The 72,089-nt window shown below is 46.5% G+C and overlaps 1 protein-coding gene across 1 annotated transcript; it reads right to left on the reverse strand.

The window, feature by feature from the left end:
• Positions 1-10,757: 10,757 nt before the first annotated feature.
• On the reverse strand, positions 10,758-40,541 carry NABP1 (nucleic acid binding protein 1). The gene is made up of 6 exons (XM_069733897.1): positions 40,114-40,541; positions 39,812-39,950; positions 23,491-23,562; positions 16,656-16,746; positions 13,821-13,860; positions 10,758-11,612 (listed from the first exon to the last, which is right to left on the reverse strand). The coding sequence occupies exons 1-6, from the start codon at positions 40,202-40,204 to the stop codon at positions 11,434-11,436; spliced, it is 612 nt and encodes a 203-aa protein (XP_069589998.1). The 5' UTR covers positions 40,205-40,541; the 3' UTR covers positions 10,758-11,433.
• Positions 40,542-72,089: the final 31,548 nt, after the last annotated feature.

A 72,089-nucleotide genomic window follows, 5' to 3' on the forward strand; every position in this document is an offset into this window, starting at 1 on the left:
ATTGTGTCATCCCTTGAGAGATACCTGAGAGCACAAATGCCAACATTAGTACTGGATAGGGGCCCTTTTTCTGACAACCGGCTATGATTTTACCAACTGGTTCTGCAAAAGCGGCTGAATTCCACCCCTATTCACAAAGTTGTTTTTTTTTCAAAAGTGCCCGTTGAGCAGATGCAAAAGAAGTCTGGGCCCCCATCTTTGGTTCTGCTCACTGGGCCCAATACACCAGTAAGGGGAGTAATGCCCCGATGGCAGCCCTGTCAGAACGTAGTAGGGATCAGCAAACAAAATTCACTTGTGTCGGTGATTTACCCGTATATAGGTCCATAAACTATTTGCAGAGAACCAACAAATTTACCAGCGCCAAAGAGCCAACTAATGACTAAGACTTTTTCTAACAGGTATTTAAAATTTACATTTTTTCTTTAAACAGTAATAGTGAATTATGTCTAAGTACAGTGGATTAAAACGTACGGTGTTCTATGTGTAGTCTTATATTCTTTACTTTGTTATCAGTACTATTGGCATTTTATTCATTTTATCAGCGAGCAGATGTCCAAAACATCTTCTCTATGTTTCCTGTATAACAACACAGGACAGTCTATTAAAAACTGGTATAAGCTCCAAATATGTTCTCCCAACACGTTTCACTGATATACGGAATCTTAAGGGAAATTGGACATTTATCATCAGAGAATCAAATTACCTAATTTTTTCATAAATTCACCAGAAGATCACAAATTATAGAATCGTACAATGTTAAACCATCTCAGACAGATGTCTGTCTACCTCTGTTTGAAGACTTCCATTGAAGGAGAACTCGCCACCCCTCGTGGCAGCCTGTTCCACTCATTGATCACCCTCACTGTCAAAAAGTTTTTTCTAATATCTAATCGGTATCTTCTCCCTGGTAAATCAATTCACCAATGTATAAAAATATACAGTACTGGTCAATAGTTTTGTTTGCTTTCTTTAGAGTGTAGACAATGTAGATTCAGATAGAAGGCAGCAAAACTACATGGGATCGTATATGGAAACAAGGTGTAAAAAACATACATGAAACAAGTGAACTAAATTAGAATATGTGTTAAACCTTAGATTCCTTAATGTGCCCCCTTCTACCCTGATGACAGAATGGTTTTCAAGGTACAGTTATGCCTCATTAAGAGTTTTTGTGGAATCATCAGCCTTCAAGAAGTGTTTGTAACCATTATGTGTGTTGTGCAGAGGAATTGCTGGTACTCCGTTCCATACAGTGCTGAGCCTTATTATGTAACTGTTCTAAGCCAGAAAATGGCAAGATCCATTCAACAAAGTAAAGAGAAATGACCTCTATCTATCCACCCATCATTATTTTAACCCCTTAACGCTCCATGACGGCTATAAACATCATGGAGCATGTCAGGATTGTGAAGTGCCACTGTTCCAACACTGCCATGGGGTTGATGCTGTGATGCTTCAGGCTTTTCAGAGCTGCTGCTGCACAGACTGCTGCTGCTGATACTGCTCTGTTGACTCCATCTTCCTTTAGAAATGGACCATGGGCCTAGAAGCGTGGAGATCTGTGCAGGTGTCCTTTTAAATCCATAAAACACACCCCCATCCGGCATTCCCAGAAATCCGGGTCAGTAGATCCATCATGATGTCCTGCGCCATCTTTCCAACAATTTTCACTGCCAGAACCTGCCAACCGTGTCTCACAGCCCACCCCCCAGGCACATCATCCCAACAACCCCGAGCATCTTCAGGGCCCGCCATGGACGCCACCGGAGCGCACCTCTGCCACAGTCATCGCACAAGACAAAGCCAGCCTAATCTCACATTCACGAGACTTCAGCGCCAACCATATTCAAGCCGTATACCCTTCACCTTCTCTGCTCACTACCATGCAGTCCCCCTAGACCCATCGTGGCACTTCCAGGGACCCTGCACCGGCCGAGGCAGGGGACCACCGGTGCCTGAACCGACTGGCCAGGCCTAGGAACGAGCGGATCCATCTTCTACCTTCTTCAACAGGTATGTCTGTAAGAGGTTCACACGTCAAGGACATGAAACCAACTGATATGTGGGAGAGGCGTCATCGTTTTATGCCCGTAGGTTTCCTGTCCTTGAAGGGCGGATCCTCCCTCTCTCATGGTGCTGTCATGGGGAATCGAATAAAAAAAAGAAAAAAAAAAAAAAAGTATATATATATATATATATATATATATATATATATATATATATATATATATATTATAGTACAGACCAAAAGTTTGGACACACCTCATTTAAACATTTTTCTGTATTTTCAGGACTATGAAAATTGTAAACTCACACTGAAGGATCAAAACTATAAATTAACATATGTGGAATTGTATACTTAACAACAAAGTGTGAAACAACTGAAAATGTCTTATACTCTAGGCTCTTCAAAGTAGCCACCTTTTGCTTTTAATGACTGCTTTGCACACTCTCGGCCCAGCCCTTGTATACTGTAAACCCAAAGAAAGACTGGATTACTTACCGGTAATTGTGTTTTAAGGAGTCCACGACAGCACCCACATGAGAGAGGGAACCCGCCAATAGGAACAGGAAACCTACAGATAAAAAGGGGCGGTCCCCCTCGCCTCCTCAGTTGGATTACAGAGTATGAGAGGAATCACAAAAATTAGACAATCTCCATAATAATCAATCAATATACATTAATATACACAACCACCACCAGGATCGTTTTATTTTTTTGCTTTTTTAACTAAGGGAGGGAAGTGAGTGGGTGCTGTCGTGGACTCCATAAAACACAATTACTGGTAAGTAATCCAGTTTTTTCTTCTCACCACAACAGCACCCACATGAGAGACTTTCAGAGAACCATCAACTGGGAAGGATCACCGTATTAAGGACAGATCTCCTGAAAACCAAGTCAGAGAATGATGACAAATCAAGCCTATAGTGGTTGAAAAAGATAGATGGGGAAGACCATGTCGCTGCTTTACATATCAGATCGATCGAGATGTCTGCCCTCTCAGCCCAGGAGGATGCCATAGCCCATGCTGAATGAGCCCTTACTCTGTCCGGGGGATTTTCACCTGTCGCTGAGTAGGCCAGACAGATTGCATCTCTGATCCATTGTGATAAAGTGCTCTTTATGACTCCAAACCCCTTCCTATGGCCCTCAAAGCACTACTCTGCCTCCAGGGATGCGTTCTGTCTGTATAATGTAGGACAGTTCCTCAGTGTGGAATCTCTCTTCCTCAGGAGTAGAAGGGTTAGAAAAAAAAGGAGGGAAGAAAAAGCTCCTGACTTTTGTTAAAATTGGCCACTAGTTTAGGGAGGTAGGAAGGGTCTGGTTACAGCACTATCCTATCAGGAAAAACTACAAGAAAGGGAGGATCTATAGATGGAGCCTGTATGTCACTAACTCTTGTAGCTGATGTCAATGCGACTAACAGAGCAGTTTTTAACAATAGGCATTTTAAGGAAACTGATTCGAAAGGTTCAAATGGAGGACCTGTCAGGGCATCAAGGACCAGGTTCAGGTCCCAAGGAGGTAAATTAGCAATGTGTACAGGGATGCTACACTCACACGCTGTAATAAACCATGAAACCCATCTCTCACCAGCAATATTATAACTATATAGAGCTCCCAAAGCTGATATCTGAACCTTTAATGTGCTAACCGAAAGGCCTCGCTCCCGACCCTTCTGCAGAAACTCAAGCACTGCAGAAATTGATACTTCATTAGAGAAGGGCGATGTATGAAACTCAAGGAACTTTCTCCACACCCTACTATATATCCTAGTTGTGGATTCCTTCCTACTCTGGAGAAGAGTGTTGACCAGGTTGTCATAGAAACCCCTTAACTTCATCAGCTGCCTCTCAAGTTCCACACCATCAAGTGGAGACCCCTCACTTGAGCATGACGGAATGGACCCTGAGAGACAGGGGTCGGAAATGGACACGGCTCTGAGCCATGAAAACCAAGGTCTCTTGGGCCAGAAGGGAACGATGAGGATCACCCTCGCTCCTTCTTCCCCTGATTACTAATGGAAGCACAGTCATTGGAGGAAATGCATAGGCCAGACTGAAGTGCCAAGGGAACAGGAGGGAGTCGACCATCTCTGAATGGTCTGTCCTGTTTCAGGGAGGCAAACCTCTGGACCTGTCTGTTGGTGAACAGGTCTATCTTTGGAAGCCCCCACAAGTAGAGTTGAGCGACTTTTACTTTTTTTGGATCGAGTTGGGTTTCGTGATTTTGTGAAAAGTCGGGTCGGGTGAAATCGGCCGATAATTGCGAAAAGTCGGGGGCTGACAAACACGAAACCCAATGCAAGTCAATGGGGAATCAAAGTCGGCAGTGAGTGGAGGACAGGAAAACACCTACAGTGCCCATTTTAATGCCAAAAACATCAATTCTTATTACGTAAGCTTGTCAATCTTAATTTACTTTATAATAATAGTTAGGCATTGAAAACTGGGGGTTATTTGGCTAAAGTTGTGAGGGTGGGTAGGGCTGGCTCAAGATTTTCGTGGGCCCAGGAAACACGGAATACGTCACGGCGGTGGAGCAAGGAGAGGTAAGTATTTCAACTTTGCAAGTGCTGTGATCCTGAGCTGGCTTAGGCACATAAGGGAGGGACATAGCATCTCTCAGGGACATATGAGGGTTATCAATTGCCTTCCTAATCTTATTCATTATAACCAGCATTTTCTCCCTTGGGAGGAGACACCTCCGACTTACTGAATCTAGGTGTAGACCCAGGAAGGACTGAAGAGTTACCGGGACCAGTTTGGACTTGTCCAGATTGATTAACCAGCACAACGCCTGTAAGGATGAAATCCTGTCAGCAAGGCAACTTCTACATTTGGAGGCAGGCTTCCTTACTATCAAGAAATCATCCAAGTAGGGAACAATAAGTGTATCCTGTAGATGCAAATAAGCAGTCACCTCCAATATTAATTTTGTGAAGATACGAGGAGCCATGGAAAGACCAAATGGCATCGCTGTGAACTGGAAATGTCGGACCTGACCTCCCATGGTGACCGCCACTCAGAGGTACTATTGGAACTCGAAATGTATGGCCAGATGGTAAGGCTAGGGTCACATTGCGTTAGCACAATCCGCTAGCGCTAAACGGATTGCACTAACGCAATATTTTCTATGGGGCTGCGGTCGGGGTCGCGGTAACGTCCCCGCTCTCGCAGACCCCCGATCTGTGAGAGCAGGGAACGGACCGCGGGCGCGCCTCGGACGCTGCTAGTGAAGCGCATTCCCATTGCCTTCAATGGGCGCGTTAACGGACGCGTTGCACGGCGTTAATTTCGCCGTGCAACGCTGTCCGTTAAACGCGGACCCATAACGCAATGGGAACCCAGCCTAAGGCATTCTTCATGTCCAGGACAGTCATGAAGAATCTGGGAAATAACAGTTTAATAGCCGATCTTATAGACTCCATCTTGAAGGTGTGAAATCAAAGGAAGGTATTTATTTTTTTTCAAATTAACAATGGTTCTACAAGAACCATCTGGCTTGGAGACCTGGAATGAAATCCCCTTCCCTCCTGGTCCCCTGGGACCTCTACCAGGAAATGCTTAGACAACATTCAAAATCTCCAACTCAAGAGCCTGGGATTTAAGAGAAGTCACTATAAGAGAATCTGGGGGGAACCAATGAAACTCCAGCTTCAAACCAGCTGATACTCCCCTCCCAACGGTGGCAAAAGAATTTTAACCTACCACCCACCGGAGGTTCAGGGTTAAAGAAATTTGTTTCCGCTCTTGGAAGAGGAACCACTAAAAAGGGCATCTTTTTGTTTGGTCTCCTTAGACTCCCAGCACTCTCGGTCTCTATATGACTTCTCTTTACCGAATAGCCGCTTCTTGAAGGCCCTCCTGTAGGATGGAACAAATTAATTAGGAAACCCCTTCTTTCTCTCTTAGTCTGGTTTCACATTTGCGGTTGTGTCCGCAGCGTTTCGGATGCATACATCTTGATTTCCTATCTTTAACATTTTGGACACAGGTTCATGTGCTTGCATGTGTTCGCCCGCATTTGCTTACGCATGCGTGTTTTTGCGGTGTGCGGCTGACGCACCATGTTAGAATCTTTGTGGCATCAAATTTCCGCCGCCATACGCATGTGGTCGATTGCAGAAGGAGTGCGTCAAAACAACACATTACAGTCTATAGGAACACATAGGAACGCAAGGACATGCGTTCGCTTGCGATTGCACAAGGGTCTATATACAGAAATCCCATTGGGCGTGGCTTGTGTCAAGGAAATTCTCCTTGAAAAATGTTTACATAACGCATGCAAATGTTGCGTTTTTTAATCCGTACGTTGATGTGGATAAAAAAACGCAGCATTATCATGTGTTTGCGTTTTGCCATGCATTTGCGGTTACGTACGAAACGCTGCGGACTCAACCGCAAATGTGAACCTAGACTTAGTGAGGATCTCATCGAGCACCTTGCCAAACAGGTACTCACCCTGGCATGGAATTGCACACAACTTAGATCTTGATTGTGAATCCCCCTTCCAGCCTTAAGGCACGGCGAGCAGAATTTGCAAGTCCAGCCGATCTAGCTGCCAGGCATAGAGTCCGCAGAAGCATCAGATAGATACCCTCCCTGACAGAAGTTGTCGCTTATCCAGGTTGTGAATAAAAGCTTATAACCTGATGTTAAATTCATCCATTGGTTGTACAAATTATTCTTTTGAAAGCTGAAACCCTCCGAAATGTGGTTTAGGTTAAGAAAATAAATTGGCATCAATGCAGAAATATTGATCAGTTAATGGACTCAGAATGGTCAGATTTTGGCAAGACAAAAGTTTAGTTGCCTGGTCATATAATGCACCCAATCCTAGTTTACATCCTCACCTGTGCTCAGTAAATGATCCGTTAATTAGTGTGTGTATAAAAAGAAACCCAGCACCCCAGACCTTCACTTGAATTGCAACTTGAGCTGACAACATGCCAAAAATCCACCCTGCGACCAAAGCCTGGATTACCAAGAGGCTGAAGACCAGATCCACTGCAGAGGTGGCTGGCATCTTTAATGTGTCTCAGCGTCAAGTATAAAGAATTAAAAAAAAGATTTGAAGAGACTTGAGATGTGTTTGACAAGCCCAGGTCAGGCAGACCCCACAAGACAACTGCTCAGGAGGAACGTTTCTTGGTTAGAAAATCCGAAGCAAGCCCCTCTTCCACTGCAGCAGAGCTGCAACAGGCCTGGTCACCTCAAATCCCTGTGTCAACTAGAACAGTTTGTAGGATTCCGTCTCGAAATGGCTTCCATGGTTGAATAAGTGCCCAGAAGCCAGCACTAAACAAAAGGCAAATAAACCGTGTGGCATTTGCAAAGTCCCACAGCCTGCTAAACAGATGGACGCTGCAAAAGTGGGAGACTGGATTTCTCTGATGAATATTCAGTAGAATTACACCACAAATCCTGCAGGAGACCTACTGGAGCCCGTATGGATCCAAAAAACACCCAGAAAACAGTTAAATTTGGTGCTGGAAAGATCATGGTCTGGGGTTACATTCAGTATAGGGGTGTGCAAAACATTTGCAAGGTGGAAGGCAATATCAATAGCCTAAAATAAGAAGTATTAGCTACCTCATATTCCAAATCATTAAAGGGGTCAAATTCTGCAGCAGAATGATGCTCCATCTCATACATCCATCTCTACAACAAGGTTCCTCCAGGCAAAAAATATAGTTCTTACCGATAACGGTATTTCTCTGAGCCCATGACGGCACCCGTACATTCCGTGGTGCCCCCCCGTGGTGCCGTCATGGGCGGTCAGAGAAAAAGATCAAGGTGCTCAAGGACTGGCCAGCCCAGTCACCAGACATGAACATCATTGAGCATGTTTGGGGTAGGATGAAAGAGGAAGCTTGGAAGACAAAAACAAAGAATCTAGATGAACTCTGGGAGGCATGTAAGACTGCATGCTTTGCTATTTCTGATGACTTCATTAATAAATTGTATGAATCATTGTTGAACCGCATGGATGCAGTCCTTCAAGCTCATGGAAGTCACACAAAATCTTAAATATGACTCTAATAGCACTGCAACTTCAATCACCAATGTTATGCAACATATATTTGTATTTTAACTTAATTATTTTTTGAATATCACATTACTTTCTGTGGGAGACAAACTTTTGTCTTGCGAAAATCTGACCATTGTGTCCATTAACTGATCAATATTTCTGCATTGATGCCAATTTATTTTCAGCTTTCAAAAGAATAATTTATACAACCAATGGATGAATTTAAAGTCAGGTTATAAGCTTTTATTTACATAACATGGATAAGCGACATAACTTCTGTCAGTGTATGCCGTAGCGCCCCTGATCAATGGGATAGAAGACAACAGCTTCTCTCTAGAAATTCCCTTCTTGATTTGTTCTTCTAGCTGAAGAACCCAAATTAACATCGACCTTGCTGTATACGAGCCATATATAGCCAGTCTAAAGGCCCCAGTACAGGATACCCATGATCTTGAGTAATGCCTCTGCCTTGCGGTCTAGAGGGTCAACTAGAACCCCAGAGTCTTCTATGGGTAGGGCAGAACATTTAGAACAAGTTTTTTGCTCAGAACATTTAGAAGTTGAAGAAACTTCAGCATCTACTTTAGGAACTTTAGACCAGATTTTCAAATCTTCATCATCGAAGGGATACCGCGTCTTGGAAGATGAAGGGAGGGACCCTCCTTGACCTTGTCTGTCCCACTCCCTCCTGACCAGATCCTTTACTGCCGCAATAACTGGAAATGCTAGTCGTTTTTGCGAGAGGTCCGCAAACATTATCTCCTGCATAATCCTGGCTTCTTTTGCATCTGAAATCCCCATGGTATTTCTAACCAATTTTACCAGGTTATAAATGCTTTCTATGGGAAAACAGTATCATCCTTCCTCATCAGACGATGATGAATGACAGGAACAGGCATACTCAACCTGGTCACTATCAGAAGAGGAGCTGGAAACCGGGGTAACACTCCTTCTGGTCTTAACACTTTTTAGTTTATCTGAACGTTTTAGGGACTAGTGCTCTTCCATTCCCCATATATCAGTAGACCCGAATGATGATTCCTCCTTCAAAGTCCAGTTGATACAATCCTGACAGTCTCTTAAAACAGGTGTCAGGAAGGGGCTGTGAGCACAAGGTGCATTCTTTTTGTTTAGAGTTTTGTTTTAGCCTAATGGGGGTACACAGAAAGAAGGGGTAATCAGCTTAGTAGGCAGTCATGTAACACTCACCCAGTGAAGCTTGTCAATGTGGTACTGGTTTTGGAGACGAAGGCACAGCACAAGTTGTAGATCGCTCTGATTTCTTGCTCCGTACACTTATCAGTGGAGTCGCCCTCTTGTGAGCACCCACTGCGGCTCTTGGATTTACACCTCCACCACCTGTGGGTGCACCTCAGATTTTCCTTGAGAGGACATCTTGCAGGCACACCAGCATCAGGGAGCCACTGGATCTTATACCTACAGCCCACCCATCCACCTCTCCATGCTGGAATACACCTCCTCAGACCCACGGAAGTGAATCCTGAGCACTTCTGGTTCAGGAATGCTAAATGGCCGGAAGTATGGCCAGATGGAGGCGCAGGGCAGCCAACGCCGCCCCCCTGCTCCCCCAGATGAGACACAGCTCTTCCTCACCGCAGCGAGTTCCATGTGAGCCAGGGCGGCCTCTCCCAGACCCTGGCCTCACGCCATCCACCACCAGACAAGGTGGGGGGGGGGGTTGGTTGGGGAGTCTGGCAGGCAGGGCTACACCCCCCCCCCCCCTTCCCTGCTTCTGGTGTGTCAGACCCGGCCATTCCCATGGAGACCACACCGAGGGCTGCAATTTGGACCAGGTACCTCGTCTGCAGGTTCCCATAAGAACAGGAAACCAAATGAGGAGGCGAGAGGGACCGCCCCTTATCTGTAGGTCCCTCATATGGGTGCTATCGTGGCGAGAAGAAAACAAACATTCCTATAGAAATGAGATGGTAGGCATCCAAGTGTTATACCTATAGTTTTGTCACAGCTTGAGCCACACTCTGCAAAAACCATGTTTTTTAACCTGATGAAGGTCAAGTCAATGACTGAAGACTGAACACTCACTTTTGGATTGCAAATAAATTTCCTACTATTTAATATCTATAAGAGTGCATGGTTCTTAGATGGAGAGCAAAAAATAAAAAAATGATCTCATTGGAGTGGTCTCCTCCCTTTGTCTGCAGGCACCAATGTGGATGCACCATTGCTGCTAACAGCACTCCCCTTGGAGAAACATCCTCCGTGACTCCAAACCAGATGGGTGTCATCCCGCAAGCCCACATCCTGAACGTGCAATTTGGGGAGCAGCAAGCATGTGCCAAATTCATGGTGTAGGGGACAAAGCACTGGAGAGAACAAGGCTGAGGCGCTTAGAGGACCGGAGCTGGCATAATCAAGATTTGCCAGAGGTGAAAAATAGTCTATAGGAGACAGGAGCAGCACAAGGAGAAGAACAGAGCAAGTCAACCTCAGAATGCCTGGAGATGTCATAAATTGCATTTAGCAGCACTATCACCAGCTAGAGAGTTCTGTTACCAACACCACTCATGCCCCATAGAGATGGAAAAACACTGGAGTGGAGGGACTGTTTAACCTCTGCATAGCCTGTATGTACCAATAGACACCAGCAAAACAATCAGAGAAGTGCATCTTCCATAGTTTTATTTAAATTAGTTTCCACTTAAAAAAAAAATAAAAAAAAAAATAAAGAAGACCAGCATCATTAAAAATGACCTTTACTAATAAACATTTCATTATGAGAAACTAATAAACATTTCATTATGAGAAACAGTATATCTGGCATACAACAGTATTCACCACTCTTGGCATAGTTCTCAAACATAAATTGGGCGTAGTTAACCACAGTAAATGAATATAGATCTATACGTAAAACATGTTCCCATACCTCCTGTAATCCCCAGCAGAATGCACCCTTTACTCTGCAACTTTTATAGGAACATGGCAAGATCCCCAAAGGAAAGAATTTAAGCTATGAAGAGATTGTGTCTGCAAATCCTATTTGGTCCAGTGTGGTCGTTTATCACAATTCTATACATTGCTCCAAATCGTTAATATAGTCTCCTGATAATAACTCCGTAATATCATATCATCTGGAAACAAAGGTACAGAAATACAAAAAAAAAAAAATGCAAGAAACCCAACTCTTCACATTACCAAAAATAAAAGTGCACTAAGTGTTCAAGTAGAGCAGTGGTCTGCAACCTGTCTCTCCAGCTGTTGGGGAACTACAACCACCAGCAGGCCCAGGTAAATGGAGAATGGCAGAGCATGACGGAAAGTGTAGTTTAACCACAGCTAGATAACCACAGGTTGCTGACAACTTAGGAGTCTGGTGTGTCATCTATTAGGGCGTACAGAAACATTTACGGTACACGTCATCTCTTGGCTCGCCTTGGGTCTCGTCCATTGCTCATGGAGGCAGCTGTTGGTGAAGGATTGGCTGGTGGAACAATGGTTTGCTGGTTTACAGGTCCTCGTCCATTTGTTCGACCATTGTTACTATATGAAGGTGCATGGTTAGAAAAAGATCCTGACACAGATTGTGGGCCATTACCTGCAAGAAGGAAAGCCAGTATTAAGATTCTGTACTTCCAGAGTCGCAGAGCATCAGTACAAGTGCAAGCTTACTTTAATATAGCTTATTACAAAAAAAATAAAAAAAAAAAAGTTCTCATCGACACTTGAAGTCTTGATTTATCACAGAAAAAAAAAAAAAAAAAAAAAACCTCCTTCACCTCTTGGACTGAACAGTCACTATGTAAAATCTGTCTTTAGTGAGGTATTCCAACCCGCTGTATACATATACTGAAATATATTGTCCAGTACTTAATAGTGATGGTTTATCAATATCAGATCAATGGGGGTGCAACACCCAGCCCCTACACCCATCAGCTGGTTCCAGCAATGGCTGGATGTGGAGAGGAACCACAGAGCTCAGCAGTATAGTGACCACAGGGAGGTTCCCCGTCCACTCCTGGAAGAATGAGGGATCTGGACTCCCATTCTAGCGTTCGTAGGGATCCTCATGATGAGCGCACAAGGCACAGAAAGTTAGCACTTATCCAAAGGATAGAATATGCAAGGAGTAAAGTTGCCATGATGCGTCAACCCTTTAAAGGGAACCTGTCAGCAGATTTTGCCACTATAAGGCCATGTGCACACGTACAGTATTTTTCGCGTTTTTTCGCGATAATGCGAAAAAAACGCTTACATATGCCTCCTATTATATACAATGTATTCCGCATTTCTTGTGCAAATGTTGCCTTTTTTCCCGCGGGGGAGAAAAAAAAAAAAAATATATCGCATCGCGGAAAAAAAGCAACATGTTCGTTAAATTTGCGGAATAGCAGTGACTCTGCACACCTAGGAATGCATTGATCTGCTTACTTTCCGCATGGGGCTGTGCACACCATGCGGGAAGTAAGCAGATTATGTGTGGTTGGTACCCAGGGTGGAGGAGAGGAGACTCTACTCCATGGACTGGGCACCATATAATTGGTTAAAAAAAAAAGAATCAAAATAAAAAACAGTGATATACTCACCTTCAATGTCTTCCTGCCTCTCAGCGGTGCACGCTGCCGCTTCCATTCCTATAGATGCTCTGTGTGAAGGACCTGCGATGACGTCGCAGTCTTGTGATTGGTCACGTGACCGCGACGTCATGGAAGGTCCTGCACACACACACACACACCATCTATAGGAACGGACACTGCTGAGGAGATCGGCTGTCTGTAGGTGAGTATAACCATTTTTTTTATTATTTTTAAACATTCTATCCTTTACTATTGATGCGGAATAGGCAACATCTATAGTAAAAAGTTGGTCACACTTGTCAAACACTAAGTTTGACAAGTGTGACCAACCTGTCAGTCAGTTTTCCAAGCGATGCTACAGATCGCTTGGAAAACTTTAGCATCCTGCAAGATAATTACGCTTGCAAAATGCTAAGAAAACCGGGGAAAAAAAACAAAAAAAATGCGGATTTCTTGCAGAAAATTTCCGGTTTTCTTCAGGAAATTTCTGCAAGAAATCCTGACGTGTGCACATACCCTCAGATGCAGCCACTGCCTTTCAGGGCTTATCTACAGCATTCTATAAAATGCTGTAGATAAGCCCCTGATCCGACATGAAAGACAAGAAAAATTAGTTATATTATACTCACCTGCAGGGCGGTCCGGTCTGATGGGTGTCGCAGGGCCGGGGCCTCCCATCTTCTTGTGACGCCTCCCTCCTGCTTCTTCATCTCTCCCCGACATCGGCGCTCCTGCGCAGGCGCACTTATCTGCCCTGTTGAGGTTCTGGGCCTCTGACCTTTCCCTGCACCTGTGCACTGCAGTGCTTTACTTTGCTCTCAACAGGGCAGATAAGTACGCAGGAGTGCCGATACCAGGGAGCCATTAAGAACCAGGAGGGCGGTGTTGCAAGAAGATAGGCGGTGCCGAACCTGTGACACTCATCGGACCACACAGGACCGCCCCCAGGGTGAGTATAACTTATTTTTCTTCACTTGCAGGTCGGACCGGGGGCTTATATACAGTATTATAGAATGCTGTAGATACGCCCTGAAAAGCAGTGGCCGCATCTTATAGCGGAAAAATCTGCTGACAGGTTCCCGTTAAACAAATCAGCACAACTTTTATAAACACTCTTTACATTAAAATAAAGCGTGGTGTTCCAACATGGCTCTTCTTCCAAGTGCTGGTGGCAAGTTAAAAAAAAAAAAAAAAGTTTAATTCTTAAACTTAAGCAGCCATGCACTTACCATTGTTTGGTGGAGAATTATTGCTTTGATCCATATGTACCTGGAAGACAACGTGCATTTTATTATACCCATACGCAAGTAAAGTGCAAACCCTCCAAAATGCATTGAAAAGTAGACTCCAGTTTTCAGTACTACTTGAAAACTGGAATCAAGGACCTCCAAAGTGTCAAAAGCTGGCTTACAAAAAAAAACAAAAAAAAAAAACACACCCATGGATAGAGGAAAATGTCAAACTTTGGAATATCCTTTAATACCAAATTTGTAATTCATTCATACGTCACTGATCCTATCTGATCACCGTGTACCACCAGCTTCAGATATCATAAAGCACAATTAGAGGAAAGTGCAACCGTAGACACATCAGTGGTCTCTGCACATGACATACTACAGGCCATGTGTCCATCGGTGCACATACGCCATTTATTTGGCTGCTGATAAAGTTACCTACAGTCAATTTGACAATTACACAACTGTTATACAAAATTATACATTTACTCACATATGGAAAAGGAACCTGTGAAGTTTGTACAGACCAGGCTAGATCATGACAAAAAGCTATATTTTAGAATACTGCAGTATTTTATAGAAAAACAGCATGAAAAAAAGGAGCCTCGTCCGCATATCCCACTGGCGTCTACCCTCCAGGGTCTGCAGATTGTCAGGTCTCTCCCTATAAGTAAATAAGGAGAGGCACGTGTCCCCATGGCAGAGCCATGTAAGGGCTCTTTTCCCTAAACCGGCACAGTCTTTGGGAGAAAACAATTAATGAGGAGACATGTATACAGAGAAGGAAATAAGTATTTGATCCCTTGCTGATTTTGTAAGTTTGTCCACTGACAGACATGAACAGTCTATAATTTTAATGTTAATGATAGGTTAATTTTAACATTGAGAAAAAAAAACAAACAAAAAAAAAAAAAATGTATGAATTTATTTGCATTTTGCAGTGAGAAATGAGTATGATCCCCTACCAACCATTAAGAGTTCTGGCTCCTACAGACCAGTCAGACGCTCCTAATCAACTGGTTCTCTGCATTAAAGACAGCTGTCTTACATAGTCACCTTTATAAAAGACTCCTGACCACAGAATACCCTCTACAACATGGGCAAGACCAAAGAGCTTTCTAAGGAGGTCAGGGACAAGATCATATACAAAGAAGTCTAGCACTCAACTTAAGCATCGATAGGTTTGATTTATTTGTAGCACTTGAAACGTTTCAGTCCGTAAGGACTTTCATCAGTCACGTGCTGATCGTAGCAAATATGGCAATATTCATGCGGGAGAAAAAATACACGGAACGTGCAGGAGAGCCGCCACGCCTTAGGGCATTAGTAGTAATATTTGGTATAGCTTAAATTGAATGCTGTTGTGGTGGGGCGGTGACCACATTTAATAATTGAGCACCCACAGGCTGACAAAGCCGACGCGAAACGCGCGTTGGGGCCACCGTGTGGGATATCCTGGTTACCAATACGTGGGTAAGGATTAATATAGGCTTATTTACAGCGTCTTTTCACCTCTTCTGTTTGGCCTTTGATCATTGACCGGATTTAGCGGTCACTTAGCCTGGGCGCAGGGCTATTTAGACTTGCACATAGCCATCAGTATAGATTTATAGGGGAATTTGATATGATCTGGTCCCTTACCCGATTACTCTGTGGCACTACGCACTTTATTAGTATAAAATTTGGTATCAGGATTACCCACATAGCGTCTATTTCCATCCTTTGCTACTATTCACCCTCCTTTTTCAATTATATGTAATGTCTATTTGAACTATGATAATTGTATGTCTTTTTGGCTATGGTTGCCATTTGTTGTAAATAATAAATATTTGCTTATGGACTTCAAACTCCATTGTTTTCTTTTTGTTGCTGACAAAGCCAATATGTAGAGCGAAGGACCCAGCCTCCAGACATGGTATCCACTCCGCTCTACATACCGGCTTTGTCAGCCTGTGGGTGCTCAATTATTAAATGTGGTCACCGCCCCACCACAACAACATTCGCCGTGTTTGGAGGAAGACAAACGGTGCCTATGACCCAAAGAACACCATCCCCACTGTCAAGCATGGAGGTGGAAACATTATGTTTTGGGGGTGTTTCTCTGCTAAGGGCACAGGACTACTTTACCGCATCAATGTGAGAATGGATGGAGTCATGTACTGTGAAATCCTGAGTGACAACCTCCTTCCCTCCGCCAGGACATTAAAAATGGGTCATGGCTGGGACTTCCAGCAATACAATGACCCAAAACATACAGCCAAGGCAACAAAGGAGTGGCTCAAAAAGAAGCACATTAAGGTCATGGAGTGGCCTAGCCAGTCTCCAGACCTTAATCCCATAGAAAACTTATGGAGGGAGTTGAAGCTCCGAGTGTCCAAGCGACAGCCTCAAAATCTTAATGATATAGAGATGATCTGCAAAGAGGAGTGGACCAAAATTCCTCCTGACTTGTGCGCAAACCTCACCATCAACTTCAACAAATGTCTGACTGCTGTGCTTACCAACAAGGGGTTTGCCACCAAGTATTAAGTCTTGTTTGCCAGAGGGATCAAATACTTATTTCTCACTGCAAAATGCAAATAAATTTATACAATGTGATAATCTGGATTTTATTTTTGATATTCTCTCAATGTCAAAATTAACCTACCCTTACAATTATAGACTGTTCATGTCTGTCAGTGGGCAAACTTACAAAATCAGAAGGGGATCAAATAATTATTTCCTTCACTGTAATTGTCACAATTCCAGTGATTTGGGCAGCATGAAAACAGCTGACAAGTTCCCTTTTAAGGACTCATTTTATTTCCGCTTTTCAAAAACATAACTTACGGATTTATTTGGATTGGCTTTCTGTTGCGGGTTGGTGAAGTCTGGATTGGGTTCACTAAAGTTCGGCACTTCTGAATACACCATACAAAACCTAGAGTAGGGAAAAGAGGGACATAAAGAGGAAAAAGTGAACAAAACAAATCTAAACAGAGAATCCATCTCGTTCAGGGAACTGATCAATTATGAAGGAAACAAACTACCTAAGCTATGAGCAGGACATTCACCAAACCCACAAGACTAAACATTGAGGATTCTTACATGGGTTGTCCACTACTCAGACAAGCCCTTCTCAACTTGTTTGACCCCCATTAAAATTGTAACACATACTCCCCTGCGGCGTCGTTCCAACAGGGTCTGTGCTGGCTCTCCTGGGGACTGTGTGACATTGTTACGTTACGCAATCCCTGTATGTGTTGCGGCTATCACATAGCAGCGAGACATGCAGCCACGGGGACGAGAACATATTTTTCGAGCACGGCGAAGACACTCTTAGCACCTGAACATGATCCCCCAACACCTTATCAGAGCATGTTCGCTCATCACTCCTTTAACCCCTACACGACATGCGCCATACTAGCACTGCACATGTCGTGTCTCCCCCTTTGATGTGGGCTTCGGCGGTGAGCCCACATCAAAGTCGCAACATGTCAGCTGTTTTGAACAGCTGACATGTGCGCGCAATAGCGGCGGGTGAAGTCGCGATCCACCCGCCGCTATTAACTTGTTAAATGTCGCTGTCAAACGCTGACAGCGGCATTTAACTACCGCTTCTGGCCATGTGGCCGGAAATGAGCGCATCGCTGACCCCCGTCACATGATCGGGGGTCGGCGATGCATCAGGATGGTAACCATAGAGGTCCTTGAGACCTCTATGGTTACTGATGCTGGCCTGCTGTGAGTGGCCCCTGTGGTCGGCGCTCATATCAAGCCTGCATTTCAGCTACGTAGCAGCGATCTGATGATCGCTGCTGTGTAGCAGAGCCAGTCCAGTTGTGCCAGCTTCTACCCTCCCATGGAGGCTATTAAAGCATGGCAAAAAAAAAAAAATATAAATTTTTTAAATATTAAAATAAATATATATAAAATTTAAACCACCCCCCTTTCGCCCCATCCCCCCCCAAAAAAACAAAAAAATTAAAAAAAAAACTACACATTTGGTATCACAGTGTTCAGAATCGCCCGATCAATAAAAAAAATTAAACTCATTAACCTGATTGCTAAACAGCGTAGCGAGAAAAATTTGAAACGCCAGAATTACGTTTTTTGGTTGCTGCGACATTGCGTTAAAATGCAATAACGGGCGATCAAAAGAACGTATCTGCACAAAAGTGGTATCAAAAACGTCAGCTCAGCACGCAAAAAAAAAAAAAAAAGCCCTCACCCGACCCCAGATCACGATGGAGACGTTATGGGTATTGGAAAATGGCGTGTTTTTTTTTTGTTTTTAGCAAAGTTTTGAATGTTTTTTACCACTTAGATAAAAAAAAAAAAAAAGACCTAGACATGTTTGGTGTTTATGAACTCAATAACCTGGAGAATCATAATATCAGGTCAGTTTTAGCATTTAGTGAACCTAGCAAAAAAAGCCAAAACAAAAAAACAAGTGTGGGATTGTACTTTTTTTTGCAATTTCACCACACTTTTTTTTCCCCGTTTTCTAGTACAAGACATGCTAAAACCAATGGTGTCGTTGAAAAGTGAAACTTGTCCCGCAAAAAACAAGCTTTCACATGACTATATTGACAGAAAATTTAAAAAAAGTTATGGCTCTGGGAAGGAAGGGAGCGAAAAATGAAAACGCAAAAATGAAAAAGGGCCACGGTGGGAAGGGGTTAAATTTGTTATGAGTAGGGTTGAGCGACCTTGACTTTTTTAGGGTCGAGCCGGGTTTCGCGAAACCCAACTATCTCAAAAGTCGAGTGAAATCGGCCGATTATGGCGAAAAGTCGACGATCGACCGAAACACGAAACCCAATGGGATCTCTCTCTCTCTCTCTTGAAAAGCTGGTGTTACACAGTGCAAATCGCTACAGCGCACAAGCGACAACATGGCGATAGGCGTCCACGCCCCTAAGACCTATGTCATCACTCTGCCCACGCCCCTTCATTGGCTGAAAAAAATGGCGCCAAGCGCGTCATACGAAACGCGACTTTGGCGCGAAAGTCGCGTACCGCATGGCCGACCCCACACACGGATCGGGTTTCATGAAACCCGACTTTGCCAAAAGTCGGCGACTTTTGAAAATGAACGATCCGTTTCGCTCAACCCTAGTTATGAGTAGTGGATTGCTGCAAAAATTCGTGATTTTTTTCATGGCATAATTAACCCATTACTTGCCAAATTAAAATTTTTTACAAGTACGGATTTTTCAGAAAAGGGCGTCCCAATATTCAATTAAAAATGACAAGGACATGATTTCCTATTTTGAAAACATTCATTTTACAAACACAACAAAAAATTGGACCAAATTATAAAAACTTAGTTGCTAGAAGCTAAAGATTAGGCACCCATAGTTTACGGTAAGTCAAATGTGGTGACCTATTCCCTTTAAGGAAAATTATAATCTTGTCTTCAGCTTACAAGAAAGGAAGAAAAAAAAACAAAAAAAACATAGGGATGACAAAACTGAACTAAAAGCATGTTCCTCTGCAAGCTTTTTATACATAGCGTTTCCTGACCTGAAAGGGAAACAATGTTCCAACAAACTAAGCTGTGAATTCGGTAAGCCAAAGCTCCCACTGACTCAGACTCTCATACACGGCTCATGTATGAGGGATACTTTACTGTAGTAAAATGGTAACATCAGGCTTTTCATCACCATTAGGATACAATATGTTTATTGGAATACAACTTTAGAACACAAAACTAATTGTAAATATGCGGTAATGCACCATGCAGATTCATCTCAGGTAAAAGCATAGATCAGGAACAGAACAGACATTTCAGAACTTTCCCAAATTCTTCTGAAAAATATTCTGCACTGAACTACTGAACCCAATTTACTATATATTTTGGGAGTTGGTCCATTTTATACGAACTCCACCAAAATAAACAGTCTCCACAGTCCTGCCCACAAAGCAAAATCCCAAAAGAAACAGTCTCGTCACCATGCCCGTGTCCTAGTCGATCCATTGCAGCCATTATCTGCCTAGCATGGAGGTGGCTGTACCTTTTCACAGCCCTAGAGCGTGCACCCTTGGGCCAGGGGAGTGGGTGGTAGCTCCCATTGCGGTGGCCTGTGAATAGGCGGCTTCAGATTTCCATGCTGCTAGTTATGTCGCATTAAAGGGAACCGGTCACCCCCAAAATCAAAGGTGAGCTAAGCCCCCGATTTATCCTGAAAGATGAGAAAAAGAGGTTAGATTATACTCACCCAGGGGTGGTCCCGCTGCGGTCCGGTCCGATGGGCGTCGCGGTCCGGGGCCTCCCATCTTCAGATTACATCTTCTTGTCTTCACACTGCGGCTCCGGCGTACCGATTTGCCCTGTTGAGAGCAGAGCCAAGTACTGCAGTGCGCAGGCACCGGGTCTCTGACCTTTCCCGGCGCCTGCGCACTGCAGTACTTTGCTCTGCACTCAACAGGGCAGACAAAGTACGCCTGCGCCGGAGCTGCAACATGAAGACAAGAAGAGGACGTCATCTGATGAAAATGGGAGGCACCGGACTGCGATGCCCATCGGATCGGACCGCCCCTGGGTGAGTATAATCTAACCTCTTTCTCATCTTTTAGGTTACATCGGGGGCTTATATACAGCATTACAGAATGCTGTAGATGAGCCACTGATGCCGGTGGGCTTTGCTCACCTTCGATTTTGGGGGTGACAGGTTCCCTTTAAACCAGAACAGTGAAGACTAGTTTGTTCTGAAAGACCACTAGACAGCCAGACACACACACACAGGCAGGTCCAGATGCCACCTAGAAGTAGCACCATAAAACCCTTGCCCACTTGTGAGGGATCATTGCCTGTATACAGAAATCTGGACTGGTTGCAGGTGACCATGGACCAGACGGCAGTGATATGTACAGGTACTACGCTAAAAAGAGGGGAACTTTATTTAATGTATTGAGCTTTTCCCTGTGCGGCTGTGCTCATCTAATGTGACTGATGCCTGCACAGAGTGGCTGGGAGAAAAACTGCAGGAAATAGCTAGATTAAATGCCCTTTAAGCAAAAGCAGTTCTGCCTCCCCAATCACAAACTCAATGGCAGTCAGCGACATATTGCAGACCTTTGCATGTAGTTTTCTACATCACCCCTAAGCCAGAGAGCCAGGAGGCGCACAGCAGCTGTGTTCCTGTATTAGCAGTGTCCTCAGTGACAGCATGCAGTTCTGTACATTCACCACAGGGTGGAAGCAGCGGCAGCTAAACGGCTTATCTTATACTTTTAAACTCCTGAAACTTGGTGACGGGAAAGAGGCAGAAAGCAGTGCAACCTTCATACACTAGCAAGGGAGGCAGGCTTTGCCATCAGTGCTCCTGGAGTTCAGAAATAGTTAATGAAAACTCTGCAGAGATCATGATGTAAAAGTAATAAGACCGGCATGCAAAATAAATCCTGCGTAGGTCATTACAAATGAATCAATATACCCAAGCTCACTGTGCTGCTTAATTCCTAGGTTTTTATGGTACTACTAGTTTGTTTCATTCTCCCAGTCATCTAGGTCGTGCCATGTAATTATGGATTGAGGGAGTAGGGTTACTGGGAGAACTAGCACAAGGTTTATATGAAAAAAATAAAATAAAGATCTCATGTGGCAGTAAGGAGAGGAAGGGTATTTACTTAGTATTAACTAGGCTTGTCCAGATGAGTATTAAATGTCTGTATGCAAAACAGGTAGCACACGGACAGCAGGACCAACACAAGTCAATGGTGGCGTCACATGAACCATCACATACGGGTATCATCCGAACGTTATACAGAACCATTACAATATAGGAAGCCATTTAACCTTTATTATTTATTAAATTGTTCATGTAAAAAAATGCACCAAAAGCATGTGCAGATGAACATACGGATGGAAAAAAGGACATACGGATACGATAAAGATATGAAAAAACAGACGTACATAACTAGATTGCTGAAGTTTTTTGTTTTTTTAATTCTTTTGTTTGCTTTTTTTTATATATACAAAAAAAACAGATTTTACATAATTTTGCACACACACTACTAACATTAGTAGTGTGGAATGTGCAAAAAAAAAAAAAGGGGGGGGATATGAGATGGTTTACTGTATGTAAACCATGTCTCATGTCGGGTTCGAGAAGGAGATAGGAGAAGCCGGCAATATCTAGCGCTGTATGAAAAAAAAAAAAAAAAATTACATACATACATACATACATACATACATGATTATTTGAGCCCATGGATGCATTGTATATCCGTATGTCGGTTTTGCAAGCCTGCGAGAAAATCTCGCAGTACGGATGCCATACGCATTACATACGGAGGATGCCATGCGCAAAATACGCTGACACACCCTTGCCTACGGATGACATACGGATCACTATTTTGGGGACTTTTCAGCGTATTACGGCAGTAAATAATGGACCGTATTTTTATACGCTGAGTGTGAGTCCGGCCTTACTGAAAGCCGGGAGCTCCAGGGAGCAACAGGTTTGTTTTCTCCAGATGGCCACACCCTTTGTAGGGCCACATTGTAAGGTTAGGGTCACATGAGGGTATCTATCACTATATATCTATATAATGTGTGTATACATTATGTGTGTACACACACTTCATCCAGAAAAGTCAGACTTTTTTTATCGCTTGTTGTCCCTATGCAATCAGTTTTTTGCGCAGCAGTAAGTGATTATGTACAGGACCATTTACAATTACTTATGTTACAGAATTGCACTGTAGTCCGTAAAAATTGGATGCTATGCTGTGGCTCCGTATGGCTTCTGATTTTTTCCCCTCAAACTCAGACTTGAATGGGAGAGTCTCAGATTTTCGGAGTAAGGCTATGTTCACATCTTCAGTGTTTGGTCAATATTTTACCTCAGTATTTATCAGCCAAATCTAGGAGTGGAATAATCAGAGGAAAGCTGTAATAGAAACACGTCACCACTTCGGGATATATCACCCACTCCTGGTTTTGGCTTACAAATACTGAGGTAAAATACTGACCAAATACTGAGTGTGTGAATGTGGCCTAAAATGGAGCATGCTGCGGTTCATTCATCTGCATGGCTTCATTGAATAACATTGGACCAAGTGCAATCCGTTTTTCTTGTAAACAGATCTCTCATCCAAATTATATGGTCATGTGCACAAGCCCTTAAGCAGATCACCTACAGTCTAATGCCATATCTGCAGCAAAATAGTAGTTTTTGCAAAGTAACATGTTCCCTTTTAAAAGTATACATACACTATACACTTGCTTGGTTATTTCTGTGAGTGAAGAGAGCCGTGCGTATATGCAGCCCCTTCTTTTTCCCCCCATGGAGTCAGTGGCCAGATCACAAGGCAGGTGGGGGGGTCCAGAGACCCCTATTCTGCCCCTAGTGGGACCTGCACTGCATTTCCTGCACATGTGTCAGAATTGAGAAGAACTTTGTTCCCATCTTACACCGAGCGTTAATTTCCATGTGCAAAACAAGTTACTATAATGGATAAAGCAATCATAAAAGGCTCTGATTGGAGAACATCAATGCAACGTATCAAACTTGCTTATGTGTATATAAAAGAAAAAAAAAAAGGGATCATGGAAGAATATGAGGCACTTGTACCAAAATGATAGAGAAACACTGGAGTTTCTAGCTTGGCTGGGGGCAGAACAGAGAAAGCCTCAGTGAGGGCACCAGGCGAGGAGGACAAGCGCGGTACTTACTCTCCGATCTTCTGCAGCTCCCCTCCTCGGCCGCTGTACAGTGTTAGACAGCCTTTCCACAATGAAGCATACCTGAAAAACAGAAAGGTTACATCTTCATGTTCACAGACAGCTGTTAAAACCAGAAACGAATATCCGTACATCCTTGTAAATACCAACACCTGTATTGGATCCCATTTCTAAAAGGGACTTTCTTACTTCGGATCCAATCCTGTTTGTCATAAGTGGACACCAGCTGGGGTCTTGTCCTGACAATAGCAATGTCTGGAGGGCTCAAGCACTAACGGCGCTGCTTCTTATCACTCATCATAAGCAGTTTGTTATGGGCAAACATCTCCCCTACCATGAAAGGACACAGAAGTACACATTGCAGGACTCCGATGTCCTACAGTCACATGATGGCCACAAGCCATGTGCAGGATGGAGGCAGGGGCTGTGCCAGCACAGATCAGCAGGGACGGCATCTACTACCACAAGCTGGAGACTGCACGGCAGCCGGCCCACCCCAGGCATATAGAATGGAGGCCAAGACCAGCTAGAGATGCAACTAGTGTTACTGGAAATATGAGAATGCCACTTAGTATTTTGGCATATCTGGAAAAAAATAAATAAACAAAATGGTGGCAAAAAACAGACTGATTTGATGTAAATTTGCTGCTGTGGATTTAAATTTTTGGAAAGGTCTGCAACATACACAGAAAATTTATGGGCATCAGCATGCCATTGTCATACTTTATTAAATTGGTGGTGAAGGGCCTTCTTCAGATTCATACTTGGCCATTCCCAATAAATCACCCTAAAGGGAACCCGACAGCAGGATTTATCCTCATTAGCTAATTACAGCACTGCATTGGTCATTAAACACTGATTTGTAGCAAACGTTGAGGTTTATTTCTTTTATTCTCTTCAATAGATTCCCTATCAGTATGTCTTTCAGGGAAAGATGCCTGCATAATGGTAAAAACCAGCATTTTAATCTTGTGTTCCTGCATATTGTAATTAGTTTGGCCAGTTGCGGATATCTCGCCCACAGAGGCGTGGTTTCAGTGTCTGTAGTGCCCCATCTCCCTGCTTCCCAAATACCACGAGGGCCGTTCTGCCTTTGGGCATGCAGTGATCTGCCTTTGGGGCACTGTGCAGGGTCTGATGGGCCGAGCATTTCCCTCTGCGATCGGCCTACAGAGAGTATTAGATTGAGAGGTGCTTTTGTATTTCTGTTTTACTTTTTTTTCCAAAATTTTAAAAGATTATTTAATAAAGGACTTTAAGGGTTTTGCTTTGTTTTTTTTCGAAAATATACCCTAGAGCAGTGTTCCCCAACTCCGGTCCTCAAGAGCCACCAACTGGTCGTGTTTTCAGGATTTCCTTAGTATTGCACAGGTGATAATTGCATCATCTGCACAGGCAATAATTCCATCACCTGTGCAATTCTAAGGAAATCCTGAAAACATGACCTGTTGGTGGCTCTCGAGGACCGGAGTTGGGGAACACTGCCCTAGAGGGTAGTGATGAGCGAGTGTACTCGATCAGGTTCTCTTGAGCACACTTGGGTGGTCTCCGAGTATTTGTAACTGCTCGGAGATTTAGTTTTCCTTGCCACAGCTGCATGATTTACAGCTGACAGACAGCTTGATTACATGTGGGGATTCCCTAGCAACCAGGCAACCCCCACAAGTACTCAGGCTGGCTAGCAGCCGTAAATCATGCAGCTGAGGCGACGAAAACTAAATCTCTGAGCAGTTACAAATACTCAGAGACCACCCGAGTGTGCCCGAGAAAACCCGAGCAACGAGTACTCTTGCTCATCACTACTAGTGGAAACGTCTTTTGGTCACTGTACAAGTCACTACCCCCTGACTCCGCAGCGTAGCACATCAGTAGCCCATACTGCAGAGGGAATCGCTCGCTAGTCTGCAGTGTGACACCAGGACTGTGCACACCCATAGTCATGGTGGCCACCGGGATTTTCTGTGACTCAGGAAGCATTGAGGATGTGGAGGGGCACTATTGAGGGTGTAACCAAGTCTCTGTGAGCGAGACATCGGTCGATTGGGCTGCGCCTCAGTTACGGCTCACCTGTCCGGCAGCAACACCAGATTACAATCCTGATGTTACCATTATGCTGCCAACTTTCCCTTATACCAGTGTTACATGATGAAAGCAGCCTGGTAATTAATAGGGGTAAATCCTGCTCTCTGGTTCTCTAAACACAGATGTGTCCAGATGTACACCTGTCACACATACCGTATAGCGCACAGTACAGCTTAACACTTTGCCTACATCACTAGTTCTAAAAGTAACGCCGAAGACGTATTCATGCCATATCCTCACTGTAAGAAACGCACATGCAGCCTGCCAGCCATACTGGCCTCTAGAGTAACACCGGCTCCTCTTCACTGGTTGTCTTACAGCTCAGCATGGAACAATAGGTCATTCTTCTGTGCAGAGCGTGCGCTTAGCTTGCACTGTGATACATGTACTAACTCATGCAAGGCTGCCATAATAGGCGAGCCAGAGAACATCGCTCCGGTTTGCTTATGTGAACACTAAAAGGAAGCAATTGTGCTAGATCCTGTTTAGATGCACATCAGCAACCACCAGCTGCAACCACCGGCCCGGCAGTGATCACATGCAATACTCTGCCACATGTATCACTCAGCTAGCCGGTCATGTTACACAGGTGGTCTCATCTGTTAGTGGGATATATTCTACATGATAGATCAGTTACTGGGACGTCACCTAGAAAAATTTGTATTAATTTTAAGGTGAACTTTGCCCACGGTTTTATAGGGTCTCCTGCCCACCCAGATGAAGGAAATCGGAGACAAAACAGTGATGAAAAAAATATATATTTTTTTTGTGTACGAGAATAATCTGATGGCTTACTGAGGACTGAGTGGTAGTATTAGAAAGCTGAACTATTAAAACCCACAGCAGCTTAGCCACAAAGTGTTAGCCCTGAGCAACTCAACTCTGACGTTAGCTGGTCTAAGTCGCACAGTGCATAAAGTCATCCATGTTCTGTTGTCTCTAACTGCAGCGGTCCAAACCTCCTCTGCATTAGCATCAGTACAAAAATGGTGCATCATGAACTTCTTATCAAAGTATCCATGGCCAAGCAATTGCAAGCCTTACATCACAGTGTCAGATGGAATAGTGTAAAGCCTCCACTACAAGATCTTTGAGATATTTCAGTGTTTGTTAGAGCCAGTCTATTAAACCGATCTTTCCTTCACATGATTCATGCTGCACAAGAAGCTGACTTCATAGGAAAATACCTTGGGGAAATTTATGAAAATTGGCACCCTAGCAACACAATACCAATTTCTAGAATATAAAAATAATGATAATATTAAAGGGTTGTCTGTTAAAAAGAAGAAACCCACACTGATTGGCAAAATGGGCACTTTTCTCCCTATTAGAATGGAGCGGTGGTGCACAGGCCCTGACTCTGCGGCCCCCCTACAATCTCTAGGGGCCCGAGGAGTGTTGCGTGCTTTTTCCCAGAAGCCCCCTAGAGGCTGAATTCAGCAGCATTTGGGCATTAGATCCGTCACTATTCTAGAAGTGCCCATTCTGCCGATCCCACAAGTCAAACCATCACTGATCAATAAGTCACCTCCCCCTTTCAGACCCCTTGAAGTTAAGAATTACTAGTCTGTCCAATTTCTATAAACATGTCCCCTAATAACTATAAGCGAGTTAAATCCTGCCATGTTTAGGGTAAGCAAGAACATCATTAGAATCCAGGACAGCAGCAGGAGAATTCTCTGCACTCATCCATTTACAGGCACGAGCAATTGATGAAGGGATAAGGCAATAGAGGGAATACACATTCCCCAACAGTACTATGGATCACAGTCCATGCACTTGACATGGTCGAGTATGGCGATACACAAAGTCCCTACAAAAGCAGCGGTACTGTGTGCCATTGTGCAGAACCCCCTTAGAAACTGTACTCTCTCCTAGGAGCCTGGTGCAAAGAATATGGAACTGTTACACTTGATGAGCAATCCGGTAGCCATATTGTTCTCCCTCAAGAGCCCCTGAAAAATTACAAGTGAAACTTGATTGGTGGCAATGGAAAACTGCAGCAACGTTCATAGGGTAGAAGGCCTGCATATTAGGACATGGGATGGAACAACAAAACCCTACAGACTGCACGCTTCCATATAAAACAGGGGTATAACAGAGGCGTACGTACGTACCGTACGTACGTCCTTATCAGTACGAGCTCTGCTGTAGAGATAGTAATTTTCATAGCATTATGGTTACCAGGACTCCTATGGTAAAGCCTACAGCAAGGAACAAAGTCCCATACTGCCCTCACCCCATGCTATCATTTCAGGACAGTAGACAGCTAGGTATCCGTACACCCATGTTAAATGCTTGGGCTGAGCCACCACCCACCATCACTGGTGACACGTCTAACACTTACTGTGCGTGACCACAGGGACCATCACTACTTCTAGCACACTATCCACAGGCCATGATTTCTAGTGCTAAGCAGGAGGTTAATTATGCATAGAACCCAATTTTTCATTATGAAAAATCAGGAAAAAAAAAATCCTAGAGACCACTTAGCTGGAACCCCAAGCTTCTATCAGCTCCCCCATAAAGGGGTTTTCCACTTTTCCAATAGTGAAAAATCAAACAATCCTTGCTATATAGAAAAATAAAGCCAATTACCAGCCTCTGCAATAGCTGCAGCTGTAAACTAACCTTACACATCACCACTGCAGGCAGCAGCGGTGCGGGGAAGGAGAGTACCATCTGGCTTTCTTATCGTTTGGGGGGGGGTCCACGATAACTTTAAGCTACACCCAAAATATATGCAAAAGAAAAAGGACCTCCAATGTATTTTAACCTACAACCTTGGGCTCCATTCACATTATGCTTCCGCCTCTTTTCCTGCTCCATCAGGGGCTCCCACCTGAGTTTTGGATGTGTTTTTTGCACCTGAAGGCCAGTGGAGTGGGATTCAAGTGGTCCCTACAGAGCCAATCACAACTCCAAAGTCTGCAATTTTGGATGCCATTTTTAGTTTTTTTCTGGTGGATTCTGCCTTTTATGCCAGACACAGTAGCGTGGACTAGTGTGCTAATGTTTCCAGAATAAAACAGACAATATCAGAAAAAAAGAGCAGACGCTGGAACCAGTTTGCCTCATATGACCGAACCTGATGGGACAGCAAATGAGGCAGAGACCCAGGGGTCAACACATCAAGGTGTATAAATCAAAAAACTGGAGTAAAACTTCAGGTGTGCACATTTTCTCAGTTTTACAAAGTTGTACAAAAATTTTGACTTGGGAGTTTTCTTGTGCGGCAGTAGGTGTAGCATGGGCGGACAGAGGCATGGCAACACCCACAAGTCTAATTCATGACCCGACATGGCGTAACATGTGCAGGAAATCTTACTCCAATCTCTGCCTGATGCACGCCACATGTAAAGAAGTGCCCAATTCACTAAGGGGAATGTGCGCCTCTTAAGGCCTCTTTCACACTTCAGTCTTTTGGCGTCAGTCACTACCGACATAGTGACGGATTGACGGATCCGTCACAATTGTTGCGAAAACGGTTCTAACGGATCCGTTTTTTTGACGGATCCGTTACTTGGGGGTTGTCTGGGAGAAGTATCTACTTTTTGGAGCATGCGCAATTGAAAAAACGAATTGGGGCGACGGATCCGCCGAAAAATCGGTTGCGGCGGATCCGTCGCCCATAGGCGCCCATTCTATGGAATGGCGGACGCGACGGATCCGTCGCGATCCGCCATTTCGGCGTTGACAAAAAACGTTCCAATGTCCGTCTATTTTCAGAAAACGTCCGCCAAATGTCGACGGATCCGTCGCATGGCGGATGGAACGGACGACCATCCGTCACAATCCGTCACTAATGCAAGTCTATAGGAAAATAACGGATCCGTCAAAAAAAATATGACGGATCCGTTATTTGAGGAAAATGGCGGTTTTAGACTGACGCCAAATAACTGAAGTGTGAAAGAGGCCTAATGAATCAGGTCCTCTTACTACACCTCGCCCCGTCATTAAAGAAGTTATTCAGCACTTTAACATTGATTGGCTAGGATAGGTCATTAATGTCTGATTATAGCGGGGTTTGCCACACCCAGCACTCCTGCCGATCAGCTGCGTCATCCGGTACTGACCAGTTTCGGAGTTGCACAGTGGGTGAGTAGTATACATCCGCCCCCTATTGATTTAGATTGGTGGCGGATGCGCAGTACCTGGCCACGACCACTATACCGTAAACACAGCTACACCATGCAGCTCCACCACTGACTGGTCCATGTCAGCAGCCTCCAAAAACGTGTTGCACCTCCATTGATTGACCTCCATTGACCTATTCTAAGGATTACCCATCAATGTTAAAGTAGTGGACAATCTTTTTAAGGCTGAAATGTACAACACCAGTCTTAAAGGAGTTGTCTAGTCTTAACATACAAGTCTGCAGTCACTCCATGTGACTGCAGGCTTGTGAGTCCTCACATTGCATGCACTTCGAGGATTTTCCTGTGCTGGGAGCAGGCGACTGCCAGTATTGCAGTTTGCATACTTCCGCTCACATACAGACTAGACTGTTTCCATCCTTGCTCAATACACTTGCATTGAGCGAGGCTGCGCCCATCTAGTTGGCACGTGACTGAATGTCCGGAAATTGTATACTTGCAGTAATACGCCCACTGCTTCCTGAGCCAGAGAATCCTCACAGCATGCACGATGTGGGGATTCACAAGGCTGTGCTCACAAAGGTGACTTCAGACTTGTAGCCAAGAACAGACAACCCCTTTAATATAGAGAGTCCATAATGTGAATTTAGCCTAATATGGTTCAAATAGGCCAAGTGCTTGACAACAGCTTTTCCTGTATCAGCACATGACAGACCCATTGTGAGAAGGGGGCTGGCTGACTCCCTTCTCATTTCTATAGCCATGTCAGCCCACTTTAAAGTGCATGTATCAGATGTGACAGAAGGGACGCGTCTCAACCACTGATATAAGCAGTCAGCCAGCTCCCTTCAAGAACACAGGACATGGTGAACTGGGTCCATCAGCAGCAAAAGTGAAGATGCCAGCACCATGATGAAGCATCTGCTGGAGAATCAGGCACCTAGTCTACCTGAGCTAAATTGGTAGGTTATTAGTGATGAGCAAGTATACTCTTTGCTCGGGTGAGCTCCAAGTATTTGTAAATGTTCGGAGATTTAGTTTTCCACGCCTCAGCTGATTTACAGCTTGAATACATGTGGGGATTCCTAGCAACCAGGCAACCCCCACATGTACTCAGGCTGGCTAGTAGCTGTAAATCATGCAGCTGCGTCAACAAAACTAAATCTCCAAGTACTCACAAATACTCGAAGACCACCTGAGCAACGAGTATACTCGCTCATCACTATAGGTTATATAGCTCAGTAAAGTCAGCCTTCACAGTCCAGGCGATTCCTGTACTGGAAAAACCAGTCCTGGTGAGATCAGTGGTCAGTGTCTGACATCAGTGTGACCTTGTGGTGTCAGTGTGATACATATGGAATAAAATGCAGGCTAGAAATTAAGAGTTTGATGTATTTAAGATGCTCAAAGAAATAGATAGCAATGAGGAACTAAATAGAAATAAGTCAGTGTGATTTCTAATCAGTGCTTTACCTTCTTTTTCTGTACTTGCATTTGTTTAAATAAATAATACCCAGCTGAGGGAAAGCAGACAGCTGAGGGCTGATGTTAACATTCTGGGAAGGGGCCAATAGCCATAAAGATTCCCAGGGTATTAAAATCAGCTAACAGCCGTTTACTTAGCCTTTATTGGTTAAAAAAAAAAAACGTTACATGAGGTCCCCCCTATATTTTCTAATTAGCAACGGCTAAACTGAAAGCTGTGAGCCAAATCTGGCGCTTAGCCTCCGCTTTTCCCACTTGCACTGGTGTGGGGGCAAGTGGGGCAATAGTTGTGGGGTTGATGTCAGCTGTTATGTGATTGCTGGCATCAAGCCAAGGAGTTAGTAATGGAGAGGTGGTCTATAAGAAACCCCCATTACTAACCCCATAATCAAATTTAACAAAGACACAGTAAAGTCCTTTAATTGAAATAAACACTCCCCAACCCTCTTTTACACATCTATTTAACAAAAAATAAAAAAAGCTAAGTTATACTCGCCTTTCCGCCGACAATCCATTAATGCCAATGTAACATAGTTAGTAAGGCCGAAAAAAGACATTTGTCCATCCAGTTCAGCCTATATTCCATCATAATAAATCCCCAGATCTACGTCCTTCTACAGAACCATAGTAACATAGTAAGGCTGAAAAAAGAATGTCCCACGATGATCTGGATGGTTTGACGAGTGGTCACATCACTGAGCTGAGATTGAGAACATGGTTGCATGTGACCGGTGGTGATGTCATTAAAGGGAACCTGTCATCCCGTTTTTTGAGATTGAGCTATAAATACTGTTAAACAGGGCCTGCGCTCTGTGTTCCTATAGTGTATGTAGTGTACCCCGATTCCCCACCTATGCTGAGAAATAACTTACCAAAGTCGCCGTTTTCGCCTGTCAATCAGGCTGGTCAGGTCGGGAGGGCGTGGTGACATCGCTGGTTCTTCCTCAGCTTTACGTTGGTGGCGTAGTGGTGAACAAGCAGCGCGCGATCTGCGCTGTCATCCCTTTCGTCGGTGGGGGCGGCCATCTTCCTGGGGCCGCGCGTGCGCAGATCGAGTGCTCTGCTGCACGGGGCTTCAGGAAAATGGCCGCGGGATGCCGCGCGCATTAGAGATTGCGGCGGCCATTTTCCCAAAGCCGAGATGCAAACTCGGCTTTGGGAAAATGGCCGCCGCGATCTCTAATGCGCACGCGCGGCATCCCGCGGCCATTTTCCTGAAGCCCCGTGCAGCAGAGCACTCGATCTGCGCACGCGCGGCCCCAGGAAGATGGCCGCCCCCACCGACGAAAGGGATGACAGCGCAGATCGCGCGCTGCTTGTTCACCACTACGCCACCAACGTAAAGCTGAGGAAGAACCAGCGATGTCACCACGCCCTCCCGACCTGACCAGCCTGATTGACAGGCAAAAACGGCGACTTTGGTAAGTTATTTCTCAGCATAGGTGGGGAATCGGGGTACACTACATACACTATAGGAACACACAGCGCAGGCCCTATTTAACAGTATTTATAGCTCAATCTCAAAAAACGGGGTGACAGGTTCCCTTTAAGGTTACCGCTGGTCACAGCAGTGTTCTCATGCTCAGCTCAGTGTGTTCCAGCTGGCGTGGAGAGCAGTCACATCACTGATATGACCGCTCACCAAACCATCTGAATCGTCGTGGGACATGGGCATTAACCCCTTCCCGACCCATGACGCCACGTAGGCGTCATGAAAGTCGGTGCCAATCCGACCCATGACGCCTATGCGGCGTCATGGAAAGATCGCGCCCCTGCAGGCCGGGTGAAAGGGTTAACTCCCATTTCACCCGATCTGCAGGGACAGGGGGAGTGGTAATTTAGCCCAGGGGGGGTGGCTTCACCCCCTCGTGGCTACGATTGCTCTGATTGGCTGTTGAAAGTGAAACTGCCAATCAGAGCGATTTGTAATATTTCACCTATTATAACTGGTGAAATATTACAATCCAGCCATGGCCGATGCTGAAATATCATCGGCCATGGCTGGAAATACTAATGTGCCCCCACCCCACCGATCGCCCCCCCAGCCCCCCGATCTGGCCGGTACACTGCTCCGGCTCCCCTCCGTCCAGTGCTCCGCTCCCCCCCGTGCTCTTGTCCGCTCCCCCGTGCTCCAATCACCCCCCCCATGCTCCAATCACCCCCCCGGTGCTCCGTTCCACCCCTCCCGCGCTCCGATCCCCCCCCCCCGTGGTCCACCCCCACCCCATCATACTTACCGATCCAGCCGGGGTCCCGTCCGTCTTCTCCCTGGGCGCCGCCATCTTCCAAAATGGCGGGCGCATGCGCAGTGCGCCCGCCGAATCTGCCGGCCGGCAGATTCGTTCCAAAGTGCATTTTGATCACTGAGATATAATCTCTCAGTGATCAAAATAAAAAAAAAATAATAAATGACCCCCCCCCCCCCCCTTTGTCACCCCCATAGGTAGGGACAATAAAAAAAATAAAGAAATTTTTTTTTTCCACTAATGTTAGAATAGGGGTAGGGTTAGGGTTAGGGGTAGGGTTAGGGTTTCGGTATGTGCACACGTATTCTGGTCCTCTGCGGATTTTTCCGCTGCGGATTTGATAAATCCGCAGTGCTAAACCGCTGCGGATTTACCGCGTTTTTTTCTGCGCATTTCACTGCGGTTTTACAACTGCGATTTTCTATTGGAGCAGTTGTAAAACCGCTGCGGAATCCGCACAAAGAAGTGACATGCTGCGGAATGTAAACCGCTGCGTTTCCGTGCAGTTTTTCCGCAGCATGTGTACAGCGATTTTTGTTTCCCATAGGTTTACATTGAACTGTAAACTCATGGGAAACTGCTGCGGATCCGCAGCGTTTTCCGCAGCGTGTGCACATACCTTTAGAATTAGGCTATGTGCACACGGTGCGGATTTGGCTGCGGATTCGCAGCAGTGTTCCATCAGGTTTACAGTACCATGTAAACATATGAAAAACCAAATCCGCTGTGCCCATGGTGCGGAAAATACCGCGCGGAAACGCTGCGTTGTATTTTCCGCAGCATGTCAATTCTTTGTGCGGGTTACGCAGCGTTTTACACCTGTTCCTCAATAGGAATCCGCAGGTGAAATCCGCACAAAAAACACTGGAAATCCACGGAAAATCCGCAGGTAAAACGCAGTGCCTTTTACCCGCGGATTTTTCAAAAATGGTGCGGAAATATCTCACACGAATCCGCAACGTGGGCACATAGCCTTAGGGTTAGGGTTGGAATTAGGGTTGTGGTTAGGGTTATGGCTACAGTTGGGATTAGGGTTAGGGGTGTGTTGGAGTTAGAATTGAGGGGTTACCACTGTTTAGGCACATCACGGGTCTCCAAACGCAACATGGCGCCACCATTGATTCCAGCCAATCTCGTATTCAAAAAGTCAAATGGTGCTCCCTCACTCCCGAGCCCTGAAGTGTGCCCAAACAGTGGTTTACCCCCACATATGGGGTACCAGCATACTCAGGATAAACTGCGCAACAATTACTGGGGTCCAATTTCTCCTGTTACCCTTGTGAATCTAAAAAAATGCTTGCTAAAACATAATTTTTGAGGAAAGAAAAATTATTTTTTATTTTCACGGCTCTGCATTATAAACTTCTATGAAGCGCTTGGGGGTTCAAAGTGCTCACCACACATCTAGATTAGTTCCTTTCGGGGTCTAGTTTCCAAAATGGGGTCACTTGTGGGGGGTTTCTACTGTTAAGCCACATCAGGGGCTCTGCAAACGCAACGTGATGCCCACAGAGCATTCCATCAAAGTCTGCATTTCAAAACGTCACTACTTCACTTCCGAGCCCCGGCATGTGCCCAAACAGTGATTTACCCCCACATATGGGGTATCAGCGTACTCAGGAGAAACTGGACAACAACTTTTGGGGTCAAAGTTTTCCTGTTACCCTTGGGAAAATAAAAAATTGCAGGCTAAAAGATCATTTTTGAGAAAATAATTTTTTTTTTTTTATTTTCATGGCTCTGCGTTATAAACTTCTGTGAAGCACTTGGGGGTTCAAAGTCCTCACCACACATCTAGATTAGTTCCTTTGGGGGTCTAGTTTCCAAAATGGTGTCATTTCTGGGGGATCTCCAATGTTTAGGCACACAGGGGCTCTCCAAACGCGACATGGTGTCCGCTAATGATTGGAGCTAATTTTCCATTTAAAAAGCCAAATGGCGTGCCATCCCTTCCGAGCCCTGCCGTGCGCCCAAACAGTGGTTTACCCCCACATATGGGGTATCAGCATACTCAGGACAAACTGGAAAACAATATTTGGGGTCCAATTTCTCCTATTATCCTTGGCAAAATAGGAAATTCCAGGCTAAAAAATCATTTTTGAGGAAAGAAAAATTATTTTTTATTTTCATGGCTCTGCGTTATAAACTTCTGTGAAGCACCTGGGGGTTTAAAGTGCTCAATATGCATCTAGATAAGTTCCTTGGGGGGTCTAGTTTCCAAAATGGGGTCAAAATGGCGCTCCTTCCCTTCCGAGCCTTACCATGTGCCCAAACAGTGGTTTACCCCCACATGTGAGGTATTGGTGTACTCAGGAGAAATTGCCCAACACATTTTAGGATCCATTTTATCCTGTTGCCCATGTGAAAATGAAAAAATTGAGGCTAAAATAATTTTTTTGTGAAAAAAAAGTACTTTTTCACTTTTACGGATCAATTTGTGAAGCACCTGGGGGTTCAAAGTGCTCACTATGCATCTAGATAAGTTCCTTGGGATGTCTAGTTTCCAAAATGGGGTCACTTGTGGGGGAGCTCCAATTTTTAGGCACACGGGGGCTTTCCAAACGTGACATGGTGTCCGCTAAAGAGTGGAACCAATTTTTGATTCAAAAAGTCAAATGGCGCTCCTTCCCTTCCAAGCCCTGCCGTGCGCCCAAACAGTGGTTTACCCCCACATATGAGGTATCAGCGTACTCAGGACAAATTGGACAACAACTGTGGTTCAGTTTCTCCTTTTACCATTGGGAAAATAAAAAAATTGTTGCTGAAAAATCATTTTTGTGACTAAAAAGTTAAATGTTCATTTTTTCCTTCCATGTTGCTTCTGCTGCTGTGAAGCACCTGAAGGGTTAATAAACTTCTTGAATGTGGTTTTGAGTACCTTGAGGGGTGCAGTTTTTAGAATGGTGTCACTTTTGGGTATTTTCAGCCATATAGACCCCTCAAACTGACTTCAAATGTGAGGTGGTCCCTAAAAAAATGGTTTTGCAAATTTCGTTGTAAAAATGACAAATCGCTGGTCAAATTTTAACCCTTATAACTTCATAACAAAAAAAAAATTTTGTTTCCAAAATTGTGCTGATGTAAAGTAAACATGTGGGAAATGTTATTTATTAACTATTTTGTGTCACATATCTCTCTGGTTTAACAGAATAAAAATTCAAAATGTGAAAATTGCAAAATTTTCAAAATTTTCGCCAAATTTCCGTTTTTATCACAAATAAACGCAGAATTTATTGACCTAAATTTACCACTAACATGAAGCCCAATATGTCACGAAAAAACAATCTCAGAACCGCTAGGATCCGTTGAAGCGTTCCTGAGTTATTACCTCATAAAGGGACACTGGTCAGAATTGCAAAAAACGGCAAGGTCTTTAAGGTCAAAATAGGCTGAGTCATGAAGGGGTTAATGGATTATCGGTAGAAAGGAGAGTATAACTTGGCCTTAGTTTTAGGTCAATAAATAGGTGTAGAGAGTTTTAATTTCAATTAAAGGACTTTACTCTGTCTTTATTAACCCCTATCTGACCTCGGACGGGATAGTACGTCCGAGGTCAGCTCCCCTGCTTTGATGCAGGGCTCCGCGAGTCCGCGGTGAGCCCGCATCAAAGCCGGGACATGTCAGCTGTTTTGAACAGCTGACATATGCCCGTAATAGGCGCGGGCAGAATCGCGATCTGCCCGCACCTATTAGCTAGATAAATGCCGCTGTCAAACGCAGACAGCGGCATTTAACTACCGCTTCCGGCCGGGCGGCTGGAAATGACGTCATCGCCGACCCCCGTCACATGATCGGGGTCGGCGATGCTTCAGAATAGTAACCATAGAGGTCCTTGAGACCTCTATGGTTACTGATCCTCGGCAGCTGTGAGCGCCACCTTGTGGTCGGAGCTCACAGCACACCTGCAATTCTGCTACATAGCGGCGATCTGATGATCGCTGCTATGTAGCAGAGCCGATCGTGCTATGCCTGCTTCTAGCCTCCCATGGAGGCTATTGAAGCATGGCAAAAGTAAAAAAAAAAAAAAAAAAAAAAAAGTTAAAAAAAGTGAAAATAAAAAAAATTGTAAAAGTTTAAATCACCCCCCTTTCGCCCCAATCAAAATAAATGAATAAAAAAAAAAAAAAAATCAAATCTACACATTTGGTATCGCCGCGCTCAGAATCGCCCGATCTATCAATTTAAAAAAGCATTAACCTGATCACTAAACGGCGTAGCGAGAAAAAAATGCGAAACGCCAGAATTACGTTTTTTGGGTCGCCGCGACATTGCATTAAAATACAATAACGGGCGATCAAAAGAACGTGTCAGCACCAAAATGCTATTAAAAACGTCATCTCGGCACGCAAAAAATAAGCCCTCAACCGACCCCAGATCACGAAAAATGGAGACGCTACGGGTATCGGAAAATGGCGCAATTTTTTTTTTTTAGCAAAGTTTGGAATTTTTTTTCACCACTTAGATAAGAAATAACCTAGTCATGTTTGGTGTCTATGAACTCGTACTGACCTGGAGAATTATAATGGCAGGTCAGTTTTAGCATTTAGTGAACCCAGCAAAAAAGCCAAACAAAAAACAAGTGTGGGATTGCACTTTCTTTGCAATTTCACCGCACCTGGATTTTTTTTCCCGTTTTCTAGTACACGACATGCTAAAACCAATGATGCCGTTCAAAAGTACAACTCGTCCCGCAAAAAATAAGCCTTCACATGGCCAAATTGACCGAAAAATAAAAAAATTATGGCTCTGGGAAGGAGAGGAGTGAAAAACGAACACGGAAAAACGAAAAATCCCAAGGTCATGAAGGGGTTAAATTTGACTATGGGGTTAGTAATGGGGGGTATCTTATAGATGTCTGTCCATTACTAACCCGAGCTTGATGTCAGCGAACACAAAAGAGCCAACATCAAGCCCACAACCATTACCCCACTTGCCACTGCACCAGGGCAAGTGGGAAGCACGGAGACTAAAGGTACCGTCACACTTAGCGACGCTGCAGCGATACCGACAACGATCCGGATCGCTGCAGCGTCGCTGTTTGGTCGCTGGAGAGCTGTCACACAGACCGCTCTCCAGCGACCAACAATGCCGGTAACCAGGGTAAACATCGGGTAACTAAGCGCAGGGCCGCGCTTAGTAACCCGATGTTTACCCTGGTTACCATCCTAAAAGTAAAAAAAACAAACACTACATACTTGCCTACAGCCGTCTGTCCTCCAGCGCTGTGCTCTGCACTCCTCCTGTACTGGCTGTGAGCACAGCGGCCGGAAAGCAGAGCGGTGACGTCACCGCTCTGCTTTCCGGCTGACCGATGCTCACAGCCAGTACAGGAGGAGTGCAGAGCACAGCGCTGGAGGACAGACGGCTGTAGGCAAGTATGTGGTGTTTGTTTTTTTTACTTTTAGGATGGTAACCAGGGTAAACATCGGGTTACTAAGCGCGGCCCTGCGCTTAGTAACCCGATGTTTACCCTGGTTACCAGTGAAGACATCGCTGAATCGGTGTCACACACGCCGATTCAGCGATGTCTGCGGGGAGTCCAGCGACGAAATAAAGTTCTGGACTTTCTTCCCCGACCAGCGACAGCACAGCAGGGGCCTGATCGCTGCTGCCTGTCACACTGGACGATATCGCTAGCGAGGACGCTGAAACGTCACGGATCGCTAGCGATATCGTCTAGTGTGACGGTACCTTAAGTGCCAAAACTGGCACATCTAATGGATGCGCCATTTCTGGGGTGGAGAAGGGCTGATGTTTTAGTCTGGGAGGGGGCAAATATCCACGGCCCCTTCCTAGGCTATTAATATTAGCCTGCTGCTGTGTTTAGCCTTTGCTGGTTAGTAAATAGAGAGGGGACCCCACGTCTTTGTTCTCCCCTATAATAACCAGTAAAGGCTAAGCAAACAGCTTTGAGCTGATGTTAATAGACCGGAAAGCTTCATGGCTATTGGCCCCTTCACAAAATATTAACACCAGCCCCCAGCTGCCAGCTTTCCCTCAGCGGCTTAGTTAAATGAAGGGTGACCTCACGCTGTTCTTTTTGTTACATTATTAATTTAATACACTGACTCCAACTCCCGTCCGTGTCATCAGTTTGCAGCACGCATATTGTCCGCAGTGCGTGAAAAAAAAAAAAAAAACACCACACGTATGCAGGGTTTTTCACACAGACGAGATCTGTGGGAAAAACCTGACGAGTGCACCAGCACTGAATACAATGGGTGCGTGTGTGTCCGTATTAGCGGTCCTTAAAATCCGGACGTGTGAGTGGGCCCTAAAGCAGATTTCAAGATGCTTTCCCTCGACAGCCCCTCGGGTTCCCATGAATGTAGGTGTCAGGGGCCACATCGGAGCCGCACGCGTCCATCAGCAGCCCGTGACCGACTAGTCATTACAACATACCCTCTTGTTAAGCGAATTATGTCTCCTGGCTGAATAAGGCTTCCAATTTCATCCCACACTGAGACTGTGATGCTGCCCGTTTTATCTGCCACCTTGCAGGACCTCACTTCATGCCCATCTTTAGTTTTTGTAACTCTGCCTGTGTGAGAAATTGAAATGGGAAACAAAACTGGAATTTAGTCACGAAAAAAAAGACAATTGCGATCACCCAGAAGTGACCAGCTGTAATATCAGGGCACAACAGCCGGCGGCGCCACGTGTCGGCCCCACTCGGGGCATGCGCAGCCCCGCAGCCCACTTACCTATCTCCAGGACAATAAAGATGACATTTAAGTTTTTCTGCCCGGTCTTAATGTCCTTAATGGACACGTACGAGTCGTTTGGCACGTTCATGGTGATTTATGAGCAGCACAAAGCATTACTTATGGGAGCAGCTCTGCTGACAAACGCACGGTGTGCACGTGGAGCTGGGACCCTCCCGCCGCGGATCACAGGGGCTGATGTGCCACCACAAAAAGGGTCAGGAATACTCCGAGGAGCGCACTGCTGCCCCTAGCGGCACAGCAGTGAGGGTCACCGAGAAGAGCGACAAAGTCGGGCTGATGCCGTGAGCACGAGCCGCTAATGTCGCACGTGTGCCCCTGCCGATGTTTTGTGCCCTCTAAACCTGTTCTATTGCTACCACAACCTCACACGCAACCTCCTCTCTCCGCGCCACACAAATGTCTGCAAACGTGTGCGGCGCAACCTCCCTTTTATATGTGGGTTGTACCATTGCAACACTTCGGAGGAGGAAATATTGTGCGAGAATTCTGTGTTTTCGCGGGTATTTTTAACTCGTATTAAATAGAAATATTCGCCTTCCTGTATTAATATTTGGTTCAGTACTATTTCTATCATTCAAACACTTTGACAAGCAGCATTTTCATAACTGGAGCGTTAGGCGCGGCGGGCGGCGAATGGAACAGTCCCGGCAGCTGCCTGTTCAGTTCTAACGAGTGTACTGCAATCCTTGAGTCTGATTGGTTAGCCGGCGGTAAAGAGGCGTGGCTACTAGTCTTTTGTCCTCTGACTCCAGTCATTCACTTCTCTTCTCAGTCAGTCACACACGCAGTCAGTGTGCGGGGCCGGCGGCAGTCTGTCCGTCCGTCCGTCCGTGGTGCGGCGGGTCAGCTAGTCACTACCGGTCCTGGTGCTGTGCGTTATGTAACAATGGTGTGCACGTGTGTTACCGCGTCTATGCGCGCTCTCTGTATGTAGGGTGTCACATTACACCGGTGTATTAACCACATAAGGCCTGGCTGGTGTCTGCTGTTCACACCACGCTCACACATTGCTTTTACCTCAGCAGTTGTAACCCAGGAGTGGGTGATAATGCAGAAATGGTGACGTGTTTCCATTATACTTTTCCTCTGTTCTGCTCCTGGTTTAGGCTACAAATACTGAGGTAAAATACTGACCAAATACTGAGGTAAAATACTGACCAAATACTGAGGTAAAATACTGACCAAGTGAATTGGACCCTACTGTCTTTCTTCCAGGAGCCTTCACTTTTTCATTTTTCCATTCACAACCTCTGTGAGTTTTTTTTTAACCATGTCATGTGCTTGAAAATGGGAAATAGAATATCTGTAGGATGAAATTGTGAAAAAATGTAATTCTGTTTTTTTGGAGGGGGCGGTTTGTTTGTTTTTTTGCAACACCAATCATTTTGTGGATAAAAAAGTCTCTGAAACCTGGTTCTCCATATGAGAACGATTAGGAGACACCAAGCTGGCACTTGTTATCTTTTTTTTATAATTTTAAAACAAAATCAGACTAGTGATGAGTGAGTGCACTTGTTGCTCGGGTGGTCTCCGAGTATTTGTGACTGCTCGGAGATTTAGTTTTCGTCACCTCAGCTGAATAATTTACAGCTGCTAGCCAGCCTGAGTATGGATCACCCCCAGACACAGGGCCACGCGTTTCGGTACCGGGCCTCTCTGGTTCGGTTCTGTGGCTGTCACGGTGGCTAGACCCGGTCCGCGACCCTGCTAAGGGGCATCCAATAAAGGTGGTGCAGTCTGTCAGGGGTTCGTGACACCACCTGCTCTGTTCGCTAGGCACCTGCCAGGTTCCCACGCCTGACAGGGACCCCCCTGTGTCTTCTCCCTGCAACACCCCCTGCCACAGGATGTTGCCTGAATCCAACCCAGTCAGCTTCTGACTAACTTTCTATCCAACCCCTAGTTTTACCAGTGTGAGGAGGGGCCCAATAAATAAAGCCTTTTGCTCCCCCTAGTGGCCGGAGTGTGAAGTGTAATGTGAGCTGGTGATACCTGGTCAGGAGAATTCCTTCAGTGCCATCAGACGTACCATCACTCCGCTTAGTGGCAAAGTGTCATACTGCAACGACCTGATCTCTGGGGCGCTGCAAGTACATGTGGGGGTTGCCTGGTTGCTAGGGAATCCCCACATGTATTCAAGCTGTCTAGCAGCCGTAAATCATGCAGCTATGGAGACAGAAACTAAATCTCCGAGCACTCACAAATACTCGGCGACCACCCGAGCAACGAGTATACTTGCTCATCACTAAAGCTAGTTTCACATTTGCGGAGGGCTGCGTAGTTCCTCCGTGAAGCCCCGCCCAATGCTGCACCTCTTCCTTCAGCTCCACCTATGTCGGCATGCGTCCTGCGCACCGAGACGTAGGCGGAGCTGTAGGAAGAGGTGCGGCAGTGGGCGGGGCTTCACGGAGGAATTTCGCAGCCCTCCACAAAGCCCTCGTCCACAAATGTGAAACTAGCCTAATTCAGATATTAGAAGACACATTTTTTACAACCCAGACTGGCTCTGGCCAAGGAGAAAATTGGATGTGTGCACAACCCCACAAAATATCATTGGATCGCACTCGGACCAATAATACGGTGGTCTGCTTCAGCTCGGTGGTGCAGTACCATGGTGGCCATGGACAGAGGCCTTCAGCAGGTCACAGCTGCCATGTATGCCACAGATGCCATGCATCACCAGCAGATTCGCGGCGGATACCGCGTCTGACTCCTATCCTCAGACCTGACTTTACGGCTTGATCGGCTGGTTATAGCCCTCTAATCACAGGATCCCCTGTTCAGGGTACAAATTTGATGCAATTTTCTCTGGTATTAGGGTCCGGGTCATACATATATATAAAAAACCACACCATTCCCTGCTTTCGCAGACCTGGACTAAAGCATCCGCCAACTCCTGGACAGTCTGTGGTGCAACGTGACGATGGTGGATGGTGCGAGACATGATGTCCCAGATGTGTTCAATCGGATTCAGGTCTGGGGAACGGGCGGGCCAGTCCATAGCTTCAATGCCTTCATCTTGCAGGAACTGCTGACAAACTCCAGCCACATGAGGTCTCGCATTGTCCTGCATTAGGAGGAACCCAGGGCCATCCGCACCAGCATATGGTCTCACAAGGGGTCTGAGGATCTCATCTCGGTACCTACTGGCAGTCAGGCTACCTTTGGCAAGCACATGGAGGGCTGTGCGGCCCTCCAAAGAAATGCCACCCTACACCATTACTGACCCACTGCCAAACCGGTCATGCTGAAGGATGTTGCAGGCAGCAGATCGCTCTCCACGGCATCTCCAGACTCTGTCACGTCTGTCACATGTGCTCAGTGTGAACCTGTTTTCATCTGTGAAGAGCACAGGGTGCCAGTGGCAAATTTGCCAATCCTGGTGTTCTGTGGCAAATGCCAAGCGTCCTGCACGGTGTTGGGCTGTGAGCACAACCCCCATCCTCATGGAGTCGTTTTCTAAGCGTTTGTGCAGACACATGCACATTTGTGGCCTGCTGGGGGTCATTTTGCAGGGCTCTGGCAGTGCTCCTCCTGTTCCTCCTTGCACAAAGGCTGAGGTAGCGGTCCTGCTGCTGGGTTGTTGCCCTCCTACGGCCCCCTCCATGTCTCCTAGTGTACTGGCCTGTCTCCTGGTAGCATCTCCAGCCTCTGGACACTACGCTGAGAGACACAGCATACCTTCTTGCTACAGCTCGCATTGATGTGCCATCCTGGATGAGCTGCACTACCTGAGCCACTTGTGTGGGTTGTAAAGTCCGTCTCGTGTTACTATCAAAGTGAAAGCACAACCAACATTCAAGTGACCAAAACATCAGCCAGAAAGCATTGGTACTAATATGTGGTCTGTGGTCCCCACCTGCAGAACCACTCCTTTATTGAGTGTGTCTTGATAATTGCCAATAATTTCCATCTGTTGTCTATTCCATTTGCACAACAGCATGTGAAATTGATTGTCAATCAGTGTTGCTTCCTAAGTGGACAGTTTGATTTCACAGAAGTTTGATTTACTTGGAGTTATATTCTGTTGTTTAAGTGTTCCCTTTATTTTTTTGAGCAGTGTATTATACAAGAGGGTGTGGGGCTATCCTACAATATATATTAAGCTGTGGTCGCCATCATACAGTATATATGGGGTTGTGGGAGCCATTGCACAGGATATAGGGAGTTGTACGGTCCATCATACTGGGTATAGGGAGCTGTGGGAGGCATCATACCTTTTATTGGAAGCTTTGGGGACCATCATACAGGGTGGAGACTATCATTCAGTACGTAGGAAGCTGTGGGAACCATCATATAGTGTGTAGGGAGCTCTGGGGATGAGCATTGTTGTGAATTCTGTGGCAGAGCTCCCTCCTGTGGTCACAAGTGGTACTTCGGCTGATTCTCTCTGTGAGCTTCTGTTGGTGGAGGGAAGTGGTACTGCGGCTTCTGAGTTTCCTCCCTCAGGTGATCTGGTGAGGTCGTTAGGTGCTTCTCTACTTAACTCCACCTAATGCTTTGATCCTGGCTTCCTGTCAATGTTCCTGTGTTGGACTTGCTTTTCCCTGGATCATTCCTGTGGCCTGCTGCTCTGCATAGCTAAGTTCTTCTTTGCTATTTGTTTGCTATTTTTTCTGTCCAGCTTGTCTAATTTGTTGCTGGAAGCTCTGGGATGCAAAGGGTGTACCTCCGTGCCGTTAGTTCGGTACGGAGGGTCTTTTTGCCCCATTTGCGTGGTTTTCTTTAGGGTTTTGTGTAGACCGCAAAGTTACCTTTTCTATCCTCGGTCTGTTAAGAAAGTCGGGCCTCACTTTGCTGAATCTATTTCATCTCTACGTTTGTCTTTTCATCTTAACTCACAGTCATTATATGTGGGGGGCTGCCTTTTCCTTTGGGGTATTTCTCTGAGGCAAGGTAGGCTTATTTTCTGTCTTCAGGCTAGTTAGTTTCTCAGGCTGTGCCGAGTTGCATAGGCAGAGTTAGGCGCAATCCACGGCTGCCTCTAGTGTTGTTTGGAGAGGATTAGGGATTGCGGTCTGCAGAGTTCCCACGTCTCAGAGCTCGTTCTATGATTTTGGGTTATTGTCAGATCACTGTATGTGCTCTGACCGCTATGTCCATTGTAGTACTGAATTGCCTTTCATAACAGTACAGGAAGCCAAAAGTACTAATGATTCTCAATAGAGGGAAAAAAGAAGTTCTGAGACCATTTTTTTTTCTTTGCACTGTGTTTTGCCTTTTTTTTCCCCTAGACATTTAGGTGGTTCAGTACACAGGTGTAGCGATGGACATTAGAAGTCTGTCTTCATTTGTGGATCAGCTCTCGGCAAGAGTACAAAAGATTCAAGACACTATTGATCAGAAAGCTATGTTGGAACCAAGAATTCCTATTCCTGATTTGTTTTTTGGAGATAGAACTAAGTTTCTGAGTTTCAAAAATAATTGTAAATTATTTCTGGCCTTGAAACCTCGCTCCTCTGGTGATCCAGTTCAACAGGTTTTGATTGTTATTTCTTTTTTGCGCGGCGACCCTCAGGACTGGGCATTTTCTCTTGCGCCAGGAGATCCTGCATTGAGTAATATCGATGCGTTTTTCCTGGCGCTCGGATTGCTGTACGATGAACCTAATTCAGTGGATCAGGCAGAGAAAAATTTGCTGGCTCTTTGTCAGGGTCAGGATGAGATAGAGGTATATTGTCAGAAATTTAGAAAGTGGTCCGTGCTCACTCAATGGAATGAATCTGCGCTGGCAGCTATGTTCAGAAAGGGTCTCTCTGAAGCCCTTAAGGATGTCATGGTGGGATTTCCTATGCCTGCTGGTTTGAATGAGTCTATGTCTTTGGCCATTCAGATCGGTCGACGCTTGCGTGAGCGTAAATCTGTGCACCATTTGGCGGTATTACCTGAGCTTAAACCTGAGCCTATGCAGTGCGATAGGACTTTGACCAGAGTTAAACGGCAAGAACACAGACGTCTGAATGGGCTGTGTTTCTACTGTGGTGATTCCACTCATGCTATCTCTGATTGTCCTAAGCGCACTAAGCGGTTCGCTAGGTCTGCCACCATTGGTACGGTACAGTCAAAATTTCTTCTGTCCGTTACCTTGATCTGCTCTTTGTCATCGTATTCTGTCATGGCATTTGTGGATTCAGGCGCTGCCCTGAATTTGATGGACTTGGAGTATGCTAAGCGTTGTGGGTTTCTCTTAGAGCCCTTGCAGTGTCCTATTCAAACTGAGTGTTTTTGGTTTTACTATTCTCTTTTGTGTCTTCAGGTTTCTTGGTGGTGTGTGAACATGATCATACAGACTTGCTCACTGTGCAAGTAGCCCATGTGTTCCTGTTTCCATAATTGTTCTCTTGTGTCTACAAGACTGGGGAGTTCCACCACTCCTCTTGGGCTATCTGCACAAAAGCTGTTCTACCCTGTATGCACACATGGATTTTTCCTCTCTGAACCCTGTTCACACAGGTTATATACAGATGATCAGGTTTTTAAATACATCAGATAGGGATTGCATACATTAGTTAGGACTGCTCTGATAAGGGTATACCGTGAAGATTGGTAGAGCAGCTTAGTATACATTTTTTGCAAAAAACGTATCAACCAAATACCCTGTTTTTTACATCTTTTACTAGCACTTGCGGATTACTGCAACATTTTTTCAAACTGAGTGTTTTTGGTTTTACTATTCTCTTTTGTGTCTTCAGGTTTCTTGGTGGTGTGTGAACATGATCATACAGACTTGTTCACTGTGCAAGTAGCCCATGTGTTCCTGTTTCCATAATTGTTCTCTTGTGTCTACAAGACTGGGGAGTTCCACCACTCCTCTTGGGCTATCTGCACAAAAGCTGTTCTACCCTGTATGCACACATGGATTTTTCCTCTCTGAACCCTGTTCACACAGGTTATATACAGATGATCAGGTTTTTAAATACATCAGATAGGGATTGCATACATTAGTTAGGACTGCTCTGATAAGGGTATACCGTGAAGATTGGTAGAGCAGCTTAGTATACATTTTTTGCAAAAAACGTATCAACCAAATACCCTGTTTTTTACATCTTTTACTAGCACTTGCGGATTACTGCAACATTTTTTCAAACTGAGTGTTTTTGGTTTTACTATTCTCTTTTGTGTCTTCAGGTTTCTTGGTGGTGTGTGAACATGATCATACAGACTTGTTCACTGTGCAAGTAGCCCATGTGTTCCTGCTGCCCTGAATTTGATGGACTTGGAGTATGCTAAGCGTTGTGGGTTTCTCTTAGAGCCCTTGCAGTGTCCTATTCCATTGAGAGGAATTGATGCCACGCCTTTGGCCAAGAATAAGCCTCAATACTGGACCCAGCTGACCATGTGCATGGCTCCTGCACATCAGGAGGTTATTCGCTTTCTGGTGTTGCATAATCTGCATGATGTGGTCGTGTTGGGGTTGCCATGGCTACAAGCCCATAATCCAGTATTAGATTGGAAATCCATGTCGGTGTCCAGCTGGGGTTGTCAGGGGGTACATGGTGATGTTCCATGTCTGTAAATTTCGTCATCCACCCCTTCTGAGGTTTCAGAGTTCTTGTCTGATTACCGGGATGTATTTGATGAGCCTAAGTCCGATGCCCTACCTCCGCATAGGGATTGTGATTGTGCTATCAATTTGATTCCTGGTAGTAAATTCCCAAAAGGTCGACTGTTTAATTTATCCGTGCCTGAGCACGCCGCTATGCACAGTTATGTGAAGGAATCCCTGGAGAAGGGGCATATTCGCCCGTCATCGTCACCATTAGGAGCAGGGTTATTTTTTGTAGCCAAGAAGGATGGTTCGCTGAGACCTTGTATCGATTACCGCCTTCTAAATAAGATCACGGTTAAATTTCAGTACCCCTTGCCATTGTTATCTGATTTGTTTGCTCGGATTAAGGGGGCTAGTTGGTTCACCAAGATAGATCTTCGTGGTGCGTATAATCTGGTGCGAATCAGGCGAGGAGATGAATGGAAAACTGCATTTAATACGCCCGAGGGTCATTTTGAGTATCTAGTGATGCCATTCGGACTTGCCAATGCTCCATCAGTGTTTCAGTCCTTTATGCATGACATCTTCCGAGAGTACCTGGATAAATTCCTGATTGTGTACTTGGATGACATTTTGATCTTCTCGGATGATTGGGAGTCTCATGTGAAGCAGGTCAGAACAGTTTTTCAGGTCCTGCGTGCTAATTCTTTGTTTGTGAAGGGATCAAAGTGTCTCTTTGGTGTGCAGAAGGTTTCATTTTTGGGGTTCATCTTTTCCCCTTCTACTATCGAGATGGATCCTGTTAAGGTCCAAGCCATCCATGATTGGACTCAGCCGACATCTCTGAAAAGTCTGCAAAAGTTCCTGGGCTTTGCTAATTTTTATCGTTGCTTCATCTGCAATTTTTCTAGTATTGCCAAACCATTGACCGATTTGACCAAGAAGGGTGCTGATTTGGTCAATTGGTCTTCTGCTGCTGTGGAAGCTTTTCAAGACTTGAAGCGTCGTTTTTCTTCTGCCCCTGTGTTGTGTCAACCAGATGTTTCTCTTCCGTTCCAGGTCGAGGTTGATGCTTCTGATATTGGAGCAGGGGCTGTTTTGTCGCAGAGAGGTTCTGATTGCTCAGTGATGAAACCATGCGCTTTTTTTTCCAGGAAGTTTTCGCCTGCTGAGCGAAATTATGATGTGGGCAACCGAGAGTTGCTGGCCATGAAGTGGGCATTCGAGGAGTGGCGTCATTGGCTTGAAGGAGCTAAGCATCGCATGGTGGTATTGACTGATCATAAGAACTTGACTTATCTTGAGTCTGCTAAGCGGTTGAATCCTAGACAGGCTCGTTGGTCGCTGTTTTTTGCCCGTTTTGACTTTGTGATTTCGTACCTTCCGGGCTCTAAAAATGTGAAGGCGGATGCTCTGTCTAGGAGTTTTGTGCCCGACTCTCCGGGTTTGTCTGAGCCGGCGGGTATCCTCAAGGAAGGAGTAATTGTGTCTGCCATCTCCCCTGATTTGCGGCGGGTGCTGCAAAAATTTCAGGCTAATAAACCTGATCGTTGTCCAGCGGAGAGACTGTTTGTCCCTGATAGGTGGACCAATAAAGTTATCTCTGAGGTTCATTGTTCGGTGTTGGCTGGTCATCCTGGAATCTTTGGTAGCAGAGAGTTGGTGGCTAGATCCTTTTGGTGGCCGTCTCTGTCGCGGGATGTGCGTGTTTTTGTGCAGTCCTGTGGGATTTGTGCTCGGGCTAAGCCCTGCTGTTCTCGTGCCAGTGGGTTGCTTTTGCCCTTGCCGGTCCCGAAGAGGCCTTGGACACATATCTCTATGGATTTCATTTCTGATCTTCCCGTTTCTCAAAAGATGTCAGTCATTTGGGTGGTCTGTGATCGCTTTTCTAAGATGGTCCATCTGGTACCCTTGTCTAAATTGCCTTCCTCCTCTGATTTGGTGCCATTGTTCTTCCAGCATGTGGTTCGTTTACATGGCATTCCAGAGAATATTGTTTCTGACAGAGGTTCCCAGTTTGTTTCAAGGTTTTGGCGAGCCTTTTGTGGTAGGATGGGCATTGACTTGTCTTTTTCCTTGGCTTTCCATCCTCAGACTAATGGCCAGACCGAACGAACCAATCAGACCTTGGAAACATATCTGAGATGCTTTGTTTCTGCCGATCAGGATGACTGGGTGTCCTTTTTGCCTTTGGCTGAGTTCGCCCTTAATAATCGGGCCAGCTCGGCTACCTTGGTTTCGCCATTTTTCTGCAATTCTGGGTTCCATCCTCGTTTCTCTTCAGGACAGGTTGAGTCTTCGGACTGTCCTGGTGTGGATACTGTGGTGGACAGGTTGCAGCAGATTTGGACTCATGTAGTGGACAATTTGACCTTGTCCCAGGAGAAGGCTCAACGTTTCGCTAATCGCAGACGCCGTGTGGGTCCCCGACTTCGTGTTGGGGATCTGGTTTGGTTATCTTCTCGTCATATTCCTATGAAGGTTTCCTCTCCTAAGTTTAAACCTCGTTTCATTGGTCCGTATAGGATTTCTGAGGTTCTTAATCCTGTGTCTTTTCGTCTGACCCTTCCAGATTCTTTTTCCATACATAATGTATTCCATAGGTCATTGTTGCGGAGATACGTGGCACCTATGGTTCCATCTGTTGATCCTCCTGCCCCGGTTTTGGTGGAGGGGGAATTGGAGTATATTGTGGAGAAGATTTTGGATTCTCGTGTTTCTAGACGGAAACTCCAGTATCTGGTTAAATGGAAGGGTTATGCTCAGGAAGATAATTCCTGGGTTTTTGCCTCTGATGTCCATGCTCCCGATCTTGTTCGTGCCTTTCATGTGGCTCATCCTGGTCGGCCTGGGGGCTCTGGTGAGGGTTCGGTGACCCCTCCTCAAGGGGGGGGTACTGTTGTGAATTCTGTGGCAGAGCTCCCTCCTGTGGTCACAAGTGGTACTTCGGCTGATTCTCTCTGTGAGCTTCTGTTGGTGGAGGGAAGTGGTACTGCGGCTTCTGAGTTTCCTCCCTCAGGTGATCTGGTGAGGTCGTTAGGTGCTTCTCTACTTAACTCCACCTAATGCTTTGATCCTGGCTTCCTGTCAATGTTCCTGTGTTGGACTTGCTTTTCCCTGGATCATTCCTGTGGCCTGCTGCTCTGCATAGCTAAGTTCTTCTTTGCTATTTGTTTGCGATTTTTTCTGTCCAGCTTGTCTAATTTGTTGCTGGAAGCTCTGGGACGCAAAGGGTGTACCTCCGTGCCGTTAGTTCGGTACGGAGGGTCTTTTTGCCCCCTTTGCGTGGTTTTCTTTAGGGTTTTGTGTAGACCGCAAAGTTACCTTTTCTATCCTCGATCTGTTAAGAAAGTCGGGCCTCACTTTGCTGAATCTATTTCATCTCTACGTTTGTCTTTTCATCTTAACTCACAGTCATTATATGTGGGGGGCTGCCTTTTCCTTTGGGGTATTTCTCTGAGGCAAGGTAGGCTTATTTTCTGTCTTCAGGCTAGTTAGTTTCTCAGGCTGTGCCGAGTTGCATAGGCAGAGTTAGGCGCAATCCACGGCTGCCTCTAGTGTTGTTTGGAGAGGATTAGGGATTGCGGTCTGCAGAGTTCCCACGTCTCAGAGCTCGTTCTATGATTTTGGGTTATTGTCAGATCACTGTATGTGCTCTGACCGCTATGTCCATTGTAGTACTGAATTGCCTTTCATAACAGAGCATGCAGAGCGTACGGCGCTGCAAGGGCAATTATACAGTGCGTAGAAAGCTGTGGGGACCATCATTTTAGTGTATAGGAAGCTGTGGGGACCATCATACAATATGTAGGGAGCTGTGGGGACCAACATACAGTACGTAGGGAGCTGTGGGGACCATCGTACAGTGCATAGGAAGCTGTGGGGACCATCATACAGTGCGCAGGGAGCCGTGGAGACCATCATGCAGTGTGTAGGGATCTGTGAGACTATCATATACTATATAGGGGGCCTGTTTGGGCACTCAAGACATTATTTAATTTAAATTGGTGCATTATTGGTTTTGATTGTGGCTTTGAGGGGTATTATTACTTTTGGTTTGGCATTGTTACTTTAAGGGGATACTGAAGGGTATTTGCTGCTTGGAGGGGACACTTTGGATATTATAACTTTCAAAAGAGCATATCTAGCAATGGTACTTGCTCGGTAGCACAGTGGGGGCTTTACTCATTTCTATGGGACGCTATTATTTTTATAGGCCCCCTCTAACTGGCAAAGTTTTTGTAAGTTCTCAAAACTTCGTCTGCACGAGCGGGTGAAGAGTCTGTAGTCTGTGTCGGTGTTCTAGAACCCAGGAAGACACCCCCGTCCATGGGTAGTCCTCTTCTGGGTCTAGGTCCAGCTTGGTGATCGTCCCTTTCACCCGAACAGCAAGGTATATGGAGTGTATCCCATCGTACTGTGTACTCGATTATTGTACACCCACACTAATTCAGCTACAAACTCATGCCACCATATCTTCTAGTCTTCCTCCAATGTTCAGAGTATCTGGATCAACGTTGGATTAAAGCGTTCACAAGCTTCATTCCCCTGAAGCTGATAAGGGGTAGTTCTTGACATTTCAATCCTGTACAAATGATGCAACCTCCTCCATCACTCGACCTTGAAAGCAGATGCCCTGGTCAGAGTGGATCCTCTTCGGGCAACTGTACACCTGTATGACGTCTCGGCAAATGGTCTGTGCAGCTGATTCAGCAGTCTGGTCTCGGGTCGGGGTCACTACAGCGAACTTGGTGAAATGGTCGATCATCACCCGTGTTGATACCAGAGATGTGCCAGGCCTACAGTTAAAGTAGTCAATCATCAATATCTCCAAGGGGGCAGAAGTCACGATGGTCTGTGTCGGGGCCCTCTGTTCCTGAGGTTTGGCTAGCTCACAGCTCCGACAGGCCTCCTCTACTGCAGCCCTCAATTGTGGGTGATACATCAGCTTCTGTAACCACAAGAACATCTTCTCTGGACCAAAGTGAGCCCCCCTCATGAGCTTCCGCAGCTACCACACGGATCAACTTTTCCGGGAGCACTACTTGCCAAATGACTCCCAATTCTCGTGGTAGCTGTACTGTTCTGTATAGCAACCCATCTTCCATCTGAAGCCTCTCCCACTGTCTCAGAATCTGCATAGTCCCTGGGGACAAATGTCTCTCTCTTGCTGCCTGGGAAGTTTCTTCAGGGCCACCCACTGTCTCAGTTGGGCAAGTTCTTTATCTACCTGTTGAAATTGCACCCAGTCATCCAGGGGTCGTCCCAGCACCTATTCTCCAGACGCCTCTCCGATCTGTCCCTGCATCGCCACCAATGACCTAGCAAGGTTCCGAAACCCAGGGATCTCTTCCCCCCTCTAATTCTTCATCTCGGTCGCATTCGGTCCGCTCATAAGTCACTCTTGAGAGGGCATCAGCGTGCTTGTTCTTGCCCCTGGCCCGGGAAGCGATCTTGTACCGATTTTTAGCCATGCGGGCCACCCATCGTTGTTGCAAGGCCCCCAATTTTGCATTTTCCACATGGGCTAGGGGATTATTATCTGTGCGCACCAGGACTTCTGACCCCGACAAATACTCTGTGAACTTTTTGGTCATTGCTCACACCAACGCTAGCAGTTACAACTTGAAAGAGCTGTAATTGTCCAGGATCCGTTCTGAGTCATGAAGAGACCAGCTCACATAGACTATCACTCATTCCTTTCTTCCCTGCATTTGTGATAGGAATGCCCCCAGTCCATGTAGACTTCCATCCGTGTGAAGGATGAAGGGCTGCGAGAAATCCACATAGGCGAGTATTGGAGCTTCTGTCAAGGCCATTTTCAAGGCTCTCAAGGCTTCTTCTTGGCTGCTTCCCCATTGAATAGTTTGATTCTTTGAACCAGAAGGTACTCCTTTTAGCAGTTCCAACAGCGGATTAGCGAGGTTAGTGAAATTCTTCACTAATCTTCGGTAATACCCAGTAAGCCCCAACAGAGGTGTATCTAGCGTTTCTGGCACCCGGGGCAAGAATTCATTTTGGCGCCCCCCCCTCCAAGGGCATATGCCCCCCGTCAGCCCCATCATTGCCCTCTCCTTCCCCCCGCCCCCCACACACCATTCACTTCTCTGCACATTCCCCTGCAGCGCGATACACACACACACACACAATACTGAGACACACACATACGCACACACTCACATACACACACACACACATTCACACACATACACATTCACACACACACATACATTCACACACACATTCACACACACATACACATTCACACACACACATTCACACACATACACACACTCACATACACACACACATACACACACTCCTCTCACCTCTCCTCGCGCTCTGAGCAGCAGCTCCATCGCCTTCCTCTGACACAGCCGACCGCTGAATGATGACGTCATCCAGCGGCGCGTCTGTGTGAGAGGAAGCAGGAAGAAGACAGATCGTGCGGCTGGGCAGTGGAGCTGCAGGGATTTCTCCCTGCCCGCCGCAGCCACTCTGCAGGGGCTCCCCTCCCCCTCTGCACACACTGGGAGCCGGCACTCTGCAGCTTCTCTGTGCCGGCTGTCAGCTTGACAGTTGCACAGAGAACAGCTGACTCCCAGTGCGGGGGGCGTCAGAATGCAGCCACCGGGGGAGACACTGCGGACCGCCGAATTAGGCGGCCCGACTGCGCCCCCCTGCCGGCTGCGACCGGGGCAAATGCCCTTGCTGCCCCCCCTAGATACGCCACTGAGCCCCAAGAATGCCCAAACATCTTTCACCGTTGTCGGGGTAGGCCACTCTTGCACGGCCGTTATCTTCTCACGCGCAGGCCTTCACCAGACACAACGTGCCCCAGATACACAATTTGTTTGCATAAAGGGGGCCTTTTTGGAGCTTTACCTTCAGGCCATGACTCTGCAGCCGACTTAACACTTGCTCCAGTCGCTGAAGATATTCTTCAAAGGTGGCCGCGTAAACGATGATATCATTGAGATAAATTAGTGATGCTTCAAAATTAAAGTCCCCAAGGCATCTCTCCATCAACCGCTGGAACATCCTGGGAGCATTGGTCAGGTCAAAGAGCATCCTACTAAACTCAAACCGTCCCATAGGCAATATGAACGCCGTCTTCGGCCAGTCGTGTTCAGCCATTGGCACCCGCTGGCCAGATCCAGAGACGAAAAGTACTTCACCTTTCCCAAGGCAGAAAGGGATTCCTCAATTCTAGGCAATGGATAGGAGTCCTGGACAGTACAAACATTCAGTTGTCTGTATTCGACAAAGAAGTGCAGGGTTCCGTCCTTCTTCTGGACTAAAATGATGGGAGCCGCCCATGGACTCTGGCTTTTCCCGTATGACCCCGCTCTGCAGTATGTGAACTAATATCTCCTTCACTTCTTTATACATCTGAGGAGGTATCTGTCAATATCTTTCCTGAACTGGTGCAGCACATCCCGTGGGAATTTCATGGGTGATAGCATGAGTGTACCCGAAGTCATCTTAACGGTGGGCAAAGACCTTTTGGTATTGCTCTAACACAGCTTCCACCTGTTGTACCTTTTGAGGTGAGAGCCCCATCACTTCAGTCCCCATCTGCTCCAAGATCCGATGACCCTCCTTTGTGCTTCCAGATGGGTGCTCCATTCGGTGTCATTGTAACGGCTAGGGTCCAGGGATCTCCTTGCATTACTGCCAACTACACGTCCTTCGGTTGCACCAGTTCTTACTGCATTCCCAGGACCTGAGCCACTTTACTCTTAGGCGAGAGAGTGAGGCTGTCTTCTCCCAGGATAGCGCACCACACTACAACTTTACCATCATGGACTGAGGCTAATGCCTGAGCTATGAGGAGTGCAGGGGTACCTGATGCACCAATGTCGGCTCTATTTGCACCTCCACCCACTCAAGGGGCATACAGGCTCGCACTGGCAATGTGAGCACCGTCTGACCAGGTGGTAAAGTAAGTTTAGCAGCTTCGGGTACCATCACCATTACTAGAACTTTCCCTTCGCTTGATGTTTCCTGAGACTGGGCAGCTCGAATCAGTTGCTGAAATACCCTTCTTTGGAGAGTTTGCGGGCTCCATTGGTCCAAAAAGGCCTCTTGCGGATCAATGATCAGGAGAGATCCGATCTCTTTCAGTACATTCATCCCGAGAGAATCACCACAGGCCTGCTGTCAACATCCCCAGCGACCAGCACAACCCCTTTTCGGCCTACATCCTTTCCACACACTCTAATCTCCATCCAGACCTCCCTTGCGACCGGGATGAGTAACTGGTTGGCTGCCATCAGTCTGATCACCGGGCCCCACTTGCGCCGTGACACTTCTGGAAAATGACGCCTAAAGTAAGCTTCTGGCATAGTGGTCACTTGCGACCCGGTATCAATTAAGCAATTAACTGCTCTCCCATTCACTTCAGCCCATTTGGTATGGCTCATAGTGATTAAACCTCCGGGACTTCCGTCTTTCATCCTTGGTTTCCGTCTTTCATCCTTGGTCTTTCAGGCTCCGGACTGCGTCCCCCAGCCACGGAGCCCACTAGTTTAATGGCTGCCGTGGTAGGGACCGTCCTCATCTCGCACAACCTTGAGCGTAGTGTCCAGTGTTCCCACACTTGAAACAAGTCGGATCCCATTCTGCATGGGGCTTTCTCATTCCCTGACTAGGCTCGATGAACAGGCGGGATTCTGATTCGCTTCTATCTCTTGATGATAGTGCCGCTCCAGACGTATCTGGGGCTGAAGTTGGGACCCTTCTTATGATGGACCATTCTTCACGCATTTCTCATATTTGTTTCCTGATTTCCCGGACCCACTCTGGCTCAGCTGTGGACGAGGTGGGTACCTCATTGCTCCGGACCATCCCTGCTAAGGCCGCTGTTCCCTGTTCCTGCTCCCTCATGCGTGCTTCTGCTCCTATCTGTAGGAAAGTCATATGCTGCTTAGTATACAGGTGCTCTCGCAAAGCCTGATTAAGCGGCGCGTCCCTGAGGTCCAACACAAGCTGATCCCTCAGTATCATATCAGGGGGTCCCGCTTCCTATAGCCCCCACATCATCTCGTTTAACAATATGCGCATTCACCTCCTTCAACGCATTAATATACTGGGTTAAAGACTCTCCTTCCCTCTGGACGCGGTGAAACAGCCACATCCGCAGCTCCCCAACATGTTGGTGGGGACCCAATGCATTTGTTTTAAGATCTGCATCACTTTATCCAATGAGCAGGATCTCATGAGGGGAACAGAACATGACAGAGCGCTTGAATAGCTTTGGTCATTGGATGCATCTGTGGCACCCCAGGGTCCTGGTCGTCACAGTAATGTCGCCTGCCTCATGGGGAGAGTGATGTGACGTTTGGAGGCAAGAAAGGATAACTATCGCCAGGTACCACAAGCATGCAACATATTCACACTCCAAGCCACAAGGGGGAGCTTTTGATCCTATTTTACTATCTGACTCCCCTACATATATATATATATATATATATATATATATATATAGTGGTTTTTAAAGGGAAAGTTAGTCAGTCCTTCAGGGAAGCTGTTCCTGGCAGGAGTGAGTTCCTGTCAGAGGACAGACGAGAGAGTTCACGGAGCTGTGCATGCCCTAAGAGCTGCAGCTCCCAGGAAAGAGACAGATAGGAAGCCAAATACGTTGCAGTGAGCGTACAGGAAAGCAAAGCACGGGAGAGGATACCAGAGGGGGACCAGCCCCGAGCAGGCTGCCTCCTTCTGAGGTGCAGATAACCGGTAGCCGGAACACCAAGGTAGTAAGGACCTCTACGCCTTACTTCAGAGACCAGCAGGGCAGCTAATTGCACGTTATCTGTCCGCACCTACACCCAGGAGGCACGGTGACACCCCACAGAGCCGGGTTATCTAAGAAACCCTATAATCAGGCTCAAGTCACCAGTCATACGGGGTTTTGTCCTATCCGATACGGGGGACAGAGAGAGAGAGACACCACATCTGTGAGGACCTTACGAGAGGCTTAGCAGTAAGGGACTACACCACTACACTACAGCACAAGGGAAGGCTATTGATTTCCACCTGGACAAGGGGACTCTGGACTTGCCCCCAAACCGGCCTGACCCTACCTGCCCTGTGATCTGGTGCTCTGGACTGTGGCTGCTGAAACCAACAGTACACAAGGTAAAGAGACTGCAATCCTGTGTCCTCGTTCTTCACTGCACTTCTCACCATTCTACCACCTTCACACTGGGAAGCCCTGGGGACATACTTCACCTGTGGGAAGGTATACCATCTAGCTGCCATAACATCACCCCAGCGGACCCCTTAACCCCTTTACCCCCAAGGGTGGTTTGCACGTTAATGACCAGGCCAATTTTTACAATTCTGACCACTGTCCCTTTATGAGGTTATAACTCCGAAACGCTTCAACGGATCTTAGCGATTCTGAGATTGTTTTCTTGTAACATATTGTACTTCATGATAGTGCTAAAATTTCTTCGATATAACTTGCGTTTATTTGTGAAAAAAACGGAAATTTGGCGAAAATTTTGAAAATTTCACAATTTTCCAACTTTGAATTTTTATTCTGTTAAACCAGAGAGTTATGTGACACAATATAGTTAATAAATAACATTTCCCACATGTCTACTTTACATCAGCACAATTTTTGAAACAAACTTTTTTTTTTCAAGGAAGTTATAAGGGTTAAAATTTGACCAGCAATTTCTCATTTTTACAACCAAATTTACAAAACCATTTTTTTTAGGGACCACCTCACATTTGAAGTCATTTTGAAGGGTCTATATGGCAGAAAATACCCAAAAGCGACACCATTCTAAAAACTGCACCCCTCAAGGTGCTCAAAACCACATTCAAGAAGTTTATTAACCCTTCAGGTGATTCACAGCAGCAGAAGCAACATGGAAGGAAAAAATTAACATTTTACTTTTTAGTCACAAAAATGATCTTTCAGCAATAATCTTTTTAATTTCCCAAGGGTAAAAAGAGAAAATGGACCTCAAAAGTTGTTGTCCAATTTATCCTGAGTACGCTGATACCCCACATGTGAGGGGGAACCACTTTTTGGGCGCATGGCAGGGCTCAGAAGGAAAGGAGCGCCGTTTGACTTTTTCAAGCTAAATTTGGCTGGAATTGAGATCGGACGCCATGTCGCGTTTGGCGACCCCCTGATGTGCCTAAACAGTGGAAACCCCCCACAAGTGACCCTATTTTGGAAACTAGACCCCCTAAGGAACTTATCTAGATGTGTCATGAGCACTTTTATCCCCCAAGTTATTCACAAAAGTTTATAACGCCCGGGCGTGAAAAAAAAAATTCCTATTTTTTCCACAAACATGATCGTTTAGTCCCCAATTTTTTATTTTCTCAAGGGTAAAAGGAGAAATTGGACCCCAAAAGTTGTTGTCCAATTTGTCCTGAGTACGCTGATACCCCATATGTGGGGGGGGACCACTGTGTGGGCGCATGGCAGGGCTCAGAAGGAAAGGAGCGCCGTTTGACTTTTTCAAGCTAAATTTGGCTGGAATTGAGATCGGACGCCATGTCGCGTTTGGCGACCCCCTGATGTGCCTAAACAGTGGAAACCCCCCACAAATGACCCCATTTTGGAAACTAGACCCCCTAAGGAACTTATCTAGATGTGTCATGAGCACTTTTATCCCCCAAGTGCTTCACGAAAGTTTATAACGCCCGGGCGTGAAAAAAAAAAATCCTATTTTTTCCACAAACATGATCGTTTAGTCCCCAATTTTTTATTTTCTCAAGGGTAAAAGGAGAAATTGGACCCCAAAAGTTGTTGTCCAATTTGTCCTGAGTACGCTGATACCCCATATGTGGGGGGGGACCACTGTTTGGGCGCATGGCAGGGCTCAGAAGGAAAGGAGCGCCGTTTGACTTTTTCAAGCTAAATTTGGCTGGAATTGAGATCGGACGCCATGTCGCGTTTGGCGACCCCCTGATGTGCCTAAACAGTGGAAACCCCCCACAAATGACCCCATTTTGGAAACTAGACCCCCTAAGGAACTTATCTAGATGTGTCATGAGCACTTTTATCCCCCAAGTGCTTCACGAAAGTTTATAACGCCCGGGCGTGAAAAAAAAAATTCCTATTTTTTCCACAAACATGATCGTTTAGTCCCCAATTTTTTATTTTCTCAAGGGTAAAAGGAGAAATTGGACCCCAAAAGTTGTTGTCCAATTTGTCCTGAGTACGCTGATACCCCATATGTGGGGGGGGACCACTGTGTGGGCGCATGGCAGGGCTCAGAAGGAAAGGAGCGCCGTTTGACTTTTTCAAGCTAAATTTGGCTGGAATTGAGATCGGACGCCATGTCGCGTTTGGCGACCCCCTGATGTGCCTAAACAGTGGAAACCCCCCACAAATGACCCCATTTTGGAAACTAGACCCCCTAAGGAACTTATCTAGATGTGTCATGAGCACTTTTATCCCCCAAGTGCTTCACGAAAGTTTATAACGCCCGGGCGTGAAAAAAAAAAATCCTATTTTTTCCACAAACATGATCGTTTAGTCCCCAATTTTTTATTTTCTCAAGGGTAAAAGGAGAAATTGGACCCCAAAAGTTGTTGTCCAATTTGTCCTGAGTACGCTGATACCCCATATGTGGGGGGGGACCACTGTTTGGGCGCATGGCAGGGCTCAGAAGGAAAGGAGCGCCGTTTGACTTTTTCAAGCTAAATTTGGCTGGAATTGAGATCGGACGCCATGTCGCGTTTGGCGACCCCCTGATGTGCCTAAACAGTGGAAACCCCCCACAAATGACCCCATTTTGGAAACTAGACCCCCTAAGGAACTTATCTAGATGTGTCATGAGCACTTTTATCCCCCAAGTGCTTCACGAAAGTTTATAACGCCCGGGCGTGAAAAAAAAAATTCCTATTTTTTCCACAAACATGATCGTTTAGTCCCCAATTTTTTATTTTCTCAAGGGTAAAAGGAGAAATTGGACCCCAAAAGTTGTTGTCCAATTTGTCCTGAGTACGCTGATACCCCATATGTGGGGGGGACCACTGTTTGGGCGCATGGCAGGGCTCAGAAGGAAAGGAGCGCCGTTTGACTTTTTCAAGCTAACTTTGGCTGGAATTGAGATCGGACGCCATGTCGCGTTTGGCGACCCCCTGATGTGCCTAAACAGTGGAAACCCCCCACAAGTGACCCCATTTTGGAAACTAGACCCCCTAAGGAACTTATCTAGATGTGTCATGAGCACTTTTATCCCCCAAGTGCTTCACGAAAGTTTATAACGCCCTGGCGTGAAAAAAAAAATTCCTATTTTTTTCCACAAACATGATCGTTTAGTCCCCAATTTTTTATTTTCTCAAGGGTAAAAGGAGAAATTGGACCCCAAAAGTTGTTGTCCAATTTGTCCTGAGTACGCTGATACCCCATATGTGGGGGGGGACCACTGTTTGGGCGCATGGCAGGGCTCAGAAGGAAAGGAGCGCCGTTTGACTTTTTCAAGCTAACTTTGGCTGGAATTGAGATCGGACGCCATGTCGCGTTTGGCGACCCCCTGATGTGCCTAAACAGTGGAAACCCCCCACAAGTGACCCCATTTTGGAAACTAGACCCCCTAAGGAACTTATCTAGATGTGTCATGAGCACTTTTATCCCCCAAGTGCTTCACGAAAGTTTATAACGCCCTGGCGTGAAAAAAAAAATTCCTATTTTTTTCCACAAACATGATCGTTTAGTCCCCAATTTTTTATTTTCTCAAGGGTAAAAGGAGAAATTGGACCCCAAAAGTTGTTGTCCAATTTGTCCTGAGTACGCTGATACCCCATATTTGGGGGGAACCACTGTTTGGGCGCATGGCAGGGCTCAGAAGGAAAGGAGCGCCGTTTGACTTTTTCAAGCTAACTTTGGCTGGAATTGAGATCGGACGCCATGTCGCGTTTGGAGAGCCCATGATGTGCCTAAACAGTGGAAACCCCCCACAAGTGACCCCATTTTGGAAACTAGACCCTCTAAGGAACTTATCTAGTTGTGTGGTGAGAATTTTGAACCCCCACGTGCTTCACTAAAGTATATAATGCCCAGGCGTGAAAATAAAAAATCCTATTTTTTCCTACAAAAATGATATTTTAGTCCCCAATTTTTAATTTTCCCAAGGGTACCAGGAGAAATTGGACCCCAAAAGTTGTTGTCCAATTTGTCCTGAGTACGCTGATACCCCATATGTGGGGAGGAACTACTGTTTGGGCACACGTTGGGGCTCGAAAGGGAAGTAGTGACGTTTTGGAATGCAGACTTTGATGGAATGTTCTGCTGGCATCATGTTCCATTTGCAGAGCCCCTGATGTGACTAAACAGTAGAAACCCCCCACAAGTGACCCCATTTTGGAAACTGTACCCCCTAAGGAACTTATCTAGTTGTGTGGTGAGAATTTTGAACCCCCACGTGCTTCACTAAACTTTATAATGCCCAGGTGTGAAAATAAAAAATCCTATTTTTTCCCACAAAAATGATATTTTAGTCCCCAATTTTTAATTTTCCCAAGGGTACCAGGAGAAATTGGACCCCCAAAGTTGTTGTCCAATTTGTCCTGAGTACGCTGATACCCCATATGTGGGGAGGAACTACTGTTTGGGCACACGTTGGGGCTCGAAAGGGAAGTAGTGACGTTTTGGAATGCAGACTTTGATGGAATGTTCTGCTGGCATCATGTTCCATTTGCAGAGCCCCTGATGTGACTAAACAGTAGAAACCCCCCACAAGTGACCCCATTTTGGAAACTGTACCCCCTAAGGAACTTATCTAGTTGTGTGGTGAGAAATTTGAACCCCCACGTGCTTCACTAAAGTTTATAATGCCCAGGCGTGAAAATAAAAAATCCTATTTTTTCCCACAAAAATGATATTTTAGTCCCCAATTTTTAATTTTCCCAAAGGTAACAGGAGAAATTGGACATCAAAAGTTGTTGTCCAAATTGTCCTGATTACGCTGGTACGCCATATGTGGGAAAAAACTGTTTAGGCACACGTTGGGGCTCGAAAGGGAAGTTGTGACGTTTTGGAATGCAGAAATTGTCTGCGGTCGTCATGTTCCGTTTGCAGAGCCCCTGATGTGCCTAAACAGTAAAAAAAACCCACAAGTGACATCATTTTGGAACCTAGACCCCCCCCAAGGAACTTATCTAGATGTGCCCCCTTTTTGGAACTAATGTACGCTTTCTTGTAAAGTAAATTAGTAGTGCATGGAGGAGTGGTACAATCTGAAGCAATCCTTCATACACAGGCCAGGTTTTTCGGGGCAGGTGTCGCATTGATAAATGGTGTCCTTGCGTATTCCCCTTTTGTAACACACTCGGCACCTTTTTTGCGGCTTACCTTTTCTGCCGGTTGGCGGGACCACCCCCGGAAAATGCTGGCCTGGTACGATACGAGCACCTTCAGTTCCGGAAGTACTGGGGCCCTCTCCTTCCGGAGTACCAAATATCAGGGCCTTAACCACTACCTCCTGGAACTGAAGGTACGACGTATCGGTGTGGCGTGCACATCGTAACAGCAGGAAAGCGTTGAGCATTGCCATTTGTACGATGTGGACGGCCAACTTTTTGTACCACACCTTGGCCTTTCTCAAAGCACTGTATGGTTGGAGGAGTTGATCAGAGAGATCAACCCCCCCCATGCTTTTGTTGTAGCCCAGTACACAGTCCGGTTTGCAGACCTGTGTAGAGGTACCCCGTACAGTGCTGAGGGCTCTGCCATCACCATGTATGGTGGTCAAGAGAAGGACATCCCTCTTGTCCTTGTACTTGACCACCAGCAGGTGGTCGCTACATTGGGCCTTGCTCTCACCTTTTCTGAGCATCTGCCGAAGTAGCGTCTTTGGGAGGCCTCTCTGATTTTTGCGCACAGTACCGCAGGCTGCGGTACCTCGCGCAGAGAGGGATTTGTAGAGTGGGATGCTGGTATAAAAGTTATCAGTATAGAGGTGATAACCTTTATCCAGCAGTGGGTGCACCAAATCCCACACGATCTTCCCACTCACTCCCAGGACAGGAGGACACTCAGGGGGTTCAATCCTGCTGTCCTTCCCTTCATACACTCTAAACCTGTGGATGTACCCTGAGGCACTCTCACACAGCTTGTAGAGTTTGATTCCGTACCTGGCCCTTTTGTTGGGCAGGTATTGACGGAATCCGAGCCGCCCCTTAAAATGGACCAAGGACTCATCCACGCAGATGTCCCTTTTGGGCACGTACACTTCAGAAAACTTTTTGTTGAAGTGTTCGATGACCGGCCGAACTTTGAACAGACGGTCAAAGTTGGGGTCATCTCGTGCGGGACACTGTGCATTATCGGAATAATGCAGGAATTTATGGATGGCCTCAAAACGTCTCCGAACCATGGCCATTCGGAATACTGGAGTGTTATATAAAACATCTACACTCCAATATTGCCGCATTTCTGGCTTCTTCACGATCCCCATGTGGAGGACCAGGCCCCAAAACTGCATCATTTCAACTGCGTCTACAGGAGACCAGTTGGAAAATGATGTACCGGGGTTTTGCTCCAAAAATTGACGAGCATACAAATTAGTTTGCTCCACCATGAGGTTAATAAAATCCTCAGAGAAAAAGACTTTGAAAAAGTCTGTTTCTGTGAGGCCCGTGGTGTCAAACTTGATTCCTGATTCTGCCACAAAATCAGGAATCAGTGGCTCGTAATTTTCGGGGGGCGAGGTCCATGTGGGTTCCGCAGTGGGGAGCGCTGGTTCAGGAGTGGTGGGGGCTGCCTCATCTTCTGTCCTGGGGCGTCTGCGTGGTGGTTCCGCAGGACCCGAGGAGGAAGAGGAGGAGGAGGAGGAAGAGGAGGAGGAGGAGGAAGAGGATGAAGAATCAGAAAAGTGAAGAAAAGTGGGATCCTCTCCCTCGCTATCAGTGTCGGAGGCAAGGAAAGCATATGCCTCCTCCAATGAATAGCGCTGTTGGGACGAACGGGACGAGCGGGACATTTTTGTGTGAATATGGTGATTGGGTGCACTTTATTGATAACTGTATGTGTATGTGTGGGGGGATAGTGATTTGTGCAAACTTATCTGAAAAGAAAATGCTAAAAGGAGAAGAAAAACCTGTAAAAAAAAAAAAAAAGGCAGGCACAAACTCTGATAAGAGAACTGCGTCACTTATCAAAGTTTGGCGGCTGCGGGATGTGTGTACGGAGGTTGCGCAAAAAGGCTGAAGGGAAAAAAGCGAGCGCGAGAGTTGATCGGTGAACTGCGTCACCAATCAACGCTCGGCGGCTGTTAAATGGGCGCACGGAAGGAGGTGCAAAGGGGGGTAAAAAGAGGGGGAAGGGAGATGGGGGTGGAAGTGGGGATTGGGCAGGGATCAGTGATCAAAACGTACGGTTGTAGTCAGGTGGCGCAAAAGGGGGGTGAAAAAAAAAAAAGGAAAACGGCAGGCACAAACTCTGATAAGTGAACTGCGTCACTTATCAAACTTTGGCGGCTGCGGAATGTGTGTACGGAGTTGGCGCAACGGGGGTGAGGGAAAAAAAGCGAGCGCGAGCGTTGATCGGTGAACTGCGTCACCAATCAACGTTCGGCGGCTGTTAAATGGGCGCACGGAAGGAGGTGCAAAGGGGGGTAAAAAGAGGGGGAAGGGAGATGGGGGTGGAAGTGGGGATTGGGCAGGGATCAGTGATCAAAACGTACGGTTGTAGTCAGGTGGCGCAAAAGGGGGGTGAAAAAAAAAAAAAGGGAAAACGGCAGGCACAAACTCTGATAAGTGAACTGCGTCACTTATCAAACTTCGGCGGCTGCGGAATGTGTGTACGGAGTTGGCGCAACGGGGGTGAGGGAAAAAAGCGAGCGCGAGCGTTGATCGGTGAACTACGTCACCAATCAACGTTCGGCGGCTGTTAAATGGGCGCACGGAAGGAGGTGCAAAGGGGGGTAAAAAGAGGGGGAAGGGAGATGGGGGTGGAAGTGGGGATTGGGCAGGGATCAGTGATCAAAACGTACGGTTGTAGTCAGGTGGCGCAAAAGGGGGGTGAAAAAAAAAAAAGGAAAACGGCAGGCACAAACTCTGATAAGTGAACTGCGTCACTTATCAAACTTTGGCGGCTGCGGAATGTGTGTACGGAGTTGGCGCAACGGGGGTGAGGGAAAAAAAGCGAGCGCGAGCGTTGATCGGTGAACTGCGTCACCAATCAACGTTCGGCGGCTGTTAAATGGGCGCACGGAAGGAGGTGCAAAGGGGGGTAAAAAGAGGGGGAAGGGAGATGGGGGTGGAAGTGGGGATTGGGCAGGGATCAGTGATCAAAACGTACGGTTGTAGTCAGGTGGCGCAAAAGGGGGGTGAAAAAAAAAAAAAGGGAAAACGGCAGGCACAAACTCTGATAAGTGAACTGCGTCACTTATCAAACTTCGGCGGCTGCGGAATGTGTGTACGGAGTTGGCGCAACGGGGGTGAGGGAAAAAAGCGAGCGCGAGCGTTGATCGGTGAACTACGTCACCAATCAACGTTCGGCGGCTGTTAAATGGGCGCACGGAAGGAGGTGCAAAGGGGGGTAAAAAGAGGGGGAAGGGAGATGGGGGTGGAAGTGGGGATTGGGCAGGGATCAGTGATCAAAACGTACGGTTGTAGTCAGGTGGCGCAAAAGGGGGGTGAAAAAAAAAAAAGGAAAACGGCAGGCACAAACTCTGATAAGTGAACTGCGTCACTTATCAAAGTTTGGCGGCTGCGGAATGTGTGTACGGAGTTGGCGCAACGGGGGCGAGGGAAAAAAAGCGAGCGCGAGCGTTGATCGGTGAACTGCGTCACCAATCAACGCTCGGCGGCTACTAAATGTGCGCACGGAGGCGGCACAAATGGGGGTGGAGGGGGTAAAAAGAGGGGGAAGGGGGGATTGGGGTGGATGAGCGGGGATTGGGGTGGATGAACGGGGATTGGGGTGGATGAACGGGGATTGGGCAGGGATCAGGGATAAAACTTACGTTTAGTTGTCTTCTTTCTTTAGCAGGGATTGTGGTGCTACAGGCTGCTGTGGCACCACAATACCCAGCACGGCAGGGAGATCCAGGCACAAAATCCAGCAGGGAGATCCAGCAGTATGACCGCTCTGTAGGAATCCTCAGCTAGAATGAGGACCCTGCAGAGCGGTCATACACAGGTCAGGCAGGTGACACAGACAGGTCACAGAGCGGTCATGCTGCTGCTGTGACCTGTCATTGGTGGGATCGACCATAACATCGATCCCACCAATCAGAGCTTTCCTGGTGACCTGGCTGTGACCTGCCTAGGATCGGATCTGTTCGCGCCATCCTAGGCAGGTCACAGCCAGGTCACCTGCAGGGCACAGAGCGGTCACAGAGTGATCGCCGCTGCGCCCTGTGATTGGCGCGATCGACGATGACATCGATCGCGCCAATCGGCTCCTGCAGGCCCTGCTGGGCCTGCACTGTGTCCTATCCTAGGATCGGTGCTATTAGAGCACCGATCCACGCAGGTTCCGGCAGGGCACAGCGCGGTAATACCGCGCGGTGCCCTGCGATTGGCGCGATCGATGCGATCGGCGATCGCGCCAATCCGGGCTGTTCTTGCCGGTGCCTGGCGTTGCCAGGCACCGGACCTAGGATCGAGTACATCGGTACTCGATCCTAGCCTGTGACCTCATTGTTTCAGCCGCTCCGATTGGCTGAAACAATGAGAATGGCTGTGATTGGCTGTTCAGAATTGAACAGCCAATCACAGCGATCGAGAGGGCGGGTGGGCGGCGACAATGCCCTGGATGCCGAGGCCATCTCCCCCCAGGTGAGATGGCGTCGGAATTTTAATGCGATCACCGCGACTTAAGTCGCGGTATCGCATTAAAGGGCAGGACGTACTATCCCGTCAAGGGTCAGATAGGCCCAGGGCACCTCGACGGGATAGTACGTCCAAGGTCACAGAGGGGTTAAAGCAGCGTTGGTCACCCTGACCGAATACCACCCTGACGTGGTGGCGTCACGAACATAAACTTTTTTCCCTTTAAGGACCTTTCCCTTTCACATGGGCACCCAGGGCCACAGACCGGGTCCCAGCCACCGTGACATCCCCGTGTGAACATCGAACCCGGTACCGAGTACCCCACGGCCCTGGCGGGCTACTCACATCCGCAACATGCTCTTGACCCTCTCAGTCCAGTCCCACAGCATCATATTATCCCCCATGAATTTTGGGAGATTGCTGAGCATGGCCCCCGGTGGCAAGCTGGATCTTGGGGCACTTGAGGTGGATTGGTCTGCTGCGTTTATGTCCAAAGACTACTTCCTGCCGACTACGCCAAATGTAATGCAGGTAAATTGGATGCAGCAACACAGAGGTGCCGAGCAAGGGTTAACAGGAGTTTGGTTTAAATGACAGAGGGAGGTTCCTGCTCGCAGGGCGCTAAAAGGGTTAAAACATATTTTAGGCTAAAGATTGCAAAGAACAGGTTAACTTAAGGCCACAGTCTAGGCATTCAACTGTTTCACTTATCGTGAGTCTGTGATTGTTCACTTCTCCAAAGATGAAAGTAGGAGCGGATCGGTATGCACTCTTCTGGAGGCAACGGGTAGTCTCCGGTCTGACCAGTTGAGCCCCTAGTCCATCACTCTGCTCAGCAGCCGGGAGTCTTTCATCACAATCTCCCGTCTGGCGTGCTCTGCAACTGGGAGCTCTGCGCAACACTCTCCCGCACGGCTTGCTGTGCAACCGGGAGTTCCGCACAACACTCTCCCGCACGGCTTGCTGTGCAACCGGGAGTTCCGCACAACACTCTCCCGCTCGGCTTGCTCTGCAGCTGGGAGTTCTGCACAACACTCTCCCGCTCGGCTTGCTCTGCAGCTGGGAGTTCTGCACAACACTCTCCCGCTCGGCTTGCTCTGCAGCTGGGAGTTCTGCACAACACTCTCCCGCTCGGCTTGCTCTGCAGCTGGGAGTTCTGCACAACACTCTCCCGCTCGGCTTGCTCTGCAACCGTTCTCTCTCACCAGCACGCGGTCTAACTCTCCCCACGGCGCACTTCAGGTCCCTGCCCTCTCTCTTCTACAGCGGAACTAGCTCCGTCTTCCCGCACAAAAACTCCTGTCTGCCTCTCGCGTAACATGCCCCCTCTCTCTAGGTTATGGGTACTGTCCGTCCTCAATTTCCTTTCCCCTTGCAACAAGAGACGCACCCACAATCCGGTCTTCTTCCTTACATTAGCATTTGGGGCCCCACTTTAAACTTTTACCCAGGGCCCCACTTTGTCTAAAACCGGCCCAGCACATGATGTCACTGCCATGCGCCCAGTCACATGCACACGGACATCAACTGCTGGCCTCTGATTGGCCTCTGGCCTGTTGGCCTCTAATATTACCACCCACAGAACCAACAGGTCTCTGCGCCACGATACCCTCCAGATGAATGTGAGTTCAAGGATGCACATGCAGTTAAAGTTTGTGCAAGCTTCGGCGTGTCCCTCACCCTCTGGAACCGTGTTCATTACACCCCTGGACTCATTACTTGCTTTCAGGTATGTGGTATACTGAAGGCAAAGTACGGTGTGTAAACAGGTGGCGCTGCTGTCACAGTATATCAAAGGCAATTGTTCACATTCATCAGGCTGCATGATGCTGAGCAGGAGAAGCTGAGTGTAAAGGGGAAACATTAGTTTAACTTTTTTAATCTTAGAAATCCCTGCTCATTTTGAACTTCACAGGCACACATAAAACCAGCCCATTGTAACTTTAGGATTAACCCTCTCAGTACTTAGCATGCTGGAGGCAAAAATAATCTGGTTCCACATCACTGACTGTAGTTTACGCAGTGACACGTATCTCCCTTCATACACTCTGTCACAACCTGTTGACGTCTAGTAGGATAAATCATACAGAGGGACATTTATGATGGGCCCACAATAGTTCGAATCACAGAACTGGGGACTGAGGAAATTAAAAAATAATTGTCAAAAGCCAGTTTATAATGAAAAACTCACGTATAGTATTTCCCAATTACTTTTCAATCCGTTTAAGGCTTTGTTCGGCCTGAAGAGGAAAGACACTGGGGTAGTGACCCAGGAGACATACAATACAGCGAGGCTTAATAACAATGCCACCTTTCAGATAATTATAGCTTAATACGCCCTATCCCTTGGAGCTTCTTATATTGGTGTCATAGCAACCAAGTCATACTTTCTACATTTTGAATTAAATCACTAGAGAGAAATTCTGAGGACGACATACATATTTGTGTTACAGAAAATCAGATCTGCGCAACTTAAAGGCAATCTGTCAGAAGGGTTTTTGCTACCTCGTCTGAGAGCAGCAAGATGTAGGGAAAGAGAACCTGATTCCAGTGATGTATCACTTAGATTACTGGGTGCAGCAGTTGTGATCCAATCTGAGTTCTTATCAGAAAGAATAATAGCTTTCTGTCTACATAGTCTCTTTATTTTACTCACTTATGTAGCATCATCATGTTACACACATTATCATCACTGTCCCCGATGGGGCTCACAGTCTAAATTCCCTATCAGTATGTCTTCGGAGTGTGTGGAGGAAACCGGAGAACCCGGAGGAAACCCACGCAAACACGGAGAGAACATACAATCTCCTTGCAGATGTTGTCGTTGGTGGAATTTGAACCCAGGACTCCAGCGCTGCAAGGCTGCGGTGCTAACCACTGAGCCGCCGTGCTGCCCCAGTATTGGCAGTGAGCTGCTTATCAGAGGAGGGAGCTTGGACCAGAGCTCACATAGGCACCACTCCAGGCAGTGATTATCTCCTGCTGATAACATTTTGTATTAAAACAACAGCACATCGAAGAGTGTCATACTATCTCCCAATCTAGGGATGGTGTTCTGTTGGGCCAAACCGGGATTCCTGATGTGATGCTTTAGGACTTGTTTTACCATGTTACAACTTTTTGTAGTGTGTTGATTTAACATATATTAGTAATTGTTATTATTATAGGACTCCTTAAGGGAGTGTTTGTAATGGTTTTACATAGGATATATTATTACATGTACAGGGTTTTCTTTTTGTTTGTTTTTTTAAGTTGTAAAGGCTAGTCCATATATCGGTCACTTATAAATTTATGGTAGCACTTTATTTGTATAATAAAAAACGGAACAGCACAAATCCTCTACTTATCTTCGGGTGCAAAGCCCCCAGACAGCCCGTCCACTGGTTGTCTTTAGTCCATACACTTCAAAAAAGCAGGCAGCACTCCATATTCTTTTGGTGATATGCAGGATTTATTCAGACCCACATGACTGTGCGACTTTCCAGCTCTAAATGAGCCTTTCTCAAGCAGTGAGTGTCTTTCCATATTACATATATAGACATTTCCATCATCTCTTTATCATAGCCAATTAAAGTGCAATTTAGTAACCTCATATATATTTGCAGCGCCCCAGAGATCTGGTCGTTGCAGTATGACACTCTGCCGCTAAGGGGAGTGATGGTACGTCTGATGGCACTGAAGGAATTCTACTGACCAGGTATCACCAGCACACATTACACTTCACACTCCGGCCACTAGGGGGAGCAAAAGGCTTTATTTATTGGGCCCTTCCTCACACTGGTAAAACTAGGGGTTGGATAGGAAGTTAGTCAGAAGCTGACTGGGTTGGATTCAGGCAACATCCCGTGGCAGGGGCTGTTGCAGGGAGAAGACAGAGGGGGGTCCCTGTCGGGTGTGGGAACCTGGCAGGTACCTAGCGAACAGAGCAGAACGTTACGGAACCGCGCCTGCACTACCTTGCGGCGGTATCCTAAGGAAGAGATACGAAGCGAAGGGTATTGTGGAACAGTGTAAACGAGATCAAGCACAAAGGAGAGCCAGTAGGAGTCGTGTCGTGAGACCGAGGCAACTTCCTACTGAGGCGCGTAGCCGGTGGCCGGAACACCGCGGAAGTAACTGACTCTATGCCTTACTTCGAACTCTGCAGGACAGTTAATTATAGGTTGGCTGTCTACCTTAAATTTCCTACGAAGACATAGGGGGCAACGCGTGGAGAGGGGCGTCTCTAGGGTCCCGGAAGAGCTCCGAGCCTTCCTGTCATACGGGTGCATCCTAGCCATAACATATCTGGGGGGCGAGAAACTAGTAACATCTGGAACAAGAGAGAGAGAAAGAATTAGAAAGAACTAGAAAGAACGAACGAACGAGAACAGAAGTTGTGAGGACTATTCCGAATGCTCAGCAGGGTAGCACTACAACACACAGGCGCTAGTGGTAGGCAACGATTTCCACCTGCAAAGGGAACTCTGGATGTGCCCATCGGACCGGCCGGTCTCAAAAAGCCCTGTTAACCGTGCTCTGGACTGCGGATCCTGAAGTCTTCAGTAAAGAGACTGCAACCTTGTGTCCTCGTTATTGTCTGCACCTCACACCATCGCCATCTACATCATTGGGAAGCCCTGGGGACATACTTCACCTGTGGGAAGGTATACCATCTAGCTGCCATTCCATCACCCCAGCGGACCCCAAGCAGCGTCGGTCATCCTGA

The sequence above is a fragment of the Ranitomeya imitator genome, chromosome 7 (genome assembly GCF_032444005.1).
Source record: "Ranitomeya imitator isolate aRanImi1 chromosome 7, aRanImi1.pri, whole genome shotgun sequence".
Lineage (NCBI taxonomy): Eukaryota > Metazoa > Chordata > Amphibia > Anura > Dendrobatidae > Ranitomeya > Ranitomeya imitator.

Bases quoted from the DNA above. Each gene is read 5' to 3' on its own strand.
- NABP1 (XM_069733897.1), bottom strand. From the start codon at position 40,204: ATGAACGTGCCAAACGACTCGTACGTGTCCATTAAGGACATTAAGACC. The intron at 39,951-40,113 runs GTAAGTGGGCTG...TTTCTCACACAG, and splicing joins CTTTATTGTCCTGGAGATAG to GCAGAGTTACAAAAACTAAA. The intron at 16,747-23,490 runs GTAAGTACCGCG...TCCCTACTCTAG, and splicing joins GAGCTGCAGAAGATCGGAGA to GTTTTGTATGGTGTATTCAG.